The sequence below is a fragment of the Camellia sinensis genome, unplaced genomic scaffold, assembly GCF_055761805.1.
Source record: "Camellia sinensis isolate YWXY unplaced genomic scaffold, ASM5576180v1 Unanchor4, whole genome shotgun sequence".
Classification (NCBI taxonomy): domain Eukaryota; kingdom Viridiplantae; phylum Streptophyta; class Magnoliopsida; order Ericales; family Theaceae; genus Camellia; species Camellia sinensis.
In genome coordinates, this window is record NW_028129277.1 from 11,313,272 (window position 1) to 11,385,360 (window position 72,089).

General features: G+C 35.5%; 1 protein-coding gene across 4 annotated transcripts; it reads left to right on the forward strand.

Annotated features, from left to right (window-relative positions):
- Window positions 1-14,075: 14,075 nt before the first annotated feature.
- Window positions 14,076-57,256, forward strand: LOC114272122 (methionine aminopeptidase 2B-like). 4 transcript variants are annotated; one of them, XM_082912562.1, is made up of 13 exons: window positions 14,076-14,233; window positions 14,700-14,763; window positions 20,464-20,623; window positions 21,328-21,373; window positions 21,470-21,577; window positions 27,391-27,490; window positions 27,649-27,794; window positions 27,904-27,995; window positions 28,113-28,207; window positions 32,966-33,062; window positions 49,059-49,202; window positions 49,301-49,518; window positions 56,781-57,256. In XM_082912562.1, the coding sequence occupies exons 3-13, from the start codon at window positions 20,473-20,475 to the stop codon at window positions 56,889-56,891; spliced, it is 1,308 nt and encodes a 435-aa protein (XP_082768688.1). In that variant the 5' UTR covers window positions 14,076-14,233; window positions 14,700-14,763; window positions 20,464-20,472; the 3' UTR covers window positions 56,892-57,256. The 4 variants fall into 4 exon arrangements, with proteins under 4 accessions (XP_082768688.1, XP_082768690.1, XP_082768691.1 ...); XM_082912565.1 differs by having other exon boundaries at window positions 14,093-14,233; window positions 20,464-20,611; XM_082912563.1 differs by having other exon boundaries at window positions 14,093-14,233; window positions 14,700-14,760; window positions 20,462-20,623.
- The last annotated feature ends 14,833 nt before the right edge of the window (window positions 57,257-72,089 follow it).

Consider the following 72,089-nt stretch of genomic DNA (forward strand, 5'->3'; position numbering starts at 1 on the left):
GAGGAGGAGCCACATCAAACAATATGGGACGTGACTTGGCCAAAAATTTTGAGAACAAGTAGATAAACAAGGGACAAATTTAATGAAAATTATTTTAAACAAAGAGGAAGGAATCATCAATAAGAATAAGTAAATATCTAAGAAAGGATATTACCAAAAAAAAAAAAAAAAGGCGTAAAAGTATTAGAGCACTTAGTAGCAGGAACTTCTACTTGAGTGTTGTTTCTTACTAAGAAACGCAATTTTGCACTCGCAAGTAAGAAACTTGCTCCTGTCAAGAAAGAAATTCGCTCCCAACTGAGATAGAAACCTCTCAAATATATAAATCGCATAGAAACAGAAGAAAAATAACTCAATCTTATTCTTTAAATTTTTTATTTATATTATATCTATTTATACTTAATAAAGACAATTTGTACTTGATGTGAATCTCCAATATTTATTCATATTTTAATACATATATTATAACTAAGCGGCAAAAAATAATTGTTAGAATACCTTTATATATTTAATAAATAAATAAATAAATACATGCTCTCATAAGTGCTACCAACCTAAGAAACTTCTATATACCATCACTCCTCCGTTCCTGCTTCCACTCCCATCTTACCCCTCGATTCGTGCAACTAAGTTAGAGCACCTCCACCCATTGCTTCAAATCCAACGTGGCATACAAATAGTAACATTTGACATCAAATAAAAGCTCCACCTGGTGCTTCAAAGGTTGACGTGGCTTTTGGCAGCAACACATGTCAAAATTGACATGCTAATATGCTATAGAGTTCATGCCTTTCCTTCTTTCTTTATTTTATTTATTTATTTATATAAATGAAGTCCAATCAATTACGATGCAAGAGAGGATGAAGTTGGTGATGTTGCAGTGTCACATGACCACACAAGGAAATTGCATACGATTAGCTGATATACATCAGAGATTTCATTTAAAGTCACTTGCGCATTCACAATAGAGGATCACATTCTCAATTCCAAAAGGAATTGGTGGAACATTAGCGGCATTTTCAAGGCGGCAATTGTAGCAAGTGATTTATTATGATATTTATGTCTTGTTATTTTTTATTTAAATATGTGTTGCACTTTAATTTTACTTTTTCACCAAATAAACAAAGTATTTTATGCAACAATGAATAAAAGTTTTGAATTTTATTTTAAATTTTATGTTTTAATTATAGCACTTTTTTAGAAATAAAAATACTATTTAAATGGGGATCAAATCTCATTTAAAAAGAAATTCATTTTAATTAGTAAAATAAAAGAGTTCAAAAAATATTAATTTAAAAAATAATAGAATAATAGATTTGACATATTGAGTGAAGAGCTTTTATTTAGAAATGTCAAATTGGCATATGCTAATTTGCCACACAAGCCCTAAAAAAAATTTGACATACCAAATTTTGAAGGTTTGGATGGAAATGCTCTTCGCAAAATAGCTTTCCCAAAACTGATTAAGCATACATTTGTTTTAGCAAGTTCTAACAAATTTGGAAAGAGATATGTCAGCTTTTAATGGTGATCATAATGTTGTAGAGATTCAAAATTGAAAAATGATGAGCTAGGTTGGTTCTTCCTAGGTTATGGAAACTTGAAATTTTGTAAAATGGAAGTTTCTTGTAATCATTCGAAAATGAAAAGGTTTAGTTCATCTTTCTAGAAACATGACTACATTGATGATATTTCTCCAAAATGTTTGACTATACTCTTGGACACCAAAGTAAGGCTGCATTTGGTTATGTGATGGAATTATGATTCCAACACAATTTTCACGACATTTAATTTTCACGACACTTTTTAAAATTCATAACCAAACACATAACTCAAAATTACTTAAAACTCAATTCAAAAATTATTTTCAAAACTCATAACCAAACACACAATTCAAAACTAAATTCAAAACTCAAAACCAAACTCTTTTCAAAATTCTATTTTAAAAAAAAAATTTAAAAATACTTTTATTTTTTTTAAATATTATTTTTAGAATCATGATTTGAGTGTGGAGTCGTGTTTTGAGTTACGAGTTTTGAAAAGAAAATTTATTTGGTTATAAGTTTTAAAAAAAAAAATTGAGTTATGTTTTGAGTTGTTTATTTAAATTTATTTTTTTTAAATATTTAAAAATTTTCTTAATTTATTTTTTTTAGGATTTATTTATTTATTTATTTTAATGTGTATATATTTTTGTGCTGTACTTTTTAAAATATTAAAAAATTGAATAAAAACATATTTTATATTTAAATATATAATTTTTATTTTAAATATTTTATCTTGTTTTATAAAAATATTTTTAAATATCTTAATTTTTTTGTTATGTGTTTGGTTAAGATTTGATTATAGAGTTTTGAGTTATATGTTTGGTTATGTAACAGCTTTTAAAATTCATAACCAAACACACAACTCAAAATTACTTAAAACTCAATTCAAAAATTCTTTTCAAAACTCATAACCAAACACACAATTCAAAGTTAAATTCAAAATTCTTTTCAAAACTCAAAACCAAACTCTTTTCAAAATTCTATTTTTTTTAAAAAAATTAAGAAAATACCTCTTTTTAAAAAAAAAAATTTATTTTTAGAATTATGATTTAAGTGTGGAGTCGTATTTTGAGTTATGAGTTTTGAATTGAGTTTTGAAAAAAGAATTTGTTTGGTTATGAATTTTGAAAAAAATATTGAGTTATATTTTGAGTTTTGAGTTGTTTTTTAAGATTTATTTTTTAAAATATTTAAAAATTTCTTAATTTTAATTTTTTAGGATTATTTATTTATTTTAATGTGCACTATATTTCATATATTTTTGTGCTGCAATTTTTTAAATATTAAAAAATATATTTTTTATTTAAATATATAATTTTTATTTTAAATATTTTATTTTGTTTTATAAAAATTTTATACAAATTTAATTTTTTTGTTGGGTTTGGTTACGATTTGAGTGTAGAGTTTTAAAAGTAGTGTGTAATTTTGAGTTATGTGTAATTATGAGTTTTGAAAATAATTTTTGAATTGAATTTTGAGTTATGTGTTATATGAAGCACGTGTACTTAAAAAATGTTGTCATATAAGTACCGAGTACTTATCGAGTGCAGATACGCGTACCGATACAGATGCATGCGTACCGGATACGTCGAAAACACACCGAGTACGTTTTATATGATCAGTATATTGATGGGTACGGGATGGTACGCGATCGGTAGGTAATGGGTATGTTTTTGGATACTTCGGGGATAAAAAAGAGATTTGCTACAAATTTAAGGGTACTAGGGCAATTTTTTTTTTAGGGTGATTTTACTTACACCACTCTTTTACCTCCTTATACCCTCCATCTCATTACACCACTTAAAAAAAAATTGAATTCTCCTTACACCTAATATAGTACCAAAACAAACCCTATGATAAAAAACTCTTCAAAACCCATCTCTTTACACCCATACTTTTGGAGGGAAAATAGAACGACGCAGAGAGAATGACGCAGGGAAGAAGAGTAGACAACACTGGCGTAGAGGCGTTTGAACGGCGTGGACGATTGAACTCACTCTTCTCATTTGACAAAGGTAAGTGAGAAAACTCTTCTTTCTCTCTCTATATTGATAAACATAGATATGTGTATCTATCTATGTATCTATATCGTCTATGTCATCATTTTTTGCGAATAGACAAAGAATAGCACATTCCCAACATAGCTTTGGTGGTTTTGATCTTGGAATTTAATTGGGTTTGTGATTTTTGGTGCTAGTTTTGAATGTTGAAGTTCATATTTTGGTTCTATGTTTTATCAGATTTTTGGTCCTCTGTTTTGCCCACTGCCTCTTTCTTTCTTTTTTTTTTTTTTTTTTTTTTGAGAGTGATAGTTAAGTGGAAAGGGTTAGGGTTCTGTGGGCAAAGAGCTGCCATAGAAGGTTATCAATAGTTGTGGAAAAAAATTGAATTTCTGGGTTCGTTTTGAAAATTCCAGCAGAGTTTTTAAAAATATTTATTAGAAAAAAAAAACTCAATTTTAAAAAAAAAAGTGAAACAAAACACACTGATTCTAAGGTATTCCAGTTCGTTATTGCTTGGGATTAGTTCAATTTGATTTCGTTTTGAGTAGTTTTTAAGTTGCTTATGCTTTCAAGTTACAAGTACAACTGTAGTTTCAAATTACTCTCGTTAACAATTCTCTTTTGCTTGTTAATTGTTTGGTTGCTGAGAAAATCTAGCGAAAGGAAGCATAATTAGTCCATACACACATTTTGTAGTAGAAGGGTACCACGCTCTATGGCCGTACCATACCTTACGGGATTTTGTTTTAGCCTAATGACAGTTTCATGAAAAATTTCAAAATGTTATTCAAATTTTCTAGAATTGTGCCGAGTGGCATTTTGTTTTTCTTTTCATAGGCTACATATACTCACAAAACTTCATGTCAAACAAAGTCAGAGTTATGTATAGGATTTATGTAATAGAATAGATGAGGTTTCGTTTTGGTTTTCATAAGCTCACAAACTCACTGCAATGGAGCCTTTAATTGAATCAGTTGGTTCAAAGGCTGTGGTTTTTGTATTTTGTAGTCACAATATAATGGGGAATCAACTAGCCATATATTAATTAGAACCTTTTTTATTTTTTATTTTATATAAATTTCCTTTAAAGGGAGTCCATATTTGCCAAAAAAATGTCAGCCCCTAGAGATAGCATCTCCACTTGGGCAACCATAAGAAGCAACTCCAGGAGCATAACACACATGACACAAAATTGTTTTTTTGTCTCATCAACCAACATGGAAATCACCTTAAGCGTAGTCATTCACATTGGAGCAGAATCTTGTATGAGAATAACGATGCATTAAATTCTTCAAAATTGTTTTTTTTTTGTTTAATTCTCCGTTCTAAGAGACCAAAGTGAAAGGCACGAGGTTTTCCGTGAGGAATATACCACGACCTAATAGAAGCTGGTGATTTCATGATAGCTCATGTATATTTTTTTTACTCTATGGAGTTGCAAGGACCCTTGTAAAAATAAGAGAATCATTGTTAATTAGCTAGTATATGCGAAGGCGCCATCACAACATACTATTTATCTAGTTATTGATGTTTTCATTTCAATAAGCAACATATAAAAACATGTATTGTTAATAGTTGAACAAAACTATCATACATAGTATGATTGGGGTTCCTTGTTCAAAGCATACGTTCCATGAAGTGGCTAGTGTGCTCCCTCTCCTTGTTCAAACCTTGCTTCACGTCACACTAGCGACTCGTGAAAGTAACCCACACTGGCTTCTGCTTGGCCTAGCCTATTATGTGTGTCTAGCGGGATGGTGCATGTATCACCCAATCAGACATAGTACAGTTGGGGTTCAGAAAAACATAATGTTAAATGTTTGCAAGACAGAAATACATGGAACTAGATTGAAACCCCTCAGCTAAAAAAGCTATAAAAAAAAAAAATTGTCTCTCAGTAAAAAATATGAACTAGTGACGAAGAAGACACCTGGCTTGTCATTTTTTAACCAAAATTAAGTAGAACGTCTAATAAATGTGGTTGAATTTAAAAATTCTCATGTGCACAATGACATTATTGCATTGAAAGAAAGCACATGTATAGTGTCTAGATACATTGTAGAATTAGAATATGATGAACTTAATGATAAATGTATCTCCAGTTGCATGCCAATAAAAATGAAATGAAAAGAGATAGTTGGAATTGAACTGCCTCAAACATTACTTGCTTATGGCAACTTGAATGCCAAAGTCAAGTATGCAATGAGCAGGACCAAAATTATGTATGTGGTGCCACTGTATTATGTAAGCAATAAGCATAGCACTCATACATGAATTGAGATATTGGATGTAGCAGTATGATAGTTTTTCTTTAATAGTGCTCAAACAACACCTGGGACACCTGTGATGAAAAAATTCTGTAAGTAACAAGAGAAATTCATCAAAAAATAACTACAATCAAAACAATTAGCATAACTAGCCTCACATCTATCCAGTGATTATTTCATTTGTTGTAATCTACTCATTTTTATTTTAGTATGTTTTAATTTTAAGAATGCACATGGTTTTATTATTATTTTCTCAACCTAGTTCAAGTAGTGGCAGCCATGCTAGTGACCTAAGTAGCATAGACAAGGACATGCGAACATAGTGGTTTTTAAAAAATATGCAGGACTTGATATGCCTGAGACATTTAAAAAAAATTGAATAGTTTATTCAAAATGAAAAAAAAAAGCAACATGATACGAATTAAAATTAAAAAGCCATATATTTGATACATTAAATATCAATATAACATTCACGTAACAATTGCATTCTAAAGAATGTGAAACAATTATAAAAATTGAAATATACATGATGTATTCATCTTGTGAATGTTTCAAAACATATTTGATGTGCACAAATTGTATTTTGAAGAATGCAGAACATGTTATTATGAAGAGATTCATCACATATCATGTTCAGAATGTTCAAGAAGTGTCGCTAAAGTGTTTCCCCCTCTAAAACTTTGCAAATTGAATTCTTACAATTTGCTTAATAGAAGTATGGTACTGCTATACTGTTATTTGCCCACATTGCCCAAGTTCCTTACTATTATTTGACCACAAGCTCATTTATGGGGCATTTTGGCAACTAATATCCTACCAGGGGACTGAAACATTTCTAGAAATTTAGTTAACAAGAAGTCATAATGGCTCATTTTTTCTCCCCACCAACTAGGAAACCATGGATTCCAAAGTCATAATGCCCCGCAATTTAAGGAACTTGAGATACTATTTTGAATCCTAACACTTGCTTGTTTCTCAGTTTGAATGCTTTTTTCAAACTATCTGAATATTATTACACAAGTATGTCAATTTTCTTATGAATTGTAACATCCAAAGGCAAGGTATCCCAAGAAGATTAGATTGTGAGCTTTAAGATACAATACAATGTTAACATTTAAAAATAAAAAATAAACAAGAAAAACTAGAAACTTGAAATAGAACAATGTAGGCACATTAAAATTATCAAATGCATGCTTACATTATAATTTGAATTTTTTCCCTTTCCTATACATTTGCACATTCAAATTTTTTTCTTTAAATTGAATGTAATCTATGAAATTATGGTTTCTTTGCTGATATTGTTCACATCAGTCATTTAATATATTCGAGTTTTTGCTGATATTGGCTTTAATTTTTTTTTACACAGAAATGGTTAGTGGTGTCTCACGTAAGAGACCAACGGCATCCAACAGAAGACGTGCTAGGCAAATAGAACCTGAACTAGTGGATGTGAATGCCCCTGTGGAAGAGGATGACCATGTGGATGTGAATAATGATTATGTTGACGACGATATTGGTGTGGAGGATGACGATGTCGCTAATGATATTGGTGTAGACGCTGACCTCATGGAGGACGATGTTGGTGTGGATGATAACAACACAGAACCAGTTCCGGGTGCTCCAGAGGATCCTTCATTGCTAATTAGCTTCCATAACCATGTTGCTGCCGCTGTTTGGAAGAAAAAGGTATTTTGAGAAATTCTCAACGATAAACTAATCATATATACTATATGCTTCAAATAATTTATATATTTTATGTAGAATGCAGGAACGGGGACTTCTTAAATGTTTGAATCGTTCTCGAAAGCTTGCCAAGTGGCCATGGATGTCACCAACACTCCAAAATGTTAGGTGGAGACATTTGGTTGAGCAGTCTGGTCTTACGGTCCTTATTGATCACACATATCGGTATGGCAATAGACTGGCAATATCTGCCTTCGTTGAAAGGTGGCATCCAGAGACAAATACATTTCACATGCTAGATGGCGAGATGATTGTCACATTGGATGATGTGCGGACCATACTTGGCATTCCAGTCGCTGGCATGGCTTTGTCATGTCCTAAGTTAACAAGATACAAGACTGATGAACTAGTGAATGCTACTTTGGGAGTGCTAGTGAATGATGCATTTGCAGAATTAGTTTAATCTTGTGGGCAATCCGTGAAGCTAGAGTGGTTGCGAATTATATTTCATGAAGTTAACGATACAGATGATGTAAATTTCATAGAATACGCAGCGAGAGCTTACTTGCTATACTTATTAGGTTGCACCCTCTTTGCTGACAAGAGTGGGACTCGAGTACCTGTTGCTTACCTGTACATGTTGACTGACATTGATCCTGTTAGCTCATATGCATGGAGTGTTGCAGCTTTGGCATTCCTGTATAGATAATTAGGACTTGCTAGTAGGGCTGGTGTTAAGCAGATTGCTGGTTACTTGAAGCTATTGGAAGCATGTATTTATGAGTATTTTCGTTTAAGAAGGCCTCATCCAAATTTGTCCTATTTTGATGAACAACCTCGTGTATGTCGTTGGAGTCCGCGGAGAGATGAAGGTTTTACAGAAGACCACTTGCAGACATTACGAGAGCAACTTGATGTGTTACGTGCTAATGAGGTTAGACATTTTATAATAGTGTGATATTGTAAAAAAAAAAAGATTTCCTAACTAACATTATGGATTCCTTATTTGTAGATCGAGTGGGATCCATACCGTTTATGTAGGACATACCATCCACTTCATGAGGTTGCATATTATACTAGATGTTTGAAATACTTTGATATTGTTGAACCCTATCACCCCAATAGGGTTTTGCGACAGTTTGGTAGCATCCAAACTATCCCACCAAAACCATTATCTCCTGTTTGAGCTATACAGGGTAGTAAACCAGGACAGTACAGAATCATGTATCAATACCATGACACGATATGGGTGCAATGGGAGAATCATGTGTTGTCCATTAATGCTCGTAGTGTGCCTATACAATGGTGGCCATCTGAATGTGTACGGGGATACTGTGAGTGGTATGCTCGTGTTTTGCATTGGGTTGTTCAAAATCCTACACATCATTTTCAGTTTGATCCACGTGTTCAACGTCCCAAGAATGATGTTACTATGGATCCTGAGTGGGTAAGCAAATTGTGAATTACCTTTTTTCACTTTTAAGTGGTTCACCATAAATCAAACACTAAGTACGATTTTTATCAATTTTTTTGCAGTGCAATGATGCTGCTTTCAATGTTGGTGCTGCAGTCCATAGACTCGGTCATGATGAGTGTGTCTTGCACCCTGACGTGCTGTATGAAACCATTGGTCGCATGCTACAAGTTCTTGATGGACAGAGTTTGGGATCTACTTCGATATGTACAGAGCATCAAGTCTACTATCGTAAATGTTGTAGGATGGACCGTACATGAGAATTGAGATCTACTTTTTGTTTGATGACATAATTTTGCATAATGTCTAGCCCGTATACATTTTGGGATATAGTTTTGTGTTAACCGTACATGATATTTGGGATGTGGTTTTTTTTTTTATGGCATAGTTTTTGTGAAAGCGTAGCCCGTACAGAATTTGGGATCTAATTTTTTTTTTATGACATAGTTTTTGTGAATGCCTAGGCCGTACAAAATTTGGGATATACTTTTCCCTAATGGCATAGTTTTTGTGGATGCCTTGGATCTTTTGTAAACTAGATTCTTGGTTGGACAAGTAATGAATTGTCATACTTTTGTAAGAATTTTAAACAGTTTCACATCTATTTTGTATTCAATATTTATGTCAATGGAAATTTATTTTGGCGAACATATGGATTTGTTATTGTTTGTAATGCATTGTAATGGTATTCAAGTGTTTTAGAGGGATATGGTACCATTTGCTGGAAGTAACATTGTTTTTTTCAGTGCTATGGGCCAGTTCAGCTTCATATTGCTAAAGAATTTGAATTATTCCGGTGTTCGGTTGCCGGAAACAATAGATCCCTCCAGCATTTAGTTGCTATATATTTCCAGAGCCACTTTATCCTAAACAATGTTTTTTTTTATTTGTGTTGGGCCCGTTCGGTAATACAATGCTAAACAATTTGAACTACTCTAGTTCCATGTTACTGGATAAAATTTTGTTTCCCAGTATTATGTTACCGTTCAATTGGATAATTTTTGTTCGCTTCCCAACAAAGCAGTAGAGTCCACATTGAAGTGTTTGTTCGGTCACACAATGCAAAACAATTTACAAAAATTCGGTGCTATAACGCCGGAATAAATGGTTTTGTCCAGCCTTTTGTGGCTGTACAATTACAAAGCCACTTTCCTTCCAAATAATGTGGTAATAATTTGTGCTGGGGCTATTCGGTAATAAAATGCTAGTGAATTTTAATTAATCCAGTGTTGTGTTACCAGACAAACTAGTTTTTCTCAGCATTATGTTGCCATACAATTGGAGAATTTCAATTTGCTTCATAACAAAGTCAGTGGAGCCCACTGTGAGGTATCTGTTCAGTCACACAATAGTAGACAAATTACATTTGTCCGATGTTATGTTGTTGGAAAAAATATATTTGTTTAGCGTTCTGTTACTATACATTTACAGAGCCACTTTGTTATAAATAATAATTTTGGGCTGTTCGGTAATAGAATGCTAACAAATTTGAATTAATCTAGTTCGATAAAAAACATCCATAAATCAAACACACATCTATAAAATCAAACATAAAAAGTTTATGAATATCCATAAAAGCATCCATAAAATTTGTCATTGTTTGCATCCATCAATCAAACATGTTATCACAATTCTTCTATATCGATTGTTTCGGTAGTTATTACGTCAGGGCTGATAAGAGTACGGAATTGATGAATACGGATAGTATATGCTTTCTCCCATCCAATAGCACACGAGTGATGAAAACGAATCCAATTATTTGCTATTGGAGGTACTGGATGACCAGGTTGTAGATAAACCTATAACAAAGAAATTAATAAATATAATTACAAAATAAGACATGGTAATGATGTAAGTAAGCTCGGTAGTTACGAGCACAAAATGGTTTCCATTTACAAATCCTATACAGATATATCTTCGATTAGGTGTTGCAATCGGTACTGATCTAAGTGGTAAAAACGTCAAGCATTGTTGAATGGATAAATGGTAAAGAACGACTCGATAGTATGATGCTATCAAATGACCCATGTCGGGCATAGTCATCCAATGATTAAATCCAGGGCTAGGTTCGAAGTAGGATAAGATAGAGTTAAGTTCATCAACATTTTCTTGTGAACCAAATAGTTGCACGTAGTGCACTACATTCGAATGCAACTCAGTCAACAAGTTGCGCCTAACTTATTGCCAATCATCTTCACCTAAACCAATCAATCCAGCTATTGCCCTGAAGCCACAATTGCCATCTGTTTGTACATCTTTTATGTGACGAATATATGGTCTCAACTTCTCCAGAAATTGTTCGAAGTAAGAGATACGATTTGTTGATTGTATCATACAAACCTACATCACAAATATACAACAATGGATATATGAAATAATTAAAATAAGGTTGGAAAACTATTAAAATATATTTTGTACATAGTTACAAGTTTTATGTAATTACGTACATTATCTTTTTTTGCCTTTTTCCGTTGCACTTGCTTATGAACTGGTGTAGTTGAGATGGTAACAACCTGTGAATAACTATCTTCCCCAGATAGTACAAACTCAAACGCAAATGGCTCGCGTTTAGTAGACATATCGATTTTGAATTGACCACAGCCACGACCTCGGCTCCTCTCTCGCGTGTCAGTCTTGAGCTCAGGTTCCATCAAAAATGTACTGTCTGGACTAATTAACTCCTTCAACTTCTTCAGAATGATCACTTATTGCGTCTCGTCAATCGTTTGGAATTTCTCAATAAAAAATTAGTCTCTGTTTTGTAATCCAACTTCACAAAAGCACTTTCTGAAACTGAAAGTATATCTAACTTCCTCCAACGAGGATTTACGCACGAGAGGGGAATCGGTCGACCTTGTTGAAAATACTCAGCTATTTCATGTGCACATGGCAACCCATGTGTACGTCGCAAAATGCGGCCACATGCAGCAACATCTATTCCCACACTATTCGATCTCTTTGACTCTACTAATATTTTGTCCAAACTACAAATTGAAATAAAACCACGTAACTCAGTGAACTCAGTAGGTGTGTAGTTGTGTTGGACTGCAATCAAACTCTGTTGAAATGAGGCTTTAATGCCTGCATGCTGCAACTCTAACAAATTGTATATTCTGGTCCAAGATGTCTCAAAACTGCCTTGACTTGATCCAAGTTGCCTCTTCAATTTAGCATGAGAACTCTCCACCCTACAAGTTTGTATATTTTGGTATTTAATATAAAAATCAAAGAATTATAGCAATTCATAAATGCAATGACCATAATTTACCTGTTTGTAGTAGTATTTCCGAAATGCATATTACTATTTATCCAAGTTGCAACAAATTTTTCCTTGTATGGCTCTAACCAATTGGTAGTAACATCCTTAATACTTTAAGATACGTACTAAATTCAGCCTTCATAGTGGAAAATTGTTCATTGAATTTTGTTTCTGTTCTAACCAATACCAAAGCACTCCAACTATGCATGAACTTATCTCATTTATCTTTCGTCTCAAAAACCTTCTTGCATTTCATCAGAACATTCTTGCTAATATGCCATCTACATAAAAGATTAGTGGCCACAGGTAGAACTTTTGCTATGCCTTTCATCAAAGCCAACTCCCTATCTGTAAAATGACTTTTGGAAAAGCAGTATTCTCCATAATAGTACGCAATACGCCTAAAGCCCATGTATAGTTGTCCTCCCGTTCATGACCAAGATAAGCAAAAGCAACTGAAAAAGTCAAGTCTGTTGATGTCACCCCAACAATCTCTAAGAAAAGGAGTCGATACCTATTAGTCCTGTATGTGCAATCCATAATCAACACATGTGGAAATGCACGTAACAACTCTAAACTAACTGGGTGTGCCCAGAACAAGCCAGTCACCATCTCTCTATCATCACATCGATGCCACTCAACATAATTTTGAATCGACAATTGCCCTAATAGTTATTGCATTTGTGATCTTCCCGCCCTCTGTACTACTCGATGTCAATGATGTGTGTTGTAGATTGTCTTGATTGTTGTCGCATTAAAGGCATCCAGTTGTTTCAATGTAACCAATATCTCTTTTGGTTGCACCATACTCTTCGACATGTCAACTAATAAGGATGTTTCCTCCTTAGATAATCTGCTAGCAAATGAGTGCCCTTCAAGATGTTCAGTAGACGGATGATTGTGCACTCCACATAAGACATGCAACATTCACTCATCATTTGTAGGTAATTTTTTCCCCCTTAATAGAAATGGACATCCACACTTTTTAGAAACCTGTCAACCTCAATCGTTCCCCCTTAATCTTCCTATTGTCTCTATAATAACCACTTCTTTCACAAGTAAGGGTAAGTCTTGGTTTTTTGCCATTACCTTCTGCATTTGATGTCTTTATAACAATGACAAATCCAATCTTCTTTCCAACGTCAAAAGCCCATTTAATTAATGCTTGACGACTACTAAAAATCTAAACATAATAAATACATCTGTACGTCAAATTATTAATAAAACTTAATACAAATTAGAAATAAGAAAAAAATTGTATTCATAAAAAAACTTAACAAACCTTGTCTGTAATGAATTCATGATTGGAGTCCACTAATAATGCAGTACTTGCATTGTTGCAATGAGTATAAGTATAATACTTCCAAGCAAAAAAAAAAAAAATTATATTAAAAATACATGGCAATGAGTAGCCGAACAAATTTAAAAAATTTGGCTTTATATTACTAGAAATTTATATTTTATTCGGCAATTTGATACTAGACTTATATTTTTTTTCAGCACTGTGATGTCGAATTATGTTATTTTGTTCAATTTCGAAACACCAAACAAAAGTTGCACACCAACCTAAAAAATCGAAACAAAAACCTACCAAACTAAAAAAAAACTTACGATTTCACTTTTTTGATGGTTTTTCGCCACCGTTTCTTCATCCATTGGTTTTTTTGATGATCAAAACACTATGATTATCAATTTTTGAAAAGAGATGTGTAAGAGAAAAGAAAAGTTAAGAAAGGAAAAAGAGAAGTATAAATTGAAAGGTCATGTGGTGTAAGTAAAATCACTCTTTTTTTTAATCTATTTTAAAAAATTATATAAATATGGGATTCTTTTGTAATAAATAAAACATTTGTAATAAATAAAACAAAATTAGGGTTCTACATCTATTCGATTATCTCCTTCAGGAATACTCCCAAGAGAGTCGAAGCACTCCTTCAAAGGTGCGATTGAAGAGGTTTAATCGGCGCTGATTGATTCTCTCCTTGAAAGACCATATTCCGGTAAGTTCATCTTCGATTCTTCTTCCTCTTTCTTTCTTTCATTTTTTTTTTCCTGTTTCTTCGATTCCAGTTTGTTCTGTTTCTTAGCAGATGTGGTTCGATTTTTCTTCCCCCCCCCCCCGATTTTGTACTCTTTCGGCAGCAAATGAAGAACAAAGATGACTTTTTTTTTCCCTTCGTTTTTCTTCAATTCTTCTTCCTCTTTGTTTCATTTTTTCCCATGTTTTTTTTTTCTTTCTTCGCAGCAAACAAATTGATCTGTTCTTTTTTTATTTCCCCCCCCCTTCGTTTTTTTGATTCGATTCTCTCCTCTTTGATTTTCTCTTTCTTTGATCCTTCTTCTTCTTCCTTTTTCTTGAACTCTCCCTTTTTTTTCTTCTGATATATATCACACACACACACACACACACACATATATATATATATATATATATTATTTTTTATTTTTTATTTTTTTTCCCCACAGCCCTGGAATTTCAAGCAACTTGCAAGTTTTGAGCCTTCTCTGTAATCATCTTAAAAAAAAAAAGGTAATGTAAATGACCTCTCTGTTATTTAACTTTGCCCTCTTTGTAGACACAATAAAAAAATTGTTATTTAAATATTTGAAAAGTTATATACTCGAATGAAGTGAAAGAATTCACAAATTATTTTGTTAATGGTTATATTATAGGAATATGAGTTCATCAGGAAGTATAGGCTCAACTGCACCACCCAATATTTCATTGAATTTTTTTTTTTTTTTTTTTTTGTAAGAGGAATTGAATACAGATTATATCTATATATAATAGATGGATTGACTTGAATTGAATCACGTCGATTATACTTACAATGAATGTTTTTTGTAAGAGGAATCGAATACAGATTATATGTATATATAATAGATGGATTGACTTGAATTGAATCACATCGATTATACTTAGAATGAATGAATCCCTGTGGTAACCGTCACTACTTCAGATCGAGAGAAGAGATAATAATATGGTGTAGAGGAACAGGGAGAGAGATAGAGAGTGTGAGTGAGTGGTGTTGATTAAATGTTCGCAAGGACAGGAGGAGATGAATCCTCGCTGGCATCGGATGGACTAGACAAAAATGAGAGTGAGAGAGACGATTTTTTACTCGTGAGAGTTCGTAGGGGGAGAAAGTGGATGGGAAAACTAGAGAGAGGGTTAACGCCAAGGTTGTTAAGATTGGGATCCTACATAAGATCGTTTTAGGGATCTGTTGGATTGGATCGAGGATCGTAAGATCCTACTAAAATGATAAAAAAATGCAATAATTTTTACGGCACCCATTATGAAGTTGCCACATCAGTAACTCTTTGAAACTAGTACCGTTAATTATTGTCTCGCACTGACCATTGTATTCGACGAGATTTCATATTTTGTAAAAGATTGGCGTTGGGGAAATGTTTATATAAATTTTTATGATTAAATAATATTGCATTTTTCTTGAATTTATATTGTCCCAATAAATTCCATTTCTGAGCAGGTTTAATGTCTAATGGGCTGTAATTGGTAGACAAAATAAAAGACCAATTACAATAATGAGGCCCATCTAATGCTGTACATGAACAATTAAAATATGCCCAGACGTATGGCCCAGTAGCCCATTAGACAGGCCCATCAGTAAACGATGCGGCCCATTAAACATAGGCACCTCCATTAGATGGGCCCATACATTGTCCATTCTAGTATATGAAAAGAAATATACGACGCGTAAAATACAACATATTTCTTTATTCAAAATTGGGAAACACTATACAATTCTGACGCAATACAATTACTTTAAGTTGGCTTTCACCTATGTCTAATGCCGCAACCAGAACATTCAGCAGCATTGATGGTCGTCGCACATTCCTCAGCGGCAAGATGTGTTTCTGCACACTGATGCGGTGTCTGTGCATGGGTGTCCTCCTCGTCTAACTTGGATACAGTTTTCAGACCGGCGAATAGAGCATCTTCTTGCCGTTGTAAGGCGTTGATGTGCCGGATTAATATTTCGGCGTTCTCTTCGGCGACGACCATCAACAACCAGTGAATTATATGGCCCCATTGAACGGGCCCAGCATGTTTTCCCAATCCTAGATAAGCCTTCAATTATAATGATTTTGGGCTTGTGTGGCTTTTGGGCCTATGTGGCCTTTGGGTCTCGTCCTTGATATTTTCTGCAACCCATTGCTGTAGATTTGCTGGTATGGGCCATATCGTTTCTGCAAATTGATGAACGTACGACAATGGTAGAATAAATGAAATCCTGTCATAATTAGAGGACAATTTGTCATAATTTAACCAATAGCATTTTGGGTCGCCATTTCTCACCATTGCCATCGCTTGCTCCTTGTCTGCTGCAAGCGCCTCACGATATATATTTTCTTTGTTCTGTTGGTTAGCGCAGCGGCCTCATTCACGGAATTCACCCCATTCAGTGTAGTCACTGTGTTTGGAGATGTATTCCAAAACATTTTCATGATTAGCTGCCCCTTGCATATTTGGATGGCAATGACGATTACTATTGTCGTGGATAACGTCGAAGAATCGTTCATCTTGTGTCTGGAAATGGTATGGGAATTGGACGAGAGCATGTAGATGTGGTTCACCATTGGCGTGTAATTCATGCACAACTCTGATATAATTTGGTTGCCTGTTGGCGAACAGCGCTCTAAGTTTCTGCAGAAGTCCCTCTTTATGTAAAGAACATTTGGGATATGTCAGAAAGATATTCTTATTTTGTAATTTAAAATGACGTCGCATTGAAGCCATAACTCACTCTAAATGATGTCACTCACTCCCTTTGATTACGCAAGTCACTCTCTAAAAACTTTACTGATGTTAGAGAGCTAGGGTGTGAGTTATATATGCTTCCCAGAGCGTTCCACTAATATTACCTAGGACGCTTCCCGCATGCCACGTGTCGTCCTCTCATTGGTGCTCCCTTCCGCAATTTGCGGCATGTTATCGGCTAGGGGCTCTGCTCCGTGCCCAGATCTACGGTCTTGATTAAAAGATTGAACAGGAAAGCGCAACATAAATACTATTGTTAAAGGCAAAATAATGTGCGGATTTGTCTTATTTTGCAATGGATCTCGGAGATCTTGGCCAATTTCGGCGGTTGATTTTAAAATACGAGCCGGTTGTTCTATTGTTGCATTGGTCGTTGATATTCGTCGCCGAAGAGAACGCTGAAATATTAATTCGGCACAGCAACGCCTTACAGCGGCAAGAAGATGCTCTATTCGCCGGTCTGAAAGCTGTATCCGAGTTAGACGAGGAGGACACCCATGCACAGACACCACATCAGTGTGCAGAAACACATCTTGCCACTGAGGAATGTGCGGCGACCATCAATGCCACGGAATCGGCTCTTGGCCAACTTATAACTGGGCATCGGATGGACTAGACAAAAACGAGAGTGAGAGAGACGATTTTTTACTCGTGAGAGTTTGTAGGGGGAGAAAGTGGATGGGAAAACCAAAGAGAGGGTTAACGCCAAGGTTGTTAAGATTGGGATCCTACATAAGATCGTTTTAGGGATTTGTTGGATTGGATTAAGGATCGTAAGATCCTACTAAAATGATAAAAAAATGCAATAATTTTTATGGCACCCATTAAGAAGTTGCCACATCAGTAACTCTTCGAAACTAAAGGAACAGAAAACTCTGTATGTGCATAACAGGTAATTAAATCTCTTAGAGCATTCGTTTTTCCCATTAAATGAAAATGTGAAGCAGAAGCAGAAAGAAATGAAGAGAGGGAGAGGGAGAGGGAGACAAGCCTGCGTTCCGTCGAGCATAATCACCATCATCTGCGTTTTCCACCCGTGAGCACCATCCTCCATCGTCTGCCGTCGTCGGCCAATGTTGTATGCCAGAGCTAAACGAAGAGAGAAGAAGAAATCTTTTGAGAAGAATGTCGAAACTCAGCCATTGTTGTCTACTCTCACATCATAGATTGAATAAGGTTTGTCCTCGAAACTCTCAAATCTAATTTCAAATCTAGATGGAAAAGTTAGGGTTTTGATTGATAAACTAGATTTTGATTTGGAGCTTTGAAAATTTAAGGCTGCTTTTGGTTATGTGTTGGAATTATGATTCCAACACAATATAGATGATAAATGATCAACAATATAGATGATAAATGATCAAAACAATTATTCTGTCTAAAACAAGAATAATAAAAATCTAAAATGAAATTATAAATCCATCAACATCAACATCAACATCAACAATATGAAACTATGAAATTAAAACCTTAGCTTGTGTTTGTTTTAATTTTGGAATTATAATTTGAGTGTGGAGTTGTGATTTGAGTGTGAAATTGTGAGTTGAGTTTTGAAAAGAGAAAGTGTTACAAATACGAAGTTAAGATCCATAAGAAAGTTGACCATATAGTATAAATAAGTAAGATTGAACATGACTGCATGTTTGTGCACAATTATGGCTCAAGAAAATTGCTGCCAAGTCAAAACCCTAAGGGATTGTTTAATCTAGCGATACCAAGAAATAGCATCGCCTTGAAGGTGCACTGTAGCCAAAGGAACCATCTGTGCGTCTAAAACACCATTAAGTTCTTGATATTGTTTAGCTTGAAATAACCACCCTTCAGGATCAGTACCGTTAAATTTTGGAAAATCAATTTGGAGTGTTCGACCCTAAAAATTTGGACCAGCACGTCGGTCGTCGTCATCGTTGCGTTGTATAGGTGGATTAAGATTGATGCCAGGTTGGGGAAGGCGAGCTTCACATTACCTATCCTGTAACAGTGCTTGGATATTTTGAGGAATGGCATTATTGGTTTGCCTATCACATATCAACTCTTGCATATTGGTAAACATCACGTCCATCCTAGTAGTAAGAGCAGCAACTTGTTCTTCGAGGTCCTTAACAGTCATGTTGATGATGATGATGAATGGCAGAGTAGGAAGAGATGGAAGCTCAAAGATCGAATGCTTTGATACCAGATGATAGGGTCCTAGACCTTGAATTTGATCCTTTGATTGGGGATCGGCCACCAACAATCCTTTGAATTGGGGATTAGCCACCTAAACTCTTAACATTATTCAATCTCCTCAAAACCATTACAATAAGCATCTTTATATAAGAAAAATAACATAGACTTCCTAATATAATTTAGACTTCCTAAATTGATTAGATAGTAATTGAAAAGAAGTAGATTTCCTAATATATTTGGTTTCCTAACATTTTCTTTATTTTTTTTACTAAATAAATTTGCTTTTCCTTTTGATAATATTTGAAATTGACATCTGTTTTAGTTCATATTTTGCATCAAATTTCTGGTTTATTGGATGCAAATGATAGTTTGCATGTACCCTAACAGAGACTTCACATATTTTGGTCAAGCAATTTGTTGGTTCGTTGTGTAAATGATTGTCAAAATTCTGGTTTGTTTGTTGTTTTAGAATATTTTTGCTTCCACCGGCCTAGCCTGCTCAACCGCCTATAAAAGCTAACCGACCTGCTGGTTTTACTGAGCCGCTGGCCCGTGGCTGTTGACAAAACTACAAAACCCGCCAATGGCAATTCGGTTAGTATTGTCTTTAGGACCGCACCGCCCTGACCCTTGCACACCCCTACTTGGGGGGAGTTGGTGGTGGTGGAGAGAGTGGTTTGGGTGGGAGCAGAAGGAGAATAGAGTAGTTAGCTAAATTTTGGTTTGGTACTAGAGGGTACTTGGGTAATTTTATTTCTTCTGATAATTCTATTAAAATACATACATTGGAAGGTGTATTCACAATAAGATTGGAATTTGTATTTTTGATAAAACTCGGGGTATTCACTCTTCCCCACAGAATCTTTATAGAAGCTTTATGGCTTGCTGCGGTGGTTCTGCTTGCTTTAAACACTCCCTTTTTCTTTACCTCAATTATTGCAAATACCTTCTACTCCACTTTATTGGCCTGAGTAATTGCAGTAGGTGCGTACAAAGGCATGACACCTACCTTATTTGGCTAGCTTGTTGTATAACTTAAGATTTGGCCAGCATGTTGCAGCAACTTAAGATTTATCGATTTGTTTATTTTTAAATAGCTGCTATGCTGATTTGTGAATCATTTGTCTTTTGTTAAAATGAATCTCTAGAAGGTTCTTTTACTTTTTTTATATTAACTTGGCAAAAGTTCACTATAATTGCACAAAAGTTTCATGTATTTTTCTTTATGTTTTCATTAATAAATCACATGGAATAAGTTTATTGTACTCGTACATGCAGGCCTTACTGATGGCAGAGGAAGAGTTAAATTCAATACTACCAATTGAAGAACAAGGAACTTCGGAGTTTGTAGATTGCAAAGAAGCTAGTAGCATTTCCTGTGTGTTGCAAAAAGAAGTTGAGGAGAAAGTAGATAATCTGGATTTAGGTGAGCCACCAGGTTTGTTTTTCATAAACTAGCAGTTGTATATAATTCAATTTAGTTACCTATTTCCCCGACGATGATTACATTAAACCATTGGATGCATCAAAATCCATAAAGATATTTTACTTATCAGACTCCTGATATGATTCCTTGCACATTGTAAATAAAGTTGGGGACCATGTTAACTTGATTGGCCAAGGTTCCGGGGTTGAAAAGGAGGTTGTTATGTTTGCAAAGAAGAAAGGGAAGAAGAATAAGAACAGAAGAGGGAAAAGGTTACGCAAATTCACAAAACACAATTGCAGATTCTCACAAACTCAATTCATATTGAAATGAAAGCTTAGACACATATCTTCCAGTTGTTAACTGCGATGGCCTGGTTGCGTACTGCACTTCTACGCTTCCGGTGTAACTATGTACTTACCAGACTTTTCCTATTCCTATAAAGCCTATGATTCCATAATTAGGAAGTTAAGAAACTTTAACTAACTAGAATAAATAGGTCTAATAAAGATTACATAGAAAAGACAATACTATAGTTTTGACCCATCAGAAGATATCCATGGGCAACCACCCATGCCATGCCCAACAATATTCCGTAGTTGTACATGTTTCCGTGGACATTTGTTATGTTGATGTGGAGCAGTGCTGCTCTGTCAATGGAGACAGCCAAATATTTTCCCTCAACTGAAATGTGGACTTATATGCTTTAACAACAGATTTGCCAGAATGTACAAAGAAGAAGAAGAAGAAAAGTAAAAGCAAGTAAGGCTCTATTTGCAATGTTGTTTACCTTGTTTCTCTAGCTTGACATTTTGGGAAAAAGAAAAAAAATGTTTGACAAATTCATTTTTGTTACAGGAAGAAGAAAGAACTGCCAGAGCAAACTGATCCACCATCTATTCCTATTGTTGAACTTTTCCCTTCTGGGGAGTTTCCTGAGGGTGAAATTCAACAATACAAAGATGAGTGAGTATGCTAATTTTGGTTGATTGTTATCTCTTGCACTTTGTATCAGCATGAATCAATTTTTCGTCCTGTAATTTTATTGACTTAGGTTCTTTTATTTTTATTTTTTATTTTTTGGGGTTTTTGGATCATTGTTGAATAATACTTGTTGTCATTAATCATTTTTGAAATGACAAAAATTACTTGTGATACATCATCCATCATTGGGTGTCCTTTTGAATTAATTGTAATTATTTTATTTTGTTATTAATGTACATGTGAGTCAGCCCCTTGGTGTCTTTTTAATACAATACTTTATTTACTTATCAAAAGAACTTATGTCATCATATCCTCTTTTGTGTTTTCGTAAATGCACTCTCACATGTTTGTGGCAAGTTGGCAACCTTGGTAGCAGAACCAACTGCATAGAAACAAGCACAACTCGCTTACTTTGAACATCCATGACAATGTTGTTATAGCCTTCTTTGTATCCAAGCTCAAAGTCAAACTTGACAAGTTGTCAATCTTTGACATCTACTTTATTAGTTTCTATACCACATAAAATGACCACATGAGAAAATAATGATGTATTGCAATCAATTTTTTGTTTTGGGTGTATGCTCATTCTTCCATCTCTTTTAGTTCATGGATTTCATGAAGTGGCTTTATAAAGAAGGCTTGTCTTGAGGAACAAGTTGATGCATTGGTATTAGCAATATCTTTGAAGGCAAAAATGGGGCCATCTATCAAAGCTTGTTTTGTACCATCAAGGAACTCCATTGCCCAATTGTGCATGCTCTCTTGTCCTAAGAGCTCTGTCAATTGTGTTTCTTTCGAAGGCTTCCCTTTTTATAACTAAGATATCATTTGGCTAGCATGAGAAATAAGCATGGTTGGGTTATAGTGCTTGCCTTATAATGCTTTACTCAAGGTTGATAAATTAACATGCCTTAAATTCAAATTTCTTTACGATGTAGTCTAGACATTAGCCTAACCTATTCTCTTTTTTTTTTTTGGTAATACTTTATCGTTAAGCTGATGAAGGGAATCAATACAATTAGGACGGTGTGCTTTTTGTGCACCATCACTTTGTTTCAACCTATAATTAATGCTTTGTAGTGAGCTCCTCATATGTTGCTTCTGATGTGGCACTAGTTCCCTAAATGGTGGATTTGGCTTGAAGTAGTGTGGAATAGTTCAATCAGGCTTTTGCACAATAGGCACCATCCAATAAGGTTCTTGAGATGGTGGTTTGCTCATAGTATGAACTCTATATTATGAACTACACTCGAGATGGCGGCAAGTTATTAGGATCTTGTTAAGTATCACATGCGTAAACTCATTTTGCTCCTTCTTCATAACTTTGGCATTGGTCCCTACTCCCCTAAATTGATTTAATGGAAAAAGCCGGCCTAGATTTGGGTTCAACTTACTGCAAGTGCTTGATATTTTGGCGAAGCAAAAATTCATCCATGTGGACCATGCTGTGGCATATTAGGAGTAAAACATGCGGTTCAATCATCTTGTACAATGAGTTGGGGAAAGGGAGGGACATTGTAAGAGTCATGTTGGAATTTTAACCAAGGAAAACCAAGAGGTCATTCACAGGCACAAATTTTAAAATGTTGAAGTTGGCTTGTTGTTCATATGAACAAACTTCAATAGGTAGTAACTTCATAATTGTACAGGTAGTCTATTGAGTTTGTTGCTCTATTTCAAATACATTCCTTCATCCATTAACCTTTCTATGTAACACCAATTACAACTCTCCACGAGCATCCTGTGCACCATCCCTATTTGATAGCCATTTGCCCACAAGTCCTCTGGGAACCCTAATGAGTTTGAGAAAGGGATGGTCATTGTAAGAGTCATGCAGGAATTTAACCAAGAGGTCATTCATAGGCACAAGTCTTAAAATGTTGAAGTTGGCTTTTACGCACATGAACAAACTTCAATAGGCACTAACTTCATAATTGTACAACTAGGTTATTGAGTTTGTTGCTCAGTTCTCAAATAAGGTTGTGGGCTGCCCTGTTATCAATCATCGTATGCACAAGCTGTTACCTTCATGTCCAAGAACATAAAATGCCTGGAGGAAGCTTATGCTTTTAGCTATATCTTTCTTCTTATGTTCAGTTTTCTTTTGCAAACTAGTAAGCATGTTGAAAGATAGACAACATGTGGGTGTCTGAAGGAAAAAAAGATGGATGCATTATCTAAATAAGGACTTTGTGTTTATGGTAGTAGATTTATGGAGTGTGGTCACTTAGGATACTAGTGTTACTTAAGGAATTAGAGATGAAGAAGGGATTCACTCCGTCCTAGTTTATTTGCACTAAGGATGGCTTTCATCAGTGTTTTAAAAGGTGCGTTGGGCACCTAATTCGCCTCAGACAACTTGAGGTGAGGCGCTATAGAAAAGGCGCATTTGAGGCACTTGAGGTGCGCATGCCTTAGGCTTAGGCGCGAGGCGCGCACCTTATGCACTTCATTTAAATTTTTGCTCTAGCATTATTCTTTGTGTGTAGCCACAGGGAATCACAACTCCTTTAATACAAAATCCAAACACATGCTTTGAACCCCAATTTTCATGTTGAAAAAAGCCATAGGCATTGAGCAAAATCTCTTGGATGGCAAGATGGATATATTACTTAGTGAATTATGATAGTTTTGGGCCAATGATTGAAGCTATTGAACAATTTGGCCTTGGTTTAAAATTAAAACCACTTAAGTTAATTTTAAAGTAAGGTTGAATGTTAAAACCACTAAGCTATCGGACAATTGGGTAAAGTAGGTTGAATGTTATTTTGAGGATTTTTTGGAATGTTGAATGTTATTTTTATGGTTTTTAGGGCTTCCAATTTGTTTGTGAACAAAGCCGCTTTTTTTCTTTATTACTATTTGAATGTATTTGTAATGTAAAGATTATTGTTAATTTTTAAATATACACATTTATTGTTGTGTCCTTGCTGTGTTGTGTCGTGAAGTTTGGAAACTGCCTTGTCGGCATTTTAGTATTGTGCCGTGTACATGTTGGCTATCCATATTTGTGATTCTTTGACCTACCAATCAATGCACCTTTAAAAAATTAGCAGTTCAATCCAAGTTGAGGGTACTATAAAACAATACGGTAGGTTGAAAGGACATTGGTTGGTTTGGTGAAAAAGGATTTGATTGCCTTAAACTTTACCAAAGATATGGCTTTTATTGGAGTTGAAAGGGAATCATGAAAGCAAACCCCAAGTAATTGGGATTAAAGCTTGTTGAGTTGTAGTTGGGTTCTATAATTTTGCCTTTCGAGAAAAAGAATAAAAAATTGTCAAAAAAAAAAGAGTATTGGAATTCGATTATGGTTCTTGCTAACAAGTGCTCCTTGGGGCACACAAAAAAGACCCCCCCCCCCCAAAAAAAAAGTGAAAGACATGAGACAATTTTTACTAATTGCAAAACACTTTTCATTGATTTTGAAAGTTTTTTGAAACATTTTCACCATTTTCATAAAAGTTTTTACGCAAATCCCATATTAAATAATGCCCTAGGGGCCCTTGTTAGCTTTTGCCTTCAATTATACATTTTAATGTGTTTTAAATTTGATTTTTTATTTCCATTGGTGAGTTTTTCTACGTATAAAATATTGAGGTAAGGTTATTGAAAAATTAGTGTGTATGCTTTTTTGGGGGGGTAAATATTAAAAAAAAAATTGTTTGTATTTTGTTATAACTTTGTAATTAATTGGCTTCTAATATAAATTTGATCCTTCCTAGAATTTGTAGATAGCTCTATTTTCTCTCTTGGTGTTGTTCTAATTTTCAACTTCTATTTTGACATGACATTTTTTCCTCCGTTTATATTAATTTCGTTGAATCAATTTTTGAGCCATCATAATGTTGTAACTTCTAAGTAATGGTACAGCCCTCAACTAAAGTTCCCTACTCTAGTATACAACTTGTGAGCAGGTGGTGACTTGGTTTATGCATTTTTGTTGATCTTATTTGATAATACACACTTCAAAATTATGCAAACTCATTGGGTTCCTCACTATTCAATATAGGAGACAGTACATACAAAATTATACAACCATCTCCTTGAGGTTGCTCGCTCTCTTATGTTTACTGCAACATAGCTTATTAATCATGTGTCGTCTAATGACATGAAGGAAGTGACTCATGCAAGGTTAGTTAAGGAAATTAATACCAATGGTCTTGATCCTTTGAGGTACTTCCTATGATTGAAATAGCCAGATCATATAAGGGCATCTTTGTTTCCTAGAGGAAGTAAATCCTTGATCTTATTGATTAAACATGCCATTAGATTCATTGGTTGAGGCTAATACCTGTGTTGTTGGTGATCCTGTAGATAAAGAGAGATACAAAACGCTTGTAGGGAGACTATATAATGTGTCATACTTGACTAGACATTGCATTTACAATGGGGGTTACAAGTTGATTGAAAAGTTGCTCAAGCGGCAAATGTCCACCGAACAAGTGGAAAACCTCGAAGCTTGAAAATGCACTGATTTGATCCGCTTGAGTATAAGGGGTGGGCAGCTTGAGCAGTTTTATTTGGTTTTGCGTGCGCGCTTGACCTTAGCTACTGGAAGTGCTAAAAAGTATAAATAGGCTCTCATAACTCAAAAATTAGGGATTTGACCGTTGTACAAAAGATGGCTTGAAGCTAGAGAGGTGATTTCAACCATCCTTCTGTGGTGTTCTGATCGACCATTGTGGATTCTACGTTCTCCATGAGTGGCTACACTCTTCTTAGGATTAAGATGAAACCCTAGTCAAGTAACGTGTATTGATGTATTGATCTTTTAATTTTGATTTGATTTTGGATAATCGTTGTATTACCCTTTTAATATTATTTATTTAGTAAAAACATATATATTTAATTAATGTGTTTGATTTCTATGATTGAGAACGCATGGTTATTCAACTGTTTTATTCGTTTGAATATAAAAATTGTGAGACGAATCATGCCTAGGGGAGACAAATCATGATTCGTGCCACAATCCTAGTTTAGTGTGGATGATTCGTGTCGACCAAAGATGATCCGTGCATGTGATTTGAATATTACTTATCTTCTTGATAATGATATTGGGGCTTGTAGTCATGATACATCATTATTTATCCAAATCATTGATTTATTAGATTTTAATGCATTAATTACTTGTTTTGCGATTAGCAATGGATTTGAAATCCTAAGAATCTCTCCATCTCAGAACAAAACCAATTTTACTGCTCGATTAATTAGTCTTGCTTAGATTTCAATTCGTAGTTTAATTCACTCCACTCTTATTCAATCGAATTAATTTAGGAATTACCGTTTGAATCAATACAATTTAGCCCCTAGTCCCTGTGGTACGATACCAGGAGGAACCATTGTCAAGTATAATGTTGTATTTTTTTATTGAAAAACGACCGACTATGCATGATCCTCATTTAGTGCATTTAGATAGATGCCATTAATATTGTTCATTCTCCTATTCAACATGATTGAATTAATCATAATGAGATTGACAATAGAGGATGGATTTCAATTCCTTTTTGTGAAATCAAGAGATCAGTTGGCTGATGTTTTCAATAAAGGTTTTCGTAGTAGGATTTTTTTTATCATTGTTTATGCTTAGTGTTGGTTAGTAGTAGTTTGAGGGATAAGTATGTACTTTGGATCACTTCAATATAAATGCTTTTGTTTATGGTAGGGAACCTTAATTTTGGGTCTCTTATTAGCCATGTTTACATTTACCATCGTAATTCCCCCTTACTTTACATCCCTTTTTTGTTTCCATTGATTTTGTAGCTTGATTTTCATTGTTGTTGGTTCTGTTTCAGTAACCTATGGAGGACTACATCTGAAGAAAAGAGAGAGTTGGAGCGCCTGGAAAAACCCATATATAATTCTGTTCGTCGAGCTGCAGAAGTTCATCGTCAGGTTTCTATTTTCTAATTGCTCTTATATGAAACAATGCACATACAGCTGCTAATATAGAAACAAAGGAATCTACTTTCTGTTAATGCTGGCGAAAGCTTCAGTGTGAGGATTTCTGCATCTGGTTTATTACATAAAACGTTTTGTTTGCCTGCTTTTAGGTTCGAAAATACATCAAAGGTATTTTGAAGCCTGGGATGTTAATGATTGACTTATGTGAAACCCTGGAGAGTACCGTCCGTAAGTTGATATCGGAGAATAGTCTACAAGCAGGCATTGCATTCCCTACAGGGTGCTCTTTGAATTGGTAAACATTTAGTAAGGCATTTGAAGATCCTTCTGGGTTTATTTTTTTATTTTTATTTTTATTTTTTCTCTTCTTGTTGTATTTGTATTTAAAGAGCATTTTTGGCCAGGGTTGCAGCTCACTGGACTCCAAATTCCGGAGATAAAACTGTACTTCAGTATGATGATGTGATGAAATTGGATTTTGGAACTCATGTTGATGGTATTCGTTTCTTGTCCATTTGTCTTACTTTACTGCCTATATTGTTGGCAGATTTTTTAATTTCAATGCAATGTGCGACTTTTTTTTTGTTGTTGTTGATGGCTTGGTTACTTGCAGGGCACATAGTTGACTGTGCTTTTACTGTGGCATTCAATCCTATGTTTGATCCTTTGCTTGAAGCCTCACGAGAAGCAACGAACACGGGTATCAAGGTGATTGACCCGATCTATAACACTCATAGTTTATGCATTTTGTCAAAATTGTCAGCCAGATTGTGGTAACTCTTTTATGAAGTTTGTCAACATTGATGGATGATAAATTTAAAAAGGAAATTATATGATTCGGTCTTGATTCTTGAATTATTGCATGAGAATACACGAGTATGGATTGAATGCTATGATTGCTAGGTTATCTTTCAGTACCATGTCCCCTTCCTTTAGGTTTCTGGACTTAACTTTCTTGTTAAAAGCCCTAGCAATTCTGCGCTGGTAGCCCTAGACGTGATACAATGCCTTCAACCTCCACTCATCAAATAACATTAATTCTTCAAATCTGCTCTTCTAGCAATCTATTTCTTTTCCTTGAGGTGTTTATATTGGGTAAATGGGTCAGTCTTGATACTTGAATTATTGCATGAGAACACACAAGTATGGATAAATTAGTTTGACTGAAACAGTTGAATAATGACACAGCTACGCAATAGCATTAATTGAATGCTATCTGATTGCTGATTTCGTGGATTTGATTTTTGATTCTAAGGTCATCTTCATCTTGCATAAATATAGCTTCCAGAAGATTATGCATTCCACACTATAAACACCCTCTTTGATTGGAGTGAACTTGACCCAAATATTCTTGGAGCTAAAACCTACTGTGATCTTGACTCTAATGTACTTCTCAATAAATCACAACTAAATTGATAATGCACACTCTAAACAACAAAGGAAATGTGGAAACCAGTTGTTTTAATTAACTATATGTGATGTGAGACGAATAACGTAGATTGAGATTCAAATCATGAATTGAAATCCTACGTTTATCAGTTGCAAATTGAATTGAAACATGAATCATATTTGTTGGAATTTTAAGAATAAATAAAAAAACAAATGTAGGCATGTTTCCATTAAAACTAAATGTGGAAATGAAAATTTTGATATATAGTCATAAAAAGTTGATTTAATCACGCAGTAAAGTAAAAATAAACAAGAGGTTGCCTATATGAATCTTATTTTTTCCATTTTTTTGGGCAACAAGAAAATTTAGTTAAATTTTATTAGAAAAAAAGAAATACAAAGAAGTTCAAAGAGAACAAGAGGTCCTCCAAATAGAAAATAATTAAAAGCAAAACTACAATTCACAAATGGCTCCCCAATCTTTAGAAATAGAAAGACAAAGGATTCCCCTTACAGGGGATGTCACTGAAACTGAAGAACAAAAGGAGGACAAATGAGTTTTATCCATAATTTTGCTTTTTTTCGCAACCAAATAACCCAAGTCACTTCACAAATAGTATAACTCGAAACAACTTGGACTTTCTTATGGGAGTTGAAATCTCTATAATCAGTAATTGATGATTAGTATCTGAACACATGAAATTGGAATTACCCAGTCAATCTCCACCAGCTGAAACAATCTATTGACCTAATGCCATAGCAAGGTGGAAATGCTGAAATAGATGATCAATGCTTTCATCTTTTCCCTTGCACATAATGCACCATTGCGGAAGTAAATAGCGATTGAACCTCCTCCTCTGAAACATTTTATTAGTAAGCCATGAACCAATGCAAATATTTAACTTTTTGGAGGCATGCATGAATCTTATTTTTACATTTTGCTCTATTAAGGACTAAAGCAGTAAGTAAATTCTAACTGACCATGCCTTCTTTTAATATCTTAACTGACGTTGATTTTTTTCTTCTTCTGCATTTTTAGCATTATGTTCAATGCTGACAATTTTGCTCTTCTGCATTGTTTAGTGCAATGATTGACCTTCATTGCACATGGATTAATAATTTCGTTTTCCTTATGTTCTTCACTAGTTATATCTCTTTTTGTTATCTTTTCCAGAATATTGTTTAAACTCTTGAAAATTTCTCTCTTTGGTAACATTTGCACCTATAATCTTTTCTTTTAAATAACTTTCTAATATTCAATATTCTTCAAAACAATCCATTCTATTACCTTAACGTCCATTATGTTTTTCATGTCATGTAATTAAAAAATTAATATTTTCTACTACTCCCAAAACATACGAAACATTTTCTCAAATTCCAATTTCCAACCAATTATTTGTTTATCCATATAAGGTTGTTATGATGTACAATTTCACAATCATTACACTAAATGCATTCTCACATTACTGCCTTTACTAAAAAAAATGAAATAAAAGTTTAGAACATTAAAAGAAATGGTGTCTTTTGTCCTTTTGAATTGATTTTTTTTCTTTTCTTAATGTAAACAATACTCTTAACAACTTCATTACCTTGTTAACAATTCAAGACATTTAGAGCTCATAGTTTTATTTGAGTTACACCACCCAAATCTGTATAGTTGAATTTATCATACTTCAAATGTATTTTAGCATTACCAATGCCATGCATTGTGTTTGCTTGCATCAATGCAAGTACTATGCAAGTACTTAGGTCAAAACAAAAACTTTTTTAATAAAAAAAAGATTATATAAAAAATCTCTTTGCATGTTGTAACATGTGAAAAGGGCCGTTTTGATTTGGAGTTGTGTAGGTAAAGAAAAATTGAGTTTTGGGTGTCTTGAATGATAGTATAATAGATTGAAATCGAATAGGGGTCTAATTGAATTGAATAGTAAGATGCAAGTCGTGAATCTTAAGATTCTAACAAAACAATCCTTTTATACAAGTAAATGGATATTATTAAATATAGAGACCAAGGGGGTTTTGCTTGTATACAAAACAAAAAAACAAAAACAAAACAGGTCAGCTATATATCAAATCTACTCCAAAAACTACACATAATCCAAAATTGGTTTGAGGAGGGTATAACTGCTCCCAAGAACCAACTATATGAAATGACCAAAATTTGACTCTTCAAAATGACAATAGGAGTCTCAATCCATCTAAAGTTATCCTGTTTTGTGCTTTCCATGCATCAAAGCCAACGCCCTCAAGCACTATGCCTTCTTTCTCTTACCCACTCTAGCCCCTCTACAAAAATGCTTAAGCTTTCACCTATGAAGCACGGACACGGCAGAACTAGTGTCGTAGCAGTGTCGGGCACGGGGACACATGGCATGTCCCTTGAATTTTATTATTATTTTTGCAAGGGACACGCTAGAGACCATGCGTGTCCAAGATCATAGTTCAGAGATTTGCCCTAAATCTCAAAATCAGAAGAAGAAGAAGCAGCAGCAGCTATTTACCTGGTTTGTCGGTGGAACATGTGAAGTTGGTTTGTTGGTCAGGTAAGTTCTCTCTCTCTCTCTCTCTCTCTCTCTCTCTCGCTCGCCTCTCTTTTCTCTCACCTCTTGCTCTCGCTTTCTCTTCTCTCTCGCTTCCCTGTTTTTTTTTTTCCTTTTCTTTTCTTTTCTTTGTGATTATAATTTATAACTATTAAATAAAGAAGATTGGAAAAAGTCAAGATAAGGATTAAATAATGAAGAGGTGGGCTGCTGCCTGGGTTTTGTTACTTTTAGTTGTTACTTATATTGGTGGGCGTGATGCAATGGTTACTTGAACTGAGGTGTATAGTGGTTGGGATCATAAATTTTTTTTAAGTATCTTTTTTTGTATTTATAATTATTTTAATATATTTTTTAATTTCTCTATTTATTTTCTTTTGCCGTTATAAATATAAATATAGTGATGTATATATATATTAGTTTTATTAATTTTGATTGTTTGGTAACATAATATTAATCTACATAGCAAATATATATATATATAAAATTTGATGTGTCCCCCGTCACGTCCTTGTCCCCATTTTTTTTAAATTACCGTGTCCGTGTCCGTGTCCGTGTCTGTGTTTGTGCTTCATAGGCTTTCGCAATGCTAGGTAGAAAAATTCACGTCATTTCAAACAAAATAAGAAACTAAGTCCAAACCTCTATAGCCATCAAGCAGTGAATAAGGAGATGGTCTACCATTTTCCCAGCCTTGCTTGCACATGTGGCACCAATTTACTCCAAATGAGATTATTAGTAATGAGGATTTCCCCATGCATCACAGTTATACAAAGAACACAACCTTGGAAGGGGGCTTAGTGCGCCCCCAAATACCCCTCTAAGGAAAAGACGTGCCTTTACTACCCACCAAAATATTATAGTAGGACTTTACCTCAAACTTGCAAGATTTATAATGTCAACGAATGCAACACATTCTCTCCCTCTCCTATCAATGATGTGTAATAAAGAACCTCAAGGAGAGTTATTAACTCTTCCCAAATCATTCAAATTCTATGGAAAGCAATATACCAAAACAGGACTTCCTTTGGTTCTAAGGTAGTCGCTAACAACAACTCCTCTATCCTCAACAATCCTGGCAAGTGCTGGAAATGCCATTTCCTTCCTCGCCTCCCCACACCACAATTTCTCCAAAAATGCACCTATGGAGTCAATACATATTATTCTTTCAATTAAAATGCAATTTCATTTTTTAAGTACTGAAAGGCAGTATGTTGGGGCAAATATTTTTGTGGATCAGTTCATCTCTGTGTGGATCACATCTTGCTAAGCCAAGCTTGCCAAATTTTTTTGAGGAATTACAGACTTTTTGTTGTGTAAATTTTTGAAAAAGTCGTGAATAAAAACTAGTATTTTCTTGTAAACCAGTTTCATCAGTATTGATTCTTTTGAATTTTCTTTCATTTTCAGATAAGCTATATATTTTACTGTGAAGCTTTTGGCATTGAGTACTTAATTTACAATTTATTGCTTTCACATAAAATATGTAATAACCACACATCCAACCATGATTTCGCAACTTTGTGTTATCTAGGAGTCTGGAATTGATGTACGTCTTTGTGATGTTGGTGCTGCAATCCAAGAGGTCATGGAATCATATGAGGTTGATATCAATGGAAAGGTGTTCCAAGGTATTGTGTTTGTCTAAGTTTAGTCAATTTTATTTTTCTGCAATTTTCTCCTTTATACATTAGTTGCTGAAATAAATGGAAGAATTACCCAAACTTGTAAATGGGAGGGCGTTTTATGCTTGATCTCATCTGAAGTTTAGCTGATTGAGCTTGTGTTCTTGAAGGCATGCATGCTGGCATTACATAAAAAAAGGCTTTAATATATTCTGATCTTTGTTTTCTTAATGCCAATCAATGGCACACATCCTTCACTTAGATGGAGCTTGCAGCAGAAAATAAAACCACTACTGCAAATGATATTTAAAAATCTGAAGAATGTCATTTCATGAACCTCAAATCAAATGTGTATGCCTTTTAACGCGCACTCAGAGTGATTCATTTCTAACTGACATACATGCGCAGCCAAGTAATTTGAATTTAGATGGACTTAAAAGCACATGACTAAAACTTGCCCAGGTGCCCCCTCTTCTCCTTCTGGAAAACTCCGCTTTACACGCATCAGACTTAATTACTCAGGCTCAGCTACATGGATGATGGATCTGTCTTCTCCAGTTGGCTTTATTAACTCCAAGCCAATCATAAACTTCTTGAACTCATCTCCTTCTTGCCTCTCCTCTTTTATATGTGGTGCCCTCAGCCTAGATCATTTAACTCTTTAGAAGCAAGTTGTTAGTCTATATTGTACATGGCTACACCATACCATCTTAATTGATTTTTTTCCTCATTTTATCTCTAATTGTTGTCATTTCTATCTTCCCATGAATGCATTCATTTCTATCTTCATCAATACTTCAAAAATATATATATAAATTAAATAATAATAATAATAATAATAATAATAATAATAATAATAATAATAGAAAGAAAGTGATGTTTGCTCTTTGCACATGCATAACTATCCATGTTTGCACTGATATATTGATGCAAACTGAAAAATGTCCTAATATTTCATATCAAAGGTATGTTCTTGGCATTCCAAAGGTGTTTTTGTAATCAAAGGGGTATAAACTTTCAAAATGCTTGAAAACGCATACCATTACTATTTAGATAAAGATAAGCAAATTGGAGGCCAATTATATAAGAATATGTTATATAAGAATATATAAGACAACTATATATAAGAATATGCACGACAACTATATGACATCAAGTTAGGGTTATGTCAGACCCTTTCTTTAGTTGTTAAGTTCAGTTGACTTTGAGGAACAACGCAAGGGAGAAAATCCTATGGAAGGTTTTGATGAAGAGAGAAAAGGAGAGGTAGGGGCAGCAATGATAGTGTACGGCGATGGAGAGGAAACCGAAGGATTTAGGAAGAGATAAAGTGTTGAGGCGACAGAGAGACGAAGAAGTTTGTCGATAGGAAGTGATGGCAAGGTGGGGGTTGATGAACAAACGACGATGGTGATCTTAAGTCTCATTAAAAAGAAAATGGGCGTCCCGGTAGCTGGCCTATCGGCCCAAGGATGACTAGGTCCAACCCTAAAATATATGGGTTGGGCTTCGGTTGAGGGGTAGGGTTCGTGGGCTAGCCCAAAAACCCAACACGTAAACCCGTGCCAGGGCCCATATATACTAAATAATATGTTATTTTCTTTTTGGTTTTTTTCTTTTAATTTTTTTGTGTACATGTACGTTTTTAATACAACAATACAATAAAATTGAGAAACTAAGTGAATAGTACGCCAACTATGAAACTAATAGCTATAATTTAACATAAAGATGTATACAATTTAATAATATAATAATAATGAATGTAATTATGTATTTCAATAAATGAAGTTAAGTTTTTGATTTTTCATGATTTAAAATTCGATTCTAATTATTTTCATTGTGATTAACAGTATTCGATTCTAATTAATGCAATGAGCTTCAAAATTTTGTATTATAATTTTTTTAATTTTACTTACTTTTTTTTTGAATTTATTTTAAAAAAAAGCTCATATGGGTCTGGCTTACAGCGTTAAGCTCATATTTTTAAGCCTGTGTAGGGCATGTGTTTTAGAAATATCACATGGGCCAGATCAAGCCCTACCTGGCCTGTTGACCGGTCAAAGCCTATCGGCTTCGGCTTAAGCTTTGGCCTTAAATTTTTGGGCCGGCCCATTGTCGAGGCTTAGGTGATCTAGTTGGTCAATGGGGTGCAACAGCAAGGGATGAACATGAGGAATCAAGGTACACTCCAATACCAAATGATGATGAATTGAACAGGGAGAAAAGAGAGAAGAACCCAAACAACTACAACCTAAAACACTCAATAATATTAACTTCGAGCTATAACCATTATAAGCCAAAATCGTAATTTAAATAGGAAACTATCATAATATTATTGGGGAAACAAAATCAAAATCTAATAGGGAAATTACCAAAAAAGTCCCCAAAATTTGACTCATGTAACAAATTAAATTATGAGTTTTTAATTTCTTCAATTTAAACCTTAATTTTTTCAAGGGCAAATTACATCGGTAGTCTGTGTATTTTGCTGCTCATGTCATTTTAGTCCTTATTGTTTTAATTGGCTCAATTTTAACCCTTAATTTTAAATTTTGCTTCAATTTGATTCAATTGATAATGCCGTTAAGTTTTTTGAAGAAAGTTTTGTCAGAGTTGATTGAGGTTAAGTCACTGTATTGATCAAGTTTATAATTTTACTCTTAAAAGCATGACACCTCACTTGTGCACATTTTCCATAAAAAATGTTAGGGTAAATACGTGCACATTTTCCATAAAAAATGTTAGGGTAAATTATGATGTTAGTTCTTGTACATTGATCATTGTCTCATTTTAGTCCCTATAATTTCAATTGGCTCAATTTTAACTTGAGTTTATGATTTTATTTCAATTTGGTCTAATTGATTATAACTCTTAGTATTTCTTCCTGGAAAATACGCACACAAGTGTCACGTGTCATATTTTTAAGAGCAAAATTATAAATTTACTCAACTCAATGAGTTAACTTCAACCAATTTGGTGATAATTTTCTTTAAAAAACACTAATGATATTATCAATTAGACCAAATTGACACAAAATCTAAAATTAAGAGTGAAAATTGAGTCAATTGAAAGTGTAGAGATCAAAATGACACAAGAGGTCAAATGTAGAGACCACCGATATAATTTGCTCAAAATGTTAACAATTGAAATCAATTGGATCAATTTGAAACGAAGTAAAAAATTTAGGGTCCAAATTGAGTCAAATAAAAAGTACAGGGATTAAAATGACACAAGGGTCAAAGTACGGGGACTAGCAGCGTAATTTGTCCTTTTTTAAATTGATAACAATTTAAACTTTTTGTCTATTGTTAAAAGACAAACATAGATAGGGATAAACTTGTCATTTTACTAGCCATGATTATACATGCATATACATTATATACGCATACATGTATACAAACATTATATGCATACGATATATAACAGGTTCTCCATTGTCGCCATTGCTAATGACGGAATGCAATCAATATTTTTTTTTTTTTTAAATGAATGCAATTAACATCCGATGTTGGTTTCATCAAACTGTGAGGAATTTATATATATATATATATGAGTTTGTGATATTCTCCATAAACTCAGAACCACCACCAGTCTCCTCCGGTCGCCACTACCCACCACAGCTGGCTACCCTTCCCCACCTTCCACAATCACCCTGTCACCCTTGAAGCTCCCTTACCCTTCCATCTAGCTAACATTAAACTCCTAGATCATCCTACACCCTCGGAAAATCAACAAAAATCAATAGAAAGGTCTGGATTTGTGCCAAAATCGCAGCAAATATGCAGATCTTCATTGTTGTCGTTCAACCCATTGCCCACTATGTGATTTATTGATTTCTGAATAGAGGAATGGGGGATGGTGAGGCAAGGTGTTTTGGGGGGGGGGGGGGGTTTGTTAGGCAGTGGAAATGATTTCACGATTGAGTAATGGTTGGCCAGTCATAGGGAGAAATGGTGGGCTGGGAAGGGATGGAAAGGAAATGAAAATTGATATAGTGTGTTTAACTCTATGGTCGGGTTGAAAATTGAAGGGCCAGATCTAAGTACATTTTTTATAAATATAAATTTGATAGGGTGTTGTCAAAAACAAAATTAGATATGACATTAATTTAAAGCAATGAGTGAGAGAACGCCACATATATTTTAAAAAAAGATTCCGTTAGATGATTTAACAGTTATGGATGGAGGATTCAAATTGTTATAGAGTTTAAAATATAAGGTTTAAATTAAAGAAATTAAAAACTCAAGGTTTGCTTTGTTACAAGGGTCAAACCCTAGTTTTTTTTGTGTTTTTTTGGTAATTTTCCCAAATCTAATACATATTACGTAATTAAATCTAACTAAATACTATTAATAATATTCTACTTATTACATTTATGAGACCAAAATGCTTTCGGACCCACAGGCTTTACCACAGGTTTCCAAATCCCATAAACAACTTGCAAATAGTCAAAGGGATGCGCCATCACTTGTCTTGTAACACCACTCATCCATTTCAATACCTTTCATTTGAGCTACGTATTTCTATACATGTGTTTGTCTTAACCGTTAAACATTTGTTACTAAACATCATAACACGGCATAAAAAAGTTTTATAAAATTTTTCCTCCCTTCTTTTGGTTGAAGTAGCCACAACTTTGGTCGTAGTCCGTTTAAACACATAAACCCAGTCCACTTGCAGCCATTTTTATCAGAATGACTGAGTTTAATGACTTAGAGGAATCCTAACATTCTTGATAGTCTCCTTCATTTCATCCATCCTGCTCTAATTCTATTTGCGACATCCTCCTCAATCTCTTTGCTTTTATGAAAAATTGACCCAATATATCACTTAATCTAAACCAAACCAGCCCAAGCCACATGTTCCAATAAGATGTAGCCGACTACATGAATCTTTTTTTGCAAGTGCAAAATTATAGGGGTTTTGAAGTGGAAAGGCGCTTCCTATAAAACACAGACACCTCTCTGGAGGCAATGTATGGGTGTCTGACACGGGCTGGATACGGACTCGCATCGGATATGCGGTGGACACTCTACCTAACGTGTCCCCCTTTTTTTTTCAATTTTTTTCAGCCAAATGCACTTGGGACACTCTTGGACATGGGGACACGTTAGAGACAAAGAGAGAGAAACCTTAACTTGTTGAATACAGAGAGAGAGAGAGAGAGAGAGAGAGAAGAAGAAGAAGAAGAAGAAGCCTTAGATCGAGGTATGTTTTTCGAATCTGTTCTTCGAATCTGTTCTTCTTCTTCTTTCTTCATTTTTCTTCTTCTTCAGTTCGTCTATGTGTGTGTGTGTTCATCTCCCCCTCTCTCTCTCACTCTCTCTCTCTCTCTGTCTCTCGCTTGTGTTTGACTTTCCCTCTTCTTCTCTGCGTGTTCAATTCTCCCTCTTCTTCTTTGCGTGTTCAACTCTCTCTCTCCTCTATTTGTTTTCCCCCCTCCCTCTCTCCTAACGTGTGCCCTTTATATATATGTATATTTTGATAAATCCCTTTATATATATATTAACAAAAATCTTTTTTTTCCCCCTCTTTTCCTTTCTTATTTGCTCTACCTGAACATATACATAGAATAAATTATTTTTATTTGTAAGAAAAAATAATTTGTAAATGATATTTGATATTAAAGTAAATAAATAAACAATATATATCTTTTAATTTTACATATAATAAATAAATAAATAATATCAGTCCACTACTTTTACTCTACTACTTTTGTTGGTTTATGTGTTTTCATATTCAAGAATATAACTTCCTTATTTTTATTGGTCTCTGTGTTTTGAAGTTTCAATGATAAGGGCTTATTATTTTTTTTATAGCCCGCTATTTTGATGATAGTATTAATGAGAAGAATGTTCTTATAATATTTGAATTTATTAATTCATTTTGTTTTTATATTTAGAATGAATTTTTTTTGCTATTCATTTTAAAAAAATATTTTATGTTGTATTTAATTAATTAAATATTATATAAAAATTTAAAATTTAAAAATCATTTGTAACATATATATATGTCAATTAAAAAAAAAGTTTATATAGGTAAATTAAAAATATTTTAATAAAAATAATATAAAAGCACTCCCAAACTAGGACTCTTCTAAGTGGCCACTCTCTTGCGCTCCCGCTCACGTTTCGTGCAACTAAGGCCTAACCCAGCCACACACACAGGCAGTTCAGCCCACTCACATATATAATCCGGCATTAGACCAGCTACTTAAGCGTATCCCACCCACACTTGCAGCAAAATAAGCCTATACATGCATCCCTCCAACCCAAACTCAGCCAGTGAGGGAAAAGAAAAACCCATCAAGACCCTTCCAACTATACAAAGCTTGCCAAATCAGCTCAACTCCAAACACCTAGTCAACCTCCCGTGTCCTCAACCCTGCTCACCAATGTAGAGCTGAATTCCAAATATGAGACCTTAGCCTGAGATGTGCGTGAGATAAAAACAACATTGACCCAAATGCAAACAATTTTGAATTGTTTATCCTTGTTTTAGGGGATTCTTTTGAACTTCCACATAATGCTTGTGAGGATCATGTGGAACTTGTTGATCAAAAGCTGTTCCAATGCCTAAAGAAAGTGTCCAAGAAGTTGTTTTCACAAAGGCGATACTCTTACCGAAAGAACAGTCGCTTGAACCTATAGACGCACTCAAGTTGTCAGATCCTATTGATGTTCTACCAACTACTTGATCATGTTCAAAGGAATTGATTGATTGGTATTTAAGATTTCCTTTGTGTGTTTAATGCTATTTTAATGGACTTTGTCAACACCTTGGGCACTAGCAGTAGTTGGTGTGGGAAGAAAACAAAGCAAGCCGCGCGTTTGAAGTATTGGATTCTCTGGCATGGATGGCTTCATTACTTAAAAGGGGAACTCGAGAATGAGTTCTTATTTATAGTTAGGGAGAATGATGCGAAATATCTGTGCACCATGGAGATTTCATAATTGTCTTAAATATTTATTATCTAATTTATTTTAGTATTTTATTTTGAGTATAGTTTAATGGGCTAATTACACGGATCTCCCTTGAGGTTTTTGACAATTACATGGACTTCTATAGTTTCTAAACTTACAGTGTGCTCCGTGTTTTTTTTTTTTTTTTGGGTGATAATAAACAAGAACCTCCTTCTCTGTTAATGAGTCATCAGAACTGTTAATAGAATATTTTGATCTCAATTTTTTTAGCAATCAATTGCCAAGATTATCCTTTTTGTTGTGGCAAAAACAACCAGACAGCCCCATTTTATATACTATAATTATAACCAACTTAGTTTCACCTAATCTTCATCCTGGTCATGGATAGTTCACCCAGGTTCGGGTGAATTGATTTGTTGATCATCCCACCTAAAAGATATCTTCACAACTAAATATCCACGCCTGTCTCTCATCTTCTTCACGCTTTAGCCTCCTTCACTGCCAACTGCACCTCCACCCTCTTTCTCCTCCAACCTTTAATCTTTCAAACCACTACCATTGGTTTAGGTTAGCAATAATATAACAAAACAAAATATTTCCATCTAATACACCCACCCTTACTGCTTATTCAGATCCAGTTCATTATTCAATCCCAAGTCTATGTAATTGTAATATTTGAGCGTTTAGAGAGAGAAGAATCTACATCACTGAGGCTCTCACCAACATAATCAATTTCTCAAAAATTTATCAATCTTTCAATAATTTTTCCAATCCCTTATCACTGCCACACTATCGTTTCTTTGTGTCACTATTGCCACTGTTATCAACCACATGAATAAAGTTGGCCCTATGACGGTACTGTCTTTCTCGACAAAACGTAGGCCTTTGCCCCCCTCTATTTTTCTCTCCCTCCTGTGTTTTCTATTTTTCTCTTTGTTTCTTTACAGTGGTGATCTGGTGAATTTGATTTGGTGCAACAATTATGATTTTGGTTTGGTTTGGTGCGGTGGCAATCTGATTTGGTGGCATTGAACATGGTGATGTGTGGTGGCGACATTGGGACTACGTTGATGATCTACTTTCAACGAGGTTTTCCATGATTGTGAACCACCATATACATATATATATATATATATACTGATTGGTGTGCTGTTAAATCTGTAAAATTTGGATTTTGATTTTGATTTGAAAGTATATATTGTAGGTTTAGATAATTGAAAAGGATTAGCGAATGATTGTGATATCATCCTCTTTTTATATTAATGAAGATTAATAATTACAAAGGAGCTCTAAGGCATAGAATAATTACAATCGAATAATAACCCAACTAATAATATACTATTCTAATACTCCCCTTCAAGCTAGTGCGAAGATATCTCTCATGCCCAGCTTGTTGAGGATGTCATGCAATGGCTTACTCCCAACTCCTTTGGCGAGGATGTCAGCGAGTTGTTCACCAGACTACACAAATGGAATACATATTGTGCCACTAGTGAGTTTCTCTTTAATGAAGTGGCGATCAATCTCAACATGTTTTGTCCTGTCATGTTGAATAGGATTGTGAGTGATGTTGATGGTGGCCTTATTATCACAGTATAACCGCATGGAGTCCGTCTGATCAATATGTAGATCACTCAACAATAATTTGATCTATACGGGCTCACACACCCCTTGTGCCATAGCTCTAAACTCAGTTTCTGCACTTACTTGTCAACTACATTCTGTTTCTTACTCCTCCAAGTAACTAGGTTGCCTCCAACAAAGGTGCAATACCTTGAAGTTGATCTTCTATCAGTTATTGATCCAGCCTAGTCAGCATCTGTATAAGCTTCCACACGAAGATGATCATACTTTGAGAAATAAAGACCCTTACCAGGAGTATACTTCAAGTACCTCAAAATTCTTATGACAACCTCGAAGTGAATCTAATGAGGAGCATATATAAACTGGCTAACCACACTGACAGCAACAACAATATCAAGACGGGAGTGAGATAGGTAGATGAGTTTACCCACTAATCGTTGATAGCTCCCCCTATGAACAGTTGCTCCTCCTTCGTCATCCCTCAGTTTTTGATTGTGTTCCAGTGGAGTGTCACAGGCCTTGCAGCCAAGCATCCCAGTTTCCTTCAACAGGTCAAGCACATACTTCCTCTGTGAGATAAGTATCCCATCCTTGGAGCGAGCAACTTCAATTCCCAGAAAATACTTCAAGCTCCCCAAGTCTATAATTTCAATCTCACTTGCTAAATATTTTTTCAACAGACCTATTTCCTCACTATCATCACCTGTAAGAACTATGTCATCCACATAAACAATGAACACTGTAGTCTTACCACGTGATGAATGTTTCACAAACAAGGTGGGATCTGCTTGACTCTTTTTGAAGCCATATTTAAGTATATCCTGAGTGAATCTCTCAAACCAAGCCCTTGGAAACTGTTTGAGACCATATAATGACTTTCGAAGCCGGCATACTTTACCCTTTGTTTGATGATCCTCAAAACCAGGAGGAATGTCCAGATATACCTCTTCTTCTAAGTCACTTTGGGAAAATGCATTCTTTACATTAAACTGATGAAGTGGTCAATCTAGATTAGTTGCTAGAGAGAGAAGTACACTAACTGAATTCATCTTAGCCACGGGTGTAAAGGTCTCCTGGTAGTCAACACCATTTGTTTGAGTGAACCCTTTTGCTACAAGTCTAGCCTTGTAACGCTCAATAAAACCATCCGCTTTGTGTTTAACAATATACACCCATTTGTATCCCACAGGTCATTTGCCCTTAGGTAACTCAGTCAATTCCCAAGTGCCATTCTTCCTAAGTGTCTTCATTTCCTCAATTATGGCAAGTTTTCACTCAGAGGTAGCAAGAGCATCCTGAAAATGGTTAGGAATGCTAACAGAGGAAATATTTGACATAAAGGCACTATATGAGGACGACAAATGAGAGTAGGACACAAATTTGAGATAGGATGTTGAATACAAGATCTCGCATCCTTTTTCTTGGCAATAGAAACATCAAGATCAATAGGAGTATCAAGATCAGTGGACTCAAGATATTCAAAGTTACCTGGACTCTCATCAGAACCAGGAGATGGCAGTGGGTGAGCAGAAGTGGTCTCTTGTATCCAGTTAACTTTCTGTTTGTCTTTGTCCCTGACAGTGTTTTTGAAGGCTCAAGGCGCACCGAGGCGCCGAAGGTCTCTTGGGGCCTAGGCGCAAAGCGAGACGCAGGCTTTATTGAAGTAAGGCGCACAGTCTTGGGAAAAAATAGATAAATTAACATAGACTAATGATTCATAGCATGTTAGTACTGAGACGATTTATAAATAAATAAATAAATAATTGAGGCAAATTATAGAATAATTCTCAAAGTTATAAAAATGCATATTACATAGCATTTCAATTTTCAAAGGTAAAATAACCCACATTTAAAACCCCCCCTCCCCCCAACACACACACGCACACAAACATCCAAAACATAAATACACAACAAATATTAATCACTCTGTTTGGTTTTGATTTCCAAAATTTACTTTCCAGAAAATTCTACGTTTTTGTTTTCCTTATTTAACCATAAAAGTGCATATTACATAACATTTCAATTTTTAAAGATAAAATAATCCACATTCAACAAGAAAAAATATATGAAACTTTTTGCAAGTGAAACACTGAAACTATAACTATATAAAAAAAAAAAAATTAGAAATAAAGTAATACTAAAAAAAATAATGCTTAAAAGGATTTTTTTTTTGTTGGGTAAGTTGATGTTCATTTGAAGCTTTTTGTAAGTGAAACTATAGCTAAATTTATGTAGCTAATCAGTGTTTCCAAATTGAAAGTTAAGTGGCAAACAAAGTGGTGTCATATCATCAAATTAAAAATTCCAAGTGCAAGATGATGTCACACTTGATGACATTCTCAACTAAAAAAGAAAATCAATTGTCTCTATTTGATTATAAAAAGAAGAATAACCCAGCCCAACACATCAAATAAGCAAAAGAAAAAAGAAAAAAAAAAAAAGAGCAACGAAGAAGCAAAAAAACAAAATTGAGACAGATGGAAAAAAAATAGAGGCAATGAAGAAGAAAAGAAGGAGAAGGAGAAGAAGAAGAACTACCTGGTCCAGACAAGACGAGACAAGCCGAAGGGAAGAGACACTCAGACACCATAAGGTTTCTTCGGGAAAAAAGTCGAAGAAGAAGAACCCAGGCAGCGAAGAAGAAGAGAGAAGGAGAAGAGTAAGAAGCAAAAGAACTCACCTGGGCCAGAGACTGGACTAGACGAGCCGAAGGAAAGAGAAGAGACACCTTAAGATTTCTTCTTTCTTTCGAATCGATTAGGGCATTTCGAATCGATTTGGGATTGGCTATTGAGTAGTATAGCTCAGAGTTCTAATCCTCTGTGATTGAGGCTTTTAAAAACACGATATCAACTGTTAGATTCAATTATAAACCAAAAAAGAACAAGTCGCAAACAGTCACATGACTTGCGCCTTTGTTCACCTGGCCAAGTCGGGCAAAAGGCACGCGGCCTTCAACTTGCCTCGCCTTGGGTTGCTTCAGGCGCTGCACCTACTCCTCGCTACGCCTTGCGACTAGGTGCGCCTTTCACAACACTGGTCCCTGACATAAACTTGTCCTTTCCTATTCTTGGGGATGTTGGGTGTTGTAGTTCTAGTAAGAGGTGGTGGTGCAAGAATAATTGGTTCCACCATAGAAATCACAGGCTTCACTTCACACTAAGACTTCCCTTGAAGGGAGGACTATGACACCGAAGAGGACAAGAAATAGGACTGGGACTCAAAGAATGTGACACCCATGGAGACAAACCACTTACGAGAAGGAGGGTGATAACACTTATACTCTTTTTGAGTAAGAGAGTACCAAAGGAAAACACATTTGAGGGAGCGAGGGTCCAACTTACTACAAGTAGGAGAGTAATTGTGGACAAAACAGGCACAATTGAATATGGAGGGAGGAATAGAAAATAAAGACTTGGAATCTAGAAGAACTTGAAGGGGAACTTGTTTTTGCCAGACTTGGGTAGGACGACGATTAATAAGATGGACAGCGTTGAGAATAGCGTCGCCCCAGTATGACCGAGGCACACTCATAGAAAAACATATGCACTGAGCCATGTCAAGAAGATAGCGATTCTTGCGTTCCGCCACCCCATTTTGTGGAGGGGTATTGGTGCAAGAGGTCTGATGGATAATGCCATGAGCAGAAAAATATTGCCTTGACTCAGAATCTATGTATTCACCCCCATTATCAGAACGAAAGATTTTGACAGTGGCCCCAAATTGAGCACAAATCATCTTATGAAAATTACGGAATACAGAGAAAATCTCACTCGTCTTTCATGAGATACACCCAAGTAGTACGAGAAAAATCATCAATAAATGTAACAAACCATCGATGACCTTTCACAAACATAACACGAGATGGACCCCCGACATTAGAATGTATTAAGAAAAAAGGAACTAAACTTTTATTAAAACTGGGATCAAAAGAAGCTCTGTGTTGTTTTCCAAGTTGACAAGACTCACAAACAAACTCCGACACATTATTGTTTGCAAAAACAGAGGGAAATAAATGTTTAAGTAAATAAAAAGATGGATGCCCAAGATGCCGATGCCATAGCCATAAATTAGCTTTGGTAGTAGGACTCGTGGTGGAAGAATGAGCAAGCTTGTTCGGTTGATCCAGGAAGTAGAGACCATTTTCAACACTCTCACTGCCAATCGTCCTCCTCGTGACAAGGTCCTGAAATAGACAATGATCAGGAAAAAAAGTCATACTACAATTCAAATCCTTTGTAATACGACTTAAGGATAATAGGTTAACAAAAAAATTGGGGACATGGAGAACAGAAGATAGAGGTATGGTAGGAGTGACATGGACTAAACCTCTCCCAGAAATGGAAAAACGATACCATCTGCGATCTTAACTTTGTCTTGACCTGAATAGGGCTTATAGGCAAAGAAAAGGTCAAAGTTCTAGGGGTTGCGGCTCACCGGCAGTTTAGTAAGTGATGCAAAATATCCTCAAGCTCAGGAGTAGTCATGCCAGAGAGACCATCAAAATTTTGGCTAACGGAAGCGGAAATAGAATCAAGTGTATCAACAGCACTAGATTGATGGGCCCGTGGATGAGAGCCACGTCCTCTAGATTGGCCTAACCGACCTCCTCGAGAATCAGACTGATCACCTTGACTCTCAGATGGAGTCCCATGAAGCGTCCAACACGTCTCACGAGTATGTTGTGGCTTGCGACGGTAATCACAGAATACAGACTCCTTGGCGGCAAACGGAGGAATGGGAGTTAGGCTGAGGCCATCTCTAGGGGTAGACAGTAATGCAGAGTGGTCAGTAGAAATAGGTGGCATCACAGTAGACCGGCAACTCTCCTCATTCTGTACATGGGCGAATGACTCCTGAAGTGAAGGAAGAGTGTCCATACCTAGAACTCGACTCCGAACCGGATCATACTCCACATTGAGACCTGCCAGAAACTTGAAGACCATTTCCTATGCAATGAACTTCCGATACTTGACTGAATAAGCAGTGTAAACAGGCTTATAGTCCTACTGATGATCAAGGCATTTCCAGCCGTTGATGAGAAAGGTGAAGTATTGAAGAACAGTCTGCTCCCCTTGAACAGAGCTCTCAATAGAGCGGCGTAACTCAAATGCCTGTGAGAAATTCCCTTTGTGGGAGTAGGTGGTAGTCACAGCATCCCTAATATCCTGGGCAGTCTCCATAGACAAGTAGCCCTCACCAATTTCTGGCACCATCGAATGAATCAGCCAATCCATAATCAAAGAGTTAGTAATCTCCCATTGGTCATAACCCGGGTCAGTGGTGTTGGGTGCCTGTATCCTGCCATCAATATACCCCATCTTCTCTCTGCTTTTAAAAAAAATAGTCAAATTTTGCGACCACGCTAGATAGTTCTGACCATTAAATAGAGAGGTGGTGATTTTAAAACTACGGTTGGGGTTATTAGTCATAGTAGTAGGTATAATGGAACAATAACTCCTAGGTATTTGAGAAGTAGTGGACACACTGGTGTAATCTGCCATAGATATTGTACTACCGAACCCTCAACAAAATTAGTGCCAATCACAAACTCGGAAGGTGGAGAAATACAAGCACAATGACCACAAAGAAAATTAAAGAATTAAAAACTCATCAACATTTTTTTTTCCCCACTTTATTGCATTTTTTTAAAAATTTTTTTGAAAAAACAAAGAATAAGGTTACAATATATACTAAACAATGAGAGGGTAGGTCATCAGGGTCATACCAGTCGATACAAAGAGAGTCGGAGTCGGCAAGGAGTTGACCGAAAGGGGGCTACGGGATGGCCAGGAGGGTCGACAGCCCTAGAAGAGTAATCTAGGGCTACTGATAGGCCTAGAGGAGAACAGAGAGTGAGTCGGAAATCTTACCCAAGCACTGTGGGTGAGCCGCGGCCCCTAGAACGACATGGGTGTTGCCCAAAATCAGCCAAGGTAGGTCGGAAAAGAGAGAAGAGGCGCCGATTGGTGTTGGGTGATAGGAGAAGGTGGTCTGCTGAGGCTGGGGTGGCTAATAGAGAATGATGTGAGTTGGCTTTGATACTATGTAGGTTTAGATAATTGAAAAGGATTAGTGAATGATTGTGATATTATCCCCTTTTTATATTAATGAAGATTAATAATTACAAGGGAGCCCTAAGGCATAGAATAATTACAATCGAATAATAACCCAACTAATAATATACTATTCTAACATATATGTTGTGTGTTGTTCAAGTGGTAAAGACGTTGTTTCCCAAAATATGAGATATAGACACCATTAGAGGCCTTCACTTTATAATAGTATAGATATCTATATATGTACTAATGGGTGTCCCGATGGGTGTGCTCTTAATTCTATAAAATATAAATTTTGATTTAAAAGTATATATGTTGTGTACTACTCGAGTGGTAGAGATGTTGTTTCCCAAACCGAATGTCTTGGGTTCAAGCCCCACTCACCTCACTATATAATTGTGTTTTAAATAATTTTTATAGTGGCATTTTTGGAAAATCCAAAATATGAGACGTAGACACCTTGAACATCCTTGACTTTATAGTAAGTATAGATTCACTTTATAACAAAAATAGATAGATAGATAGATAGATATGTAAGAGAGAGAAGATATGTGTGTGTGTGTGTGTATCATGTGGTGGCAATTGTGCTGTGACAATGGTGATGGTGTATTTAGGCAACCATAGCATCTTTGTGTGAAGATGGTTTGAGAGTGTGGAAGGGAAAATGGAAGGGATGACTATGTTTGGTTGCAAAGATAAGTAGTAGGATGGGATATTTTTGAATTAAGGTTGCTTAGCTATAGTTTAAAGTACTTGGGTAATAATGTAAACTTACTATTTCTATCAATGGGCGCTATCCGACAAAGGAGAGCAGTGTAATTTCAGAAATTACGAGGGTGGTATCTGTAATTGTCAGAAACCTTAGGGGAGGTCTATGTAATTAGCCCTAGTTTAATTAAGAGTTTTATTTTTGTCAGGTGTTTTATTAATATTGGTTTTTTCTATTCTATTAGGATTCGGCTTCCTATTTTGATTAGTTTTCGTTTGATTCTTTTTTTTTTTTAATCAACAACAAAAGGAAATTTATTAATAAATAAAAAGAAAGCAAGAAGGGGACAAGTTGTCCATTTCAAGGCCAACGGCCATTACACCAATTAAACCCGAAAGAGCTCCAATACATCACAAACTACTTTCCAATATTTTAGAAATAAAAACGAACAGAACCCCTTTAAAAGGGGGGAAACAGATGCCCAAGGTAATGAAGTTTATCAAGGATTAAGGCTAAGTATGCTATAACTTTGGAGTTGGCACTATTGCATAATATATATATATATATATTTGCATTTTCTTATGTTTAATTGCAAGTATTTAAGCAGTACTCATTTTGTACCATTCTGTGGATATCTATGACTATGAATTCTCGTTTTTTCCTCATTTTCTTCAATTTGCACATATACCCTCTACTGACCTCTGTGAAATTTTGGCTGTTCTGGAAGTCAAAAGTATACGAAACTTGAATGGGCATAGCATTGGGTGCTATCAAATCCATGCTGGAAAATCTGTTCCCATAGTGAAAGGAGGTGAACAGACAAAAATGGAAGAGGGTGAATTTTTTGCAATTGAAACTTTTGCATCGACAGGTAATGTTTTTCATTTGGCCGGGGAGAATTTATTCCAACAGAGTTCATGAAAAGCAAAATGTGATGGACAATATGCTAACCATTTGTTAACTTTCCAGGTAAGGGATATGTAAGAGAAGATCTGGAGTGTAGCCATTACATGAAGAATTTTGATGCCGGCCACATTCCACTTAGGTTACCCAGAGCAAAGCAACTGCTAGCAACAATTAACAAGAACTTCTCAACATTGGCCTTTTGCAGACGTTATTTAGACCGCCTTGGGGAGACAAAATATCTAATGGCATTAAAGAATTTGTCTGATGCTGGTATTGTTCAGGTATGCCTTTAGCTTATTATATGACTCGAGGTTGGTTTGGCATGTTTGAAAAAAGTCAAAAAGTCACTATTCTATTTAAGTCACATCATCTTATTTAAGTCACATCACCTCTCTAACGCATCACTTCAAACCCAGCTCAAACCCAACCCATATTTCATAAAAAGTCAAAAAGTGCACTTATTTAGATCATCCCAAACAACCACTTACAAATAGCTTATTGTTCAGGTGTTGAGTTAAAGACTTTATCAATTGACTGAAATTGCATCTTCGTCGCCATTATATGTTGTGCAATAATTTTTTTTAAATAGATTATATCAACAGGGTGTGTGCTCCATCAGTTGTATTTGCCCTATTTGTTAATATTGTTGGGAGGTTGTGGTGACTGGTCAAAGTGGGGTTTTATATTCATTCTATGATAGTTTTTTGCTTCTTTTCTTGTAAGATATAAATCAGACGAATTGATTACTTATATCTTACCATGCAAGACTGGCTTTCTACAAGATCATAGTAAATGAGTTTGCAGTTTAATTTGTAGTCTAGTGGTAGACGAAGTAGGGGGTGGCTGTTTAAAAAAAAGGAAAAAAGAAGAGATGATGGGGCTACAAGGAAAAAGAATTCTACATGGAGCATGCATGGGCTTTTGACTCTTTATGTCCAAGTTTTATTTGTCTTATTTTCATTTCTTCTATGGGTAGTATGCTGCTAAGACATTTACTTTTGTTTTATTAGGTTTTATGTGTGTAGTTTAGGTCGTAATTTCTAGATTTGCTGGACATGGGCCCTATTCCAAGTATTTTAATTCCTTCCTACATCATAGGCCTTTTTGGTTTGAGACGGTTCATGCATGTGATATTGGGAAAATTTGATGAGGTGGTTCCAGGCTTGAGTAACAAAAAGTTTTTATGATGTCTTGTCTCATTTGAAATTAGGGTTTAATGAGAAGTGGAAATAATGAAGTGTAGATTGAAAAGTAGGAGATAACAAAAAGTGAACATTTTTGTTACCTATGTTCAATTATTAATAAGAACAGTGAAGCTAGAGATGATTTGAATAATAGAATCATGGTAATTTGGCTAAGTGGAGGAGTGGGAAGCACGGATACGGGATATGGGTACGATACGATTCGGATACGGCGATACGACAAAATTTGAAAAACTAGGATGCGAGTACGGCGGGGATATGTCCATAAAAAATATTATTTTTACAATTTTTACTAATGTAGCATACATAAAAATAAAACTTCAACAATTTTTAGTAATGTAGCATAAAAAAAAATAAAACTTAAAGCAAAAGAGAACATGATAAAAAAAAGAATGATTCCTATAAAGCTAAGAATCTTCAAGGTCAATAGCTTCAACTTGTTCCCCTTCATCAGTGAATTTCACAGCTTCCATATTTGGTTCATCAAGAGAAAGACTTGCAATTTCAAGTAAGCCTGCACCCTCCAATGAATCAAAAGCATCTCCACCAACATTCCATAATTTGGTTTCTCCTTCAATGTACTGTCGACTTCTCCTTGATAGGAGACGAAGATTGTTGTGCACAAAAACCAAATCTTCAGTACATTGTTGTGTCATTTTGTTTCTTTTCATGGAGTGAATAAAGGAGTAGGTGCTCCAATTTCTTTCACAGCATGATGAGGAACATGGCTGGCCAAACAATTTTAATGTTAAAGATTGAAGCATAGGAGTAGGAGACCCATGTGTAAACCACCAAATAAGTGGATCCAATACTTCTCTATCAATCTGAGTCAAAATCTCCAAACATATCCAAACCTCCTGAAAACTTGGCATATTCCACATTTACAACCCTTCTCTCCTCTAAATTTGGAAAGTATTTCTTGAAGCACTTGTTTCTCATATTTGAAATTTCTTCATTCCTATGAGGAGGGACACGATTGGGATTTTCATTGAGCCACGTTGAATTATAATACCTAGATTACAACATTAGAAAGTTTCAAAATTAAATTATTTTATTCATATTAAAAGACAAATGTCAACAAAGAAATCTAATTAGTAAGAGTATGAATTAAGTTATTACCTCGGATTCAAAAAATGTGCAAGGCAATGAAGAGGAGTGTTACTTTTGGCCCACCTCTCAACTAGTATATTGTGCACAATGGAATAAAAGATTGATTCCTTATGATCTAGCTTCCCTTCATGCCTAAAGATGCTTGCCTTTACCTTTTCAATCATGGTGCCCCACATTTCATAGACTTGTGAAGGCATGGTTTGTCAGTGTCACAAAACCTAAGCATCTCATAGATAGACGATGTAGAAGACAAAATATAATCAATCTTATCCCACCACACATAATTCAATAATTTTTCCTTTACAGATGTTACTTTCCCAAAATTGTCTTCTTTGTAAGAAACCCACTGGTCAATAACAACCATTGATTGAAGGCCACACTTTATAAGTTTAAACCTTTTGAGCATGACAATGGCAGATGCAAAACGTGTGTCCGCAACAGCAAGCAACTTCCAAGGGTACGAATTCATTGAAAATAGCTTGTCGCATGGAATGGTTCATCATGAAGTTTTTGATAAATATCACATCATCAACACAAAGTGTGATCCAGTGACATTCATCATAAGCAAAAGCAGTACCCCCTGTTTCTTTTGGAGCACAAATATTCTTAAGAGCAAGATTTAATGTGTGAACTACACATGGTGTCCAAAAGATATTCGGGTACTTACTTTCAATGAGTAAACCAGCTGCACTACACACGGGAGCATTATCTGCAATGACTTGAATGACATTTTGATGTCCAACTTCTTCAATTGCTTGACTAATTAAGTTGGAAATAAAAAACTTTTCTTTGTGCTCAGCTTCACAATTAACAGCTTTCAAGAACATTGCCCCAGCTTCTGATGCTCCCATAAAATTAATAAGGGGCCTTCTTTGAGAATCTGTCCATCCATCTGAAGCAATACTGAACCCCTTTTCCTTCCATGATGTTCTAGTTGGCTCCAACAACCTCTCTACATTAGCCCTTTCCTTTTGAAGCAATGTAGTCCTCAACCAGGAATTGGATTGTTGGCAGCAAATTGAAAAGCACTAACATAATATGGGTTCCTTGATAAATGAAAAGGTAACCCCGCTGAATAAAACATGCTAGCAATCTCAGAATGCAATTGTTCCCGAATAACTGGGTTGAATGCCTTTTCTAGAGTAGAAGTTCCAGTAGCCTTTCTTTTTCTTGGCTCATACCCCTTCATCCTAAATCCTCCAGTATCGAAAGGCCCTGAACCTGTTGATGTAGATTGGCAAGTGGAAGGTGGTAAAAGAACTTTTTAAGGCATCTTTAACCTCTTCTCGGCTTCTTCAATTTTCTTTTTGCGTTTCAGCAAGGTGTTGCAGAGTCACTTTGGGGCACACTCTAATCCCATTGCCAAAAAGTTTTAACAAATGTGCCTTGACCCCCTAAAGTATGAACCCTTGTACTCATTTTGACAGTAATTGCATTTAAACTTGGTATTACCATCTCCTTCTCCTATTTTTTTTCTAGTTTTGTAACATAACACCAACGAGGAGTATGATCATCTTCTTCCATTGGTGTACCACTTGTTGAACCTAAACTTCCCGTACTCGAACTCATTTCCTAAAATTTATAAATTTGGTAAACAAATAAAACAAAACATTAATGTAGTTATCTTTTGGCATGAACATAAAAAAAAAAAAATTCATCAATTCAATTAAATTTCAACAATATAGCATTACCCATAACAACAACCATAATGCAATTCAAATTAAGGGCCAGGGGAGAGGGGGAATTTACAAAGTTCATTTATTTATTAATAAGTTTATTTATTTTCTTATAAGAAATTAATTTAAACTAATTTACAAAGCTTAACTTATTTTAATTCTTTTAAACTAATAATCAAAAATTTTATAAATATAAAAGCTAATATATATATATATATATATATGATATCAAATGGGCCAAAAGGTTACAGACAGAGTATACTTATAAAAAAAAAAAAATGTATATCAAATGGGGGCCAAAACAGTCCTAAGTCTACATATACAGAGGTCGAGAGAGAGAGAGAGAGAGAGAGAGAGAGAGAGAGAGATCGAGCGAGATCTGTCCGTCCAGACCAGAGAGATCGAGTGAGAGAGAGAAAGAGAGAGTTAGATCGGGCGAGAGGGAGAGGGAGAGAGAGAGAGAGGGACGAACCTGATCGATCGACGAGTTGCTATTCGACGAGATGACGAGCTGCTGTTTGATAGAGACTCCTCCTCCTCCTCTCCTCCTTTGTTGCTGCTGTCGCGACTAGGTAGGGTTTGGTTGATTTGTTTTTTTGTTTTATTTTACCTACTTTTGTTATTTTATAGTTTGACCCTTGTTATATGTTTTTAAAATTATTTTTTTGCCCCGCTGTATCCCGAAAGTATCCTCGCGTATCCCAAACGTATCCGAAATTAAAAAAATTAAAAAAATTAGGATACTTTTTTTTTCCGTATCTGATACGTATCCCACTGTATCGAGCGTGTATCCGTATCCGTATCCGATATGCGTACGGGGGTCATTTCGGAGTATTCGTACTTCATACATACCAACAAAATTGAAAGAAAATTTTTTAGGAAATAGTTATAAGACTAGCAATATTTTATGGGATAGAATGTTGGGTAACTAAGAAACAACACCTTCATAAAACGAGTGTAGTCGAGGCGAGAAGCCTTAGGTAGATGTGTGGTGGCACTAGGAAAGATAGAATAAGAAATGAATATATTCGTGAAATGGTAGGAGGAACACCAATTGAAGATTAGTTGAGAGAGAAGAGTTTAAGATGGTTTGATCATGTATAATTGTAACTGTATTGAAGAGTAATATGATCTTCATAGATAAAGATATTAGGGGAGGATGATCTAAATTAATATGGGATGTGGTGGTGAAAAAGATATAAATTTATTTAATTAAAATGAGCATATAGCCATTGACAAAGCAAAATGGCAAACATATAGTCATTTAATTAAATGACTCACCTTGGTTTGATTTGTTTTTTTGAGTTTATAAATTTTCTAGACATCGATAGCAAACTTGGGTAAGATTCTTGCATGATTGTCTTGTTCTACAAAGCAAGTCAATGACGCCGAACTAATGGATTATAACATTTGACCCTTATTCTAGATATTAAGCACTTGATGAAGTTTTTGGGGTCACAACAACTGCTCCTTCAACATCTCTGGCCTTGGCCACTGCTTGCAATGCTGCAGAGACACAGATGCAAATATCCTAATGATACAAATATTTTTTCTATTTATAGGTTAGGCTTTGTAAATGTTATAAGATAGAAGGGCATTTATGGGTAGTTTGTTACAGACAATGAGGATATAGTATGGGAAATTCTGTTTACACCTAGTAAATTTCTTATTACACCCCTTCTGTGCATTGTAACACTTGTATGTACTCTATGAAGTAAGGCTTGTACATGTAACTATAAAGAGATATTTATGTGGTGTAACCGTGTAATTAGAAGCCCCCATATAGTATGGGGAATTAACAAAAATCACTAGAATGGGTTTCAAACATGGCACGAAGTCAATTTCACCAAACATGAATTTTTTTTTTAAAGGACTTTGAAAAGCATCGCCAAACGCTACCTTAAAGTCCTAATATTTTTTGATGTACTCAAAAAAGTTTTACAAGGCGTGACAAAATCAAGAGAGCTCTCATCTTTCAAGGTCTCGTTAAATGCTTATTTTGATTAATGATGGCTGAGTTGTTTGTGCCTATGCTAATTTTGTACTTCTCCCTGCATCCTATTTAATTTTTTGTATCTTGCTTTTACTGAATGATTTATTTATTACAAAATTTTAAATTTTTTATAAGGTAAGTTACACTTTGTTCCCTTTATGTTTGGCTATTTTCTCACTTTGGCCCCTGAAGTTCTTTTCATACTTTGGTCCTTTATGTTTTAAGTTATTCCCAATTTACATCAAAAGTTAACTCATGTTCAAAATTAGACAAAAAATATCATGTTAGTTGCCACATGACAAAAATATATAATATATTGTGGTTTGGGTGTGTTAGATATATGAGTTATATATAATAAAGTATTGAGTAAATTACACTCATCTCCATTCAGGTTTGAAGAAAATACAGTTAGCTCTACACTTTTGGCATAATTACACTGACCTCCCTAAAGGTTTTAATTTACATAACACTTGAGCCCTTTTTTATCAATAATTCATTAGTCTTATGAATGAAAAAAATAATGTTATCATCTCTTTCCCACTAAAATGGGTATTTATTTGTGTTTATTTCAACGTCTGGCTACCATTGGCCCATTTGCATTAGTTTCGGTTACTTTAATCATACTAAAAGAGAGGTTAGTATAATTATGCCAAAGTGTGAGGCTGACTGTATTTTGTTCAAACCTCAAGGGAGGTGAGTGTAATTTATCCTAAAATATTTTTATGCCATGTGGTTGTCAATATGTCATTTTTTGTCAAATTTTGGACACAAGTTAGCATTTGGAGTAAATTGAGAAAAATTTGAAACATGAAGGGCCAAAATGGGGGGGAAAATACGTTAAGGCTGTGTTTAGTTCATTGATTTAGAGAGGGATTTGGAGACCTACCTTTCCCTCTCCCTCTTCAAATCCATGGACCAAACACAGCCTAAGGGTCAAAATGGGAAAATGGCCAAACATAAAGGGGACAAAGTGTAAATTACCCTTTTTTATATGCTTTTTCTTTTGTCGTACATCTGCCTCTCCATGTGTATGGGTGGGGACTGGGTTTGGAGTTGGAACCTCATACACTTTTGGATTTGGGACTCCAACATACCTTACCATGAAGAGGATGTGTTTACCAAATATAGTTTATCCTTCTATCATTTACGCAAGGCAGCCATGAACTGATGATTATCTTTAATATCTTTATTTTATGTTTTTCTTTTTGATATGTAAAACTAAAGATATGTACAAACAAATTCTTCTAGATGAGAATAGAATCACAGGTAGGTAGGACCCCAACAACTTCTTGATGACAATGGACCACAAATCGTTGTAATTAATGTCCTTGAGTTGATGTCTTAATTTTAGAATGGTGTAGGTTTGAACCATTTTAACATGTTAATCTATTGTTGTGTTAATTATACTATTTAAGCTTAAAAAGAAGAAACTTTACTTACTCATTTATTTGTGGCAGTGTTACCTTCCTCTGTTTGACCTTCTTGACATGTTTATATTTTTGCTGTGTTATCTTTATACGAATTGAACATATAAAGAAGTCTTTTTCACTTATTTTTGGCAGCCTTATCCTCCTCTTTGCGACATCAAAGGCAGCTATGTATCTCAGTTTGAGCATACCATATTACTCCGACCAACTTGCAAAGAGGTCATTTCAAGAGGTGATGATTATTGATTGTTGACAAAGGTTTGACATGTTGACTGGATGATACCAGTCTGGTGGCGCCATATTCCAATCCGGCTTATAATAAAGGCACTGCAGTCTTCTGTTGTGCAACCTCTCCTTATCCATCCCCAGCTCTTCTACACACAACACACACACACACACACCCTTCTCTCTTCCCTACAAGTGATTGTTTTTGGTAAATTGTTACACTCTTGGAATGCAATTTGATGCCATTATCCTACTGGTTTTGTGGAATTGATGATATGCTTATTGGGATTCCAACTCCCAAGTTGTTGCTATGATTTTCTTGTCTAAAATTTGAGTACTGTGGTAAGAGATTTCATGGAATGCAAGGAAAAAAGAGAATTTCTTTAGGCTTCTTTCCTATTTATTCTTCACATGGATATAGAATAGGCACATGCTCTGCTTTATCGTTGTCTAAAAGGTGGACTGTAAAAGACTTGGTCCCTTGTAAATTTTGGGTTTCTCAATTACTTTCTTGTTTCTTCTTTCCCTGCCCTGTCCCGTACGGATTTTCCGCATCCTATTAAGGAAGTGGGGGCGGGGATGGGTTTTACTTGTTCTGCCCCATTCTATAGGATTCTCACTCCGCTTATATTATTAAATATATATATATATATATAATTTAATTTTTTTCATTATAATAACATTAAAAAACTAAAATATTATACTTAATATTAATTTTTACTCATTTATTTGCTATCTTATATGTTGTAATTTTTATTAAGTATAAATCATTATTCGTAATATACTATATTATTTATTATTTTTATTTTTTTCTTATAAAATTAACTCGTCTTCTGTCCCACTATCATCACCTCACCTCACCTCTGATTTGACTCGCACTCTATATGAATGGGGGTGGATTACGACAAACTTGCCCGTGACCATCTCTCACATTGTTCAGCTCACTAAATTAGAACTGGGCTTTGATTTAGAATCAATTGAGTTTTGTCAAATCTTGATCCTGAAATAAGTTGAACACAGTTTTGTTTGACTGACTACTCATCATGGATAGCCGGGAGGGGCCAAGCTTGCACTGGAGACATATGCAGCCTGATCCTGGTCTATAATGGGGCCTAATTTGACCATCTAAAAATAACTTTTTAGGCTCAGCACAATAAAACACGAACCTTTACAGGTATGTTCGTCAGCATTTTGACCTATTGGTTGATCCACAGGTTAGATGGTTGAAAATTTGGCTACTTCCCAAAGAGAATTTCGTCACTATCCAGAAAAACAAAAAGAAGGCTGCTTATTATTCAATCTATAAAATAAATTTTGCAAATATTTTAATGTTATTGTTTTTTAATTTTTGAAAACGGATGAGCAGCTTTTATACTTGTTTGTCTTCCTTAATTTGCTTGTAGCATAGTTATTCAAATGAACAAATTGTCTCCAAGAGAACTTGTGGTATGTTTAGTTGTGATAGTCCAACTGCTGTTTTTTTTTTTTTGTTTTTTTAAATCTTTCCTTGACACCCTATTTTTCTTATGAATGTTGTTACATTGTTGTCTAGAAAAGAATGAATGATTGTTACACTATTGTTTAGGAATTGCATGTATGTGGTTTTTTTTTTTTTTTCTTTTCTTTCTTAGAGGGTGAAAAAAAAAAAAAAAAAAACCCTCCACATATATGGGCTAAAGTGGGCGGCCTTGGGAATTGCATTTTTTATAGGGCTAGGCTTGTGACCAACAATAGGTGTGATGTTTGGGCTGGGCTGGACCAAATTTGGGTAAACATGAAGCCCCATAACAAGTAACGCAAGCCTAACACGAATCTATCTTGGCCCGAATAATCCATCCCTGTTGTCAAACCAGGGCAAGCCACTCACGAATTTACCTTTCTTTGGTTACTAAGCCAAGCCAAGTCTACCGATTGTATTTCACTCAAAAGCCACACTATTGTTGAGCATTTAGGTCAAATACAACTTTATGCCTTGCATCTGTTGCAATGAGTATTGCTTGTCCGTGGGTCTAGTGTCAATGCCATATTATTCTATCTCACCTTGTTGTTTTGGCATGCCTTGATTAGGTTGACATAAGTTCGAGGTGCCACCACATGCAATCATGTATACCTAAAGCTTAGGGTGCTAACAAACCATCCATATGGGAAAAACTCGATGACCTAGGTGATAGGATTTGTAAACACTCCTCAATCTGCTTTTTCCAAATTGTCACAATGTGACATCTTTTTCCCAGCCAACTTCTGACTAAGGAGAGCCCTTCCATTTCACTAGTTAATGAGTCGTTCAATCCTTCTTGCTCTGTCCCTTTGTCTTGTGATCTAAAATTCTTTTGACCTTCATATCAAATTCCTTTTGAATCACGAGAGGGCTCAATGCACTTGTTGCCTTGCATGTTCATCATATCCTCATGGAATGGTTTTAGAAAATTGACATAAAACCTATCCAGCGATTTTAGTTGATAAACAACATTGCCAAGCATTTTCATCATTTCATAAGGCCTATCATATTTTGGAATTAGGCTATGATGGATGGTTTTGCTGCTAACTTTCTTCCAGATTTGGGGCGAAATTTCAACATCACTTTATCACCCACATTAAACTCCAACGGTTGCCTTCCTTTGTCTACATATTTCTTCATACAACGAGCAACTTTTTACTTGCGCTCTTGTGCCTCATGGGGAACAAGGGGTTGATATCCTGAAGCCAACTTGAATGGACTCATTCTAGTGGTAGAGGACTTGTGCAAGTTATAAATAAATAATAATGATAAAAAACTATGTACTATCCATCAACTTGACTAGTTCTTTTTGACTAGCTGTATAGTGTCGAAGATAATCTTTGACTAGCCAATCAATAACTACCAACATGGCACACAAAAAATGATATTGCCAATACATATAATTGTAGATACTCCATTTTGACTAGGTGTTGCGCTTGACCTCGCTTTGGGAATGCTGCTTGATGATGAAACTCAAGAGATGTTTCGGAACTTTTGATTCGTCAACTTTCACTAGGAATCGAATGCACTAGGATGGAATTTTGCCTAGCTAAACACCCTAGCCAACCAATTCTAGACCTATTTGAGCCATATTGGATTGCTTGGGGTTCAATTTCTTTAATTCTCCCCTTACCTCTTGCAATCTTGGAAAGAGGTTTTACCTTATATGATATGTGAATTTCTTTTTGATTTCTAAATTTGACCAATGCTAGTTTGTATAATTTTCAAAAAGCTTTTCGGTAATATGAAATTTGTCAAAATTTGATTTAAAACAAAGGTTTGATAGTTGTTTTCTAATCACTCGTCAATTTTTTACAAGCAAATGCAAAATGGCCTTTTTTAAAAAACTACACTTCAAGATTGGACTGAGCTTTTTTATTTTAATCTGAGCTTATTTTATTACTGAATTAAATAATTTTCAAAAAAAGTTGGGTAGCCCATGCCCAAAAATTCGTTTTGGAATCCTAGAAATCGCTTAGTGTTTGCAAGAAATCACAAGATGATGTGAATCATCAAGAGGTAGTCAGATCGGCCAACTATCAAACTTTTCAAACGAAGAAATGGTCGGACCAGCTCTATGAGTTGGTTTGGCCATGGTGACATTTTTTTTTCTTTCTTTTTGATTTTATCCTAATTTGTTTTTACAAGTCCCAGGTCATTATTTTAGCTCAAAACTAGTTCACTAGTTGTACAGAGAATCTCGAGAAAAGCTCGAGCACACGAATTATTTGATGGCTTTGAATGTGGAGCAAAAGAACCATGCAAATTCAAAAGAGAGAAACAACAACAAACTAACAAGACATAAAGATTTTAGTGGTTCAACTTAAGCGTACGTCCATGAATAATCACAAAAAGAAGGATTCCGCTAGCAAAGAGAAGGATTTCACTAAAGCAATATCTAACTAAGCTCACCAAACTCAAAATATAAATTCTCTCATCAAACCCAAATCCTCTCTACATAAGCCTCATGAAAATTAATATCAATTTATCTCAATCTCTCATCAACTAACAAGTTCTACCAATAGAATTGAAAAGTTCATCCGAATTAATGAGAGACTCAACCTATTTATAGCCAAAGAATCCTTCTAAAGCAAAATAGATTTCTTTCCAATATAATCCATAACCAACTAGAAAACACTAAATCCAAAACTATGAACTCCAAACCAAGTCAAATAATTTTCTCATAAATCTAAATAAATATGGGAGTCAAAACCAAAATGTTTGACTACCCACAAATCCTATTCCAATAAGGAAATAAAAATATCAAATTCAAATCATATTGAGATTGGACATTAAGCCAATAATCTAACAAGTCTTCACTTTGGCAAAATGTCCAGCTACAACGAGGCAATCAACCAACACTAATGTCCTATATAAATAGAGACGGAACCAGGATTCCATCATTGGAGTGGCCAAAAATAAGATGTAAGTCAAGTAGGTTCGATCAGGCTCAAGACTTGCCCAAGTCTAGTCTGAGTAGTGCTTGGAATTGTCCATATTTGTCCAAGCTCGACTTGCCAACCTATGGTGTTTTGCGCAAGTTTGCTCAAACTCAATAAATATAGTTCAAGTTAGGCGTATAGGTTGTCTACAAAAGATTGTTGTGCTATTGACCTTAATAAAAAATTGTTCATGACAAATTAATAATAAACTATTTGAATTTGTCATTTCTTACATCTACTTAAAATGAAATTTTACTTGAAAAAAGAAATTATTTGAAAATAACAAAATATTCAAATAATTTGTTATTTATTTATTATATCTACAATCTATATCTCCATTTTTGTTTCTCATTTAAATTGTTTTTATTAAAATATTAAAATTAATTCAAGCAAGAAATATGAATATTCTTTTTTACTTTTATTAATGGTTTTTTTTTTTTAAACTTATAAAAGTTCAAAAACTTATAGCGAAAAAAAAGTACAAAGTTAAGGAAACACAATAAATTGTGAGAAATAAAATGATAATTTAATATATAGGTAAATTACACTTAATTCCCTTGAAGTTATGCAGTGTATTTAAAGGGTATTATGATTATTTATACAATCAAATTAATACGATTTGAATTAAATTAACTGAAGGTTAAATATTGACAATGCCAAAAAAGGAAAAAAAAGAAAAATCAATATGATTTTAAAAATCATAGGACAATTAGAAATCTCATGGGAGATAACTCATTTTCTAGACTAAAATAACTAAAAAAAATTAAAAAAATAAAAAAGATAAAGAGTTAATTTACATTCCAAACGAACCCTTAAGTTTATTTTGTTTTTATTTTATTTTTGACAAACAAAATAAACATTCGAAATGGCACTCAAACCCATTCTGTAATTCGGTGTATGTACGTACATCTATCAAATATGGCTGCTGCTACTGCTAATGCTAAAATTCTCTCTCGATATTTGTGCTCCCATGGTCTTCTCTAAAAGATTCGGCTCGTCCGCTTTTTCTATTATTACTGTCTCGACACTCTGAACGAGAGGATACGCGGAGAGCAGGCGGGAAAGAGAGGCTTCGATGCCCCTTATGGACTCGGAGGAGGCCGATAGGTATATTCAGTTGGTAGTTGGTGAAATTGAAATTGAAATTGAAATTGAAATTGAAGGGCGTTGGCAGGGGCGTGGGGGGTGATATGGTTGGAGTTGGAGGAGGAGCTTTCAGCTACTAGGTCGACCCCTACACTTTGATGTTGTGTTTGGTTTGGGAATTTGAGCAGGGATTTAGAAAGAAAAATGAAAAAAATAAGTGAAATGTGAATAAAACATACCTATATTTTACCTAATTTCACACACATTTTCCCTTTGCTTTTCTAAATCCCTCCCCAAATCCCCCAACCAAACACAGCGTGAGGGTTGGCATTGGACGATTTGTGGGATTAAGTTCGACATTCCCAAAGATTCCACCCAACCAATTGAGTATGTCTTCATAGAGTATGTCGATGGAATGGCCAAGCTCCCTGTTAAGCAAGCCTCTCGCATGCTCTATCGATATAATCTGTAGGTCCTTCCTTCATTTTCCTACTCTACGCTCTCTCTCTCTCTCTCTCCTTTCTTTTTCTTTTTTTTGGTTTGCCTTTTCTTTACTAAATAAAATAAAATACACTAATACTATCCTCACTATCACGCATTCAATATATTTGTTTTGCAGTTTTCATTTTCACTAGATGGAAATATATTTTCATTTTCAGTTGAATATTATCACTCAAGTGTGTAGCCCTTTAAGGTGGTTTAGTATGGAAAATAAAAAAAAACGATTATCAAAATTTCAAAACTATTCCAATATCATACATATCAAAACTATTCCAATATTATACATATCACTATAGAAAAATCATCGTAGTATCAAAATCTATACAACTTTCAAGTAAAATGAAATGGAAGAAAATTAAATGTCAATTAAATACGCACAATAACCGAAATTATTTTCTTAAGTTTATTTATGAATTAAACAAGGATAAATAATCTTTGTCAATATTCTAATTAATGGTGGGTTGAGTTTGTGTGAAGAAGAATATGAAAAAATTAAAGGGTATATATATAATTTTACAAGGAAAAAATTTAAAACATTTTCAAAACCTAAACTAAAAATACCAAAACACTTGCCCCTCCTGGCCCTTTACTAGCTCCTGGCCCTTTAAATCCAATTCTAATGTTCATGATGGTGAGAATATTATGCTAATTATGTAAATATATTAGATTGATTGTGTGAATCTTAGATTGATTGTAAGAATATAGGTTTATTATTATTTCCTTTTTTAGATTAGGTCAATATAACTCGGTTGTACTCTTTGTATTGCACAATTGAATATACAGAAAAATATTTAGAAAACTTACATGGTATGAGAGCTACACGATTGTTGATCTCCTGGTGGCTAGGGTTTTGCACAAACTGATTCTTTCTCTGGTTTGTCTAGTTTGATCAAATCTGGTTCAAAGTTTTCCTTTGTTTGAAGATTCATCTAGTTCGTAGTATTCTCTCTGTTTGGTGATTGGTTTTCCTTTGTGACTGGGTCTCACGCGTGACTGGTTCTCTCTGTATCGTTGGAGGTAGACACTTGGCTCTCTGGTTCATGAAGACCTTCTGGTTCTCTGAAGCTGTCTTTGAACAGCTGTTGCGAGTCATCCAACCCAAAACTGTGACCCATCTAGTTTGTGGCTCATCTCCTCTGCTTCGCATCTCAGTCTCTAGTCTTTCCTCCTGTTCGTGACCCTTCGACTGGTGTGTGCGACATAGTTTGAGGGCTCTTTTTGGGTCGAAGAGTTGTGCGAGGGTTCTCTCTCTCTTTCTCTCTCTTCGGTTTGCGAGGTTGCCAGGTCAATCTCTCTCTCTCTCTGTGCCTCTGTTTGTGACTCTTGGTTCACTCACAAGGTTAATCTCTCTCTCTATCTCTGTCCACGACCCTTCGTAATTGGTTTGATCTTTACGTTTAAATTTGTGGGTTATTACGTTTTGGACCATGCATTCTTCTGATTTTTACATTGTGGTCATCTGGTTCTGGTGTATTATAGTTTGACTCCTCAGATTTTTGGCTACTGCACTTGAACCCCTAGTTCAACTATTTTGCTTTATTTTGGGTTTATTACACTTGAATCCCTCAGTTTTTTGGTTATTACGATGTCGTTGGCTTCGGATGAATGTGTCTTCTGCCATCAGAGGGGTCATTGGAAGTATCACTGTCCTAAGAAGGGACGTCTGCTTGCTACGTCTTCTCAGCAATCTCAAACCTAGTCCCAAGCTCCTCCTCTGAGTACTTTTTGTCCCTCCATCAGTTCCACTGCATCTGCTCTGACTCTTGATCCTAACTTAGCTTTCTTGAGTGCTCAGATTAGTCAACTTCAGTATATACTTTCTACCTCCCAGCCCTTTCCATCTGCTTCGGTTGTTTCCCCTCTTTATTCAGGTTTTCTTAGGTCTTCTTCAGATATCTCTTCGTTTGTCTGGATTTTTGACTTTGGTGCTTCTCATCATAAGACTCCTTATCTCTCCTTACATCGAAATTCTATTCCTTCTCCATTTCCTATTACTGTTAATGCTGCTAATGGGTCTAGTATATCTATTATATCTGTTGGGTCTGTCCTACCATCTGTTATGTCTGCTGTCTCTATTCCATCTATCCTTTATGTTCCTCAGTTATTTGTTAGTTTATTATTTATCAGTCAGCTTGATGTCTCCAGTTTTGATGTTATATTTTCTTCTTCTATCTGCTCTGGCAGGGTCTAATGTCCAAGTAGTAGATTGGGATCGACTATAGAGTTGGAGACCTCTATATGGTGGAGAGCTTGCATTTGCCTATGAATACTTCTCCGACTGCCTTTTCCTCTTTTCAGTTAGATTCTCTATCAAGTCCTTTCTATTTGTAGCATTCCAGATTGTGGCATTCTAGACCTCTATTTGTGGCATTTCAGTTAGATTCTCCTACGGTCTTTAGCTCAATCAGATATATTGGGTAAAGTTTCACCTAGTCAACTTACCAAGTGTCGGAGGTGTAAACTTGACAAAATGATAGCCTTACCTTTCCGTAAAAGTACTTCTATATCTGATACACCGTTTTATTTATTTCATACTAATGTTTGGGGTCCTTCTCTTGTTCTCACTAAAGGGGGTTCTGCATACTATGTGTCATTTGTTGATGACTGCACTCGTTACACTTAGGTTTATCTTATGGCTCATAAGTCTTACTTCCACCCGAGATATCGTACTTTTCAGTCTATGGTCACTACACAGTTTAAGTTTACTATTAAATTGTTACAGTCTGACTTGGGTGGGGAATATTTTAAAACTGAATTCTGTGAGTATTTGGCCAATTTGGGTACCATTCACCAGACTTCCTGTACTAATACACCTGCCCAAAATGGTTGCGTTGAGTGTAAACACCGTAATCTCCTTGAGATAACTAGGTCTCTTCTTCTCTCTACCTCTATTCTAGCTCCGTTTTGGGGTGAGGCAGTTCTTACTGCTGCTTTCTTCTCAACCGTATGCCTATTCTCATTCTCTCTAGTCGGTCTCCTTATTAAGCTTTGTTTTCTTAACTCCCCAATTACTCCCTCCTTCGTGTGTTTAAGTTTGCTTGTTTTGTCCTTTCACCCCATAAAGATATGACCAAATTGAGTGTCCGGTCTGTCTTATGTGTCTTTTTAGGTTACAGTCTCACTCAGAAAGGCTATCGTAGTTATGACCTTGTTTTTCGTCGCCTATATGTCCTACGCTTTGTGGCATTTTTTGAACGTCTACCTTACTTTCAGCTTCCTCCTCTCATAGCCCCAGTTTCCAAAGAGGATTTGGTTCATATTGATCCATTTCCTTCTGAGGTCCTTTCTAATGAATACATCTCTGCTGTTCCCCATGAGCTTGTTCCCTCTTCTCCTCGTCCCACCCCGCTTGATGAGTCCCTCTCCCCTGACCCCTATGAGTCTATTCCATTTTCTCCTCCTCCTCCTCCTCTTCCTTCTCCCCCACCTGCTCTTTCTTCTCCTCCGTTGTTAGTCTATTCTCGTCGCAAGGCTTTCCATCCACCAGTTGTCTCTGGCCCTATTGCTGATCCCCCTGCTTCTGATGACTCTGATCTAGCTAACCGTAAGTATCCTTTTCACATCCATAAATAGGTAATCAAATTGGGTTTTGCCGAAACATGTTTTTCTCCTTCATACTGTACCTTTTTGTTTGTTATTCACTCTTTTTCAGAACCCTAGTCTTACAAGGAAGCCTGTCAGGATCCTAATTGGGTTTGAGTTATGGAGGATGAGCTGTTTGCTTTGTAGAAGACTACTACTTGGGAGCTAGTTTCGTTGCTTGCTGGCGAGAATCTGGTTGGTTGCAAATAGGTCTATAAAGTCAAAACTGACTTTGATGGTTTTCTTAAGCGCTACAAAGCCCGTCTGGTTGCCAAAGGTTTCTCACAGGAGTATGGTATTGATTATGAGGAGACTTTTGCCCTTATTGCCAAGATGACTACTGTCCGTACTTTGATTTCTGTTGGATGTTAAGAATGCTTTTCTTAATGGCCATCTCACTGAGGAGGTTACATGCGTCCTTCCCCTGGCCTTCTCCATGCCTCTGGACAGGTTTGTTGTCTTCGGCGTACTTTGTATGGTTTGAAGCAATCCCCTCGTATTTGGTATGATTGCTTTCAGGCCTCTGTCACTCAGCTTGGGTTTCATCCTTATGCTTAGGATTCTACTTTGTTTCTCCTTCATACCTCTGCTGGTTTTGTTGCCCTGTTATTATATGTGGTAATATGATCATCATTGGCTCGACTCTTTTGCTATCTCTGAGGTCAAGCAGCATCTCTTCCACACTTTCGAAATGAAGGATCTAGACCCCTTACAATATTTTCTTAGTATTAAGGTAGCTTCTTCTCCTAAAGGCTACTTTCTGTCTCAGGCTAAGTATGCAAATGATGTTATTTATCGTGGCAGTCTTACTGACACTAAAATTTCTGATACCCCCATTGAGCTTAATGTGAAGCTTAACACTACTGATGGTGTCCCTTTGGATGATCTTACTTTATATCGAGAGCTTGTGGGTTGCTTAGTCTATCTAACTGTCACTTGCCTTGATGTTGCCTATGTTATTCATGTGGTTAGCCAATTTGTTTCTGCCCCTCGTTCTACACATTGGGTTACTTTGGTTTGCATTCTTTGCTATCTCTAGGGTACTATATTTCAGGGCTTACTATTGTCCTCCACTTCCTCTTTGGACTTGGTGGCCTATGTTGATTCTGATTGGGCTGGTGATGTTACTGATCACAAGTCTACTTCTAGCTCCTGCATGTTTCTTTGTGATTCTTTGATTTCTTGAAAGAGCAAGAAACAGACTATTGTTGCACGTTCCACTGCCGAGGCTGAGTACTGTGCTATAGCTCATGCCACTACTGAGATTGTTTGGCTTTGTTGTCTCTTATCTGATTTGGGTGTATCTCATTCTTCTCCGACCTCCCTTTACTGTGACAATCGCAGTGCCATTTAGATTGCCTATAACACTGTCTTCCATGAGCAAACGAAGCACATTGAGATTGATTGCCATTTTGTTCGTTAGCATCTGCAGTGGCTCCATTTTGCTTCCTTTCATCTCTTCGACACTTCAACTTGCTGACTTTTTTACCAAGACTTATACCATTGCTCGTTTTCAGTTCCTTCTTGGCAAACTCTCAGTATTTTCTGCTAAAACACCTTGAGTTTGAGCAGGGGTGTGAGAAAATTATGCCAATTATGTAAATATATTAAATTAATTATGTGAATATTAGATTGATTGTAAGAATATAGGTTTATTCTTATTTTCTTTTTTAGATTAGGTCTATATAACTCGGTTTTACTCTTTGTATTACACAACTGAATATACAGAAAAACATTCAAAAAACTTACAGTCTTCTCTACTACTGTTTTATTTGAACTACTTTTTAATTTGTAGAATCATGCTTTACTTGTAGATTTTTGATGCCAAAGTTATTCCACTGACTACAAAGAAAATAATTGCAAAGTATTTTCAACTCCTTGCATTTCATGCCTAAAATGTATGAGATGTCATCCCAGCCATCCGTGTGAGAGATGGGCTGGCCATTTTGCCCAACGGCGTGTTTTGACTATATTTGGGAGATGGTATTTACGACCCACCCAGTGTTTTAAAAAGCTCTAGGCGCATTGAGGCGCTAAGGTCTCCTAGAGCTTAAGTGTGAGGCGCAAGGTAAGGGGCGCGCCTCACCAAAGCAAAGGCGAAGTTTTTAACATAAAACAAATATTCTTAGAATTTCAAAAAAAAAAAAGAAAAAAAGAACGACATTCAATATTCCAAAAATTATGAAAAATAACATTCAACATTTCAAAAATAACATTCAATCTTACTTTGCCCTATACTATTTATTTTTCTTTATCAATTTATTAACGTGATTCATTTCTTTTTTTAGATAAAGAACTCGCACCATACCTTAGTGGTTTTAATTTTAAATCGGGATCAAATTGCTTGATAGCTTCAATAATTGGCCTGAAACTATTGTAATTTACTACATTGTAAGGAATCCCAAAACCATATATCCATCTTGCAATCCCGGAGCCTTTTTTGATATGAAAATTGGGGCTCAAAGCATGTGTTTACATTTCATATTAAAAGGGTTGTAATTCCATATGGTTACACACACAAAGAATAAGGATGGAGCAAAAATTTAAATGAAGCACATGAGGCGTGCGCCTTGCGCCTAAGCCTAAGGCGCGCGCCTCAAATGTGCCTTTTCTACTGTGCCTGACCGCAAGCTGTGTGAGGCGCCTTAGGTGCGCTTCGCTCCTAAGCGCGCGCTTAGGCATGCCTTTTAAAACACTAGACCCACCTTTTTCAAAGTATCCTAATATCAAGGTTGGACTCTCGAGTGGATTTCAGGTAAGATATGTTTTCGAGCTTGTTTATTGTCTATATCTGGATTAGACAAATGGTTGTTTAGTTGCTATAGGATCAGAGCATTACATGCTAGACACTGATCAATTGTTTGTTATGAAGTTTTGTTTTATTAAGATGAGAAAGTGTTAAAGATTGATGTTAGAACCTTGCATTCAAACAATGGAATGTTTTAATGTAAAAGGTGTTTGGATGATTTTTTATTTTTCTTTTTTTAATCATAAGTATTAATATTTAAGTTTGTTTAGGATTTCAATGCACTTTTCAATATGTTCTCTAACTTTCAATGTTCATTTGTACAGTTTTTTTTTTTTTTTTTTTTTTCATCTTCTCCTGTTCATTACCATTGATGTCAAAAAAAGAAAAGAAAAGAAGAAGCTATGGTTGACTTTCAAATCTATTCTCTCTTTGCTTTTTCCAACCTGAATTGATAAGTGATTATACTTTATGTTTCTACCTTACAGTGGAAATGGAGATAAGATTGCGTACATCTTACCCTCTCTAGTCCCCACTTTAGCTGGAGCTTTGTGCACTAGGTCACCCATTTTTCATATGCTTTTTTTTGTTGTGTTGGATCCTTGATTTTGATCTTTATCCTAAGACCTTCCTTTTCCCCAGCCCAGGGGTGTTTTCCTCTTTCCTCAGGCTGCTGATAGCCTCTAAGGAGCCTTGGTTTAGTCGGATGGCTCTCTTGGGTCTGGGTATGCATTGAAGTCCTTAATTTGTAATCGTTGGGGCTTAGTCTCTCTTTCTTAATGTAATTCTCTTCTCTCTTCTCTTTTCTCTCTGTTTTCTGTCTCTAAAAATATATATATATATATATATATAAATGTTCTCTTAAATTCTTTTTGTTCTGTTTGTTATGTTCTCCCATCTTTTGGGTTTGTGATTCGACAGTGTTTGCTTGTGAGGGTTCCTTAGTGGAGTATCCGTGGTGGAATTGACTAGTGGGTCTATTACTTCGCAGCCTACTACTCAGGGCACAAGTTCTATTTTGATTACTACTCTAAGTCCTGTTTTGACTACTACTAAGACTGATTCCCTCAACCCTAGCAAGAAAATCACCACCTCTCTCTTTAATGGTAAGAACTATCTAGCATGGTTGTAAAGTTTGATTTTTTTTTGAAGAACGAAGGGAAGATGTGATATGTTGATGGGCGCGTTTAGGCCCCCAGTACCACATATGCGGGTTATGATTAGTGGGAGATTACCAATTCTCTTATCATTGGTGAGGGATACTTGTCTATGGACACAATACAGGATATTTAGGAGGCTGTGGCCACTACTTATTCCCACAAATGCAATTTTTCACAGGCTTTTGAGTTGCGATGCTCCATTGACCGGTCCATCAAGGGTGAGATGACTATCCTCTAGTATTTTATTTTCCTTAGCAATGGGTGGAAACAATTTGACCATCTTTAGGACTACAAGCCTGTTTATTCCACTAATTCTGTAGGTTACCGAAAATTTGTTGAACAAGTATAGGTCTTCAAGTTTTTGGAAGGTCTGAATGTGGAGTTTGATCCTGTTCGGAGTTGTGTGCTTGGTATGGATATTTTTTTTCTCTCCAAGAAGCGTTTGGTTATGTGTAAAATGAGGAGAGTTGTCATTCTACTATGCTTTCGTATGCCTCTTCTGATCGATCTGCCTTGGTTTCTACACCCTCTAGAGATGGGGATTCGTGGTTCTCGTCTGCCTTCTGAGAAGGATACCCTCTTCTGTAACTATTGTCGTCGCCCTCGCCACACTCGCGAGACTTGTTGGAAGCTGCATGGGCCGCCATCTGGGGGTCGTAAAGACTGTTCTGGTTCTCGAGGGGGTCACTCAGGTCAGTCTAGAGGCCGATGGCCCAATGCCCGAGCCCATCATTTTGATATAGTTGAGCCACAGTCCCCAGCTCTGGTTATTTCATCTGTTGCTATCTCTGGGTTTTCTACTTCTAAGTTGGAGGTTCCCCTTCGTCACTTGCTCGACCATCGGGCATCTAGTTTATCTTCAGGTAACTTTGCCCATTCAGGTAACTTAGCTTCTTCTACAAGTGCTTTCCTATCTCATCAAACGTTGCCTTGGATTATCGATTTTAGTGCTTCAGACCGTATGTCTGGGTCTTCTAATTTGTTCTCCGTATATACCCTTTCTTCAGGACAGGATAACGTTCGAATTGCTGATGGTACCATTTCTTCTGTGTTTGGGAAAGGTTTAATTCATACCATTGCTTCCCTTCCTTTGTCTTCTGTACTACATGTTCCCAATTTTAGTGTTAATCTTTTATCTTTGAGTCGTATTATTCGGGACTTGAATTATAGTGTGACCTTTTTTCCTGTTCATTGTTTGTTTCAAGACCTTATCATGAGAAATATGATTGGCAGTGGTAGAAATGAGAATGGTCTCTATATCGTGGATTAAGCAGACAAGCTGGCTTATTCATCCATTCAGTTACCATCTAAGAAGGAAGACCTATGGCTGTGGTATCCTGTCTTGGGCATCCATCTTTTTTGTTACTTAAGCACCTTTTTCTTTCAGTTTTTTTTTGAAAAATAATGTTTCTGAGTTTCACTGTGAGTCGTGTCAACTTAGAAAACAACACAGAGCTTCTTTTGCTCATTCTATTAATAAAAGTTTAGTTCTTTTTTCATTGATTCATTCTGATATATGGGTTCTCTCTCGTTTTGTGTCTTTAAAGGTCAAAGATGGTTTGTCACCTTTATTGATGATTGTTCTAGGACCACCTGGGTGTATCTTATGAAGGACAAATGTGAGGTTTTTTTTTTTCTGTATTTCAAAATTTTCATAAAATGATTTGCACTCAGTTTGGGGCGGTTGCCAACTATTTTGCCACT

Excerpts from the sequence above, each read along its gene's own strand:
- LOC114272122 (XM_082912562.1), top strand. The coding sequence starts at position 20,473 with ATGGCAGAGGAAGAGTTAAATTCAATACTACCAATTGAAGAACAAGGA. Across the intron at positions 27,996-28,112 it reads TTTTGGAACTCATGTTGATG|GGCACATAGTTGACTGTGCT; the intron begins GTATTCGTTTCT and ends GGTTACTTGCAG. Across the intron at positions 33,063-49,058 it reads CAATGGAAAGGTGTTCCAAG|TCAAAAGTATACGAAACTTG; the intron begins GTATTGTGTTTG and ends CTGTTCTGGAAG.